The following is a 72,089-nucleotide window of genomic DNA, read 5'->3' as shown; positions in this document are numbered from 1 at the left end:
CACTCTATCTCATGATGCATTCCCCCCCCCCCTTACATTAAGATGAAATCAACCTTTCTGTAACTTTCACCTGCCCCAGGTCTGCATTTTTGAGCTGCAGAGAAAGAACTCTGGGCTTTATTACTTTGGGAGTACCAGAATCATTTTCTATTGGTGATGGAATTTAAAATCAGATCTATTTAATGAAGTTTTCACTTGCTCTGCACATTCATTTTAAAACCAGACACTTCACCACTTTTAACATGTGAAATATATCTGTATGTCTTAAAGTTTTCTTAAGACTACAATATAAATATTGAGTTTTATATAACCTTGTATTTATCAAGGGAGTATTTTGGGGATTTGGTTTCAGCATCTTTTTGTAAAAATGTTAGATCTTAGGAACATTTTCATAATTCAGCAGGGTCTGCAATGTTAATGGACCTGAGCAGCAGGATCCTTGGACCACATACTATAATTACTCCTCAGAGTGCTTGTAATTTCAATTCCAGAGCCTAATGCTAGCTGTAATTCATTTGTTTTTCTTCTCTTATTCAAAGTGATTCACAGCAGCCCATTGATTTTGGAAATCTGTTGCTTTTGCTCAATTCTAAGTTGGTAGTCAAAATTTAAACTGAAGTATGGTATTGGAAAAAACATGGTAGGGATTGAAAAAAAATTAATGGATAGCAAATATTTTCTATGAGCAAAAGATTCTTTTAAAACCATTTAAATCACTCAGGGACAAATTAGAATTTTCTTTCTTCTTTTTCATCTCAGGCTTCAAGTGTTCAGAATACTAAAGTTTAAGGAAAATATGTTCTTCTTTTGGTTGAAATTAAATAGTTGCAAATTACTCAATAACTTCAAATTCCAATTTAAACATGAGACACATGCAATACATCTTGATAATTTGTGTGTGCGTTGGTGTGTGTGCAATTGGTATCTCAAAATTAATATGTATAAAACTTGAAAATTACTTTAGCTTAGCTTTGAACAGAATTAGAATTTTAGATATGAAACAGATTGTATGATTTTATAAAATGAGGAAACTGAGTCTAATAAAAGTTAAATGATTAATATTAGAATTAAAAGTGGAAATTTCTTAAGTATTTTCACCAAGTATGGTTGGTGTGCTTTTATACTTGCTAAAAGACCAATAGTATTACAACAAACGTAAAAGTATTTTGGCTGTTCAAAAAGTTATGGTAGTTTTATTTTTATAAGTATGGTTAAAGGACACCTAGGTGGATCAGTTGGTTAAGCGTCTGCCTTTGGCTCATGTCATGATGGACCGAGGCCCCACATCGGGGGGGGGGGATGTCCTTGCTCAGCAGGGACCCTGCTTCTCCCTCTGCCTGCTCTGCCTGTTGCTCCCCCTTCCTTGTGCGTTCTCTCTCTCTCTCACAAATAAATAAATTAATTAATTAAAAAAAAGTATGGTTAGGTTCAAGAAAAAAGAGAAATCTGAATTTGAAAATGAAACCTAAATAAACCTAAATCACAAAAGATGTGATACTCATTATTTCTAATTTTCATGGTTTCTTTTTTCCCCCACCAGGGAAATCATCTCTTGGGATCTTACCCTATGAAGAACTTCTTACGGTAAGGACATTTAATCAATCAAAATTTTATAAAATGATCATAACATGTTTATTGCTTGACATTATCTGTGTTTTCAAACAGAATGCCCATATACAAAGGACTGAGAAAAAGTAGATTGCTCCTGTTTACAGGCATTCTTTTTTCCCATTAAGTGGTCAATTTATTTATTTGTTTATGAAACATAACCTGGTTTATTTATTTTTTTATGGTACATATCACCACCTGATTTTTATTTGTTTATACCTTGGTTGACTATCTTTCTCATTAGAAGGTACCTTCTATTACTTACTGACAAATGTCTGACCTATGCTAGATTTTTGTTGAATAGATGCATTAATGATTGATAAATAAAACAGGATGATGGGGTAGATTGAGTGGTTAGAGAGAGAGTGATGATGGCTATGTCTGCTAGAGTAGTCAGAAAAACCTTCCTGAGCAGGTAACACTTGAGTGGAGATATGAATGCTGAGTTGGAGTCAGCAATGCAAAAACAAAGACTTAGCATATTCCAAGTAGAGGGAATGACAAATGCAAAGACCTTAAGATGGGAAAGAGGTAGGGGACTTTGTTTTAAAGATCTATAGATTAAGATCTCTCAGTCTTGGAAATTGTCTGGAGTACTGGTTTCTAGAGCCAAAGTCCTAATGGGCAGCATTAGTCAAATGCCACCCCACCACCTTGATATCACTTACTAAATGGACAATAAATACAATTTTCATGATAGAGACAACATGGCATTTACTAGAGAATGACACAGAAATCAGCAGCTGGAAGAACAGGAAACTTGAAGTGCCACATAGACATGTAAACTAAGAAGCAAGGAAAGTTTTATATAGTTGAAGGAACTGTAAGCATTTCATTTGAATAGTTTAAGGAATAGCAGTAGGGCTAGGATGGCTGAAGACGTAAGAAGAGGTGAGAATTGTAGGGGAAGAGGTCCTTCATAGAGCCAGACATGTGGATGCTTTAGGATCTTGTTGGTTTTTAAACTATCTTTTTCAGTAAATAATAATGGCTGAAAATATCATTTCTGAAGCCAGATTGAATCTTCATACAACCACTTACCAGCCTATAACCTTGAGCAAGTAAATATTGTTGTTTGATCTGAACTTCCTAGTCTGTAAAATGGTACTAATATTTGAATATATGTCATATTGGTTTTGGAGTACTAAATAAGTTAGTTTGAGTAAAAACTGGAGAATTTTAAGTATAGGAGTTACAAGATACTGCTTGAATTTTAATGAAATCATTTTGGCTTTTGTGTGGAGAACTCACTGAGGAGTGAGAGCAAAGGTTGAAGTAGGAAAACCAGTTAGGAAACAATTGAAAAAATCCAGTTTGGAGCAGGACAGTGGCAGCAGGGAAGATGAAAAGTGGTCAGAATCTAGATGTAATTTGAAGGTAGACTGAATAAAATTAGCTGTGAATCAGTGGAGAGATTGGAGATAAAATAAGGAGTCAAGAATGACTTCCATGTTTTCTGATATGAATAACCAAAAGGATAGAGTAGCCTTCACTGAAATTTGAAAGACACAAGAAGAAACATGTTCAGTAGGAAAATAAAAGGTCTCCTTTGAACATGTTAATTTTCAGATGCCAGTTAAACATCAGAGTGGAGATGCTAAGTAAGCATTTAAATATTTACCTTAGGATTTAAAGTCATGAGACAGGATGAAGTCACCAAGAGAGTGGATCAGAAAGAGAAATGAAAGGATCTAAGAACCAAATACTGAGATACCTCAGTGTTGGACATTGAGGTAGGAAAATCACCTGAACATTAAAGAAGAAAGTGGTTCAAGGTAGAGGGAACTGTCAAACATGTCACTTGCTGCTCTCGGATTAAGTAATACCAGGTGAGGATGAAAAACCAATGTAAGGAGAAAAATTGAAAACAGTGAGCACAGAAAACTGTCTCAAAGTATCTTTCTGTAAAGGAGAGCAAATGAAAGAAGTGTTAGCTAGAGGGGAGGTGGGAATGGGAACAATCTATTGGAGAGAATAAGGTTGATGATGAAAGAGAATGATATCCCTGAGTGGATAAGAAGCCATGGACTCTGGTTCACATTGCAGAGGGCCACTTACTAATGGGGGTGTGGAGGTTTCATCTGTATCATTTGGATGAAAGAATAAATGGGTATAGAAGTTGATAGGAGGGTGGGAGTTTTGGTGGAAGTTATTTTGATTTTCTCAGTGAAGCAAGAGATAAGATTGACAACTGAAAATCTGATTGAGGGAGGAGAAGTTGAAGATTTAAAGAATGAAAAGGCATGTTACAGTTGTCTATGGGAAACTTAATTATTAAGTTTTAAATGAATTATTAAGTATTAAGGAATCACTTAGATTCATGTTCAAACATTTAAAAAGAGTACTAGTCTTCTCTCTTTTCTCTTCTTTGTTCTGTTCCCTCTCTCTTCTTTTCTTCTTTCTCTCTCTTTCCCTATATATATGTATATGACCAGGAAGAAAATGTTTGAACTCGTGAATATGGAAATCTTATTGTTATTTGTATGACGTTAGAATGTTGGAAGAATCATCTTCTATAAACTGATATCACTAAGATTTGTAAGATCTTTGAGAGAGTGGTGAAATAGAAACTAAAATTTTCAATACATTAGGAATAAAATGAGGGACAGAGCTCACTATAAAGCGTGGTATGTGGTAATATTTGATGACATGATTCAATGCTAGAGCATGTCAGAGAGAAGGAAGAGGGAATAATCTAGAATTGGAGATAAGGCTTAGAAAGGACACTTAGTGGAATACAGGCTTATGTGTGTGAGGAAAGAGGGAGAAAAAATGTAAAATGATCCATTGAGAAAGCACTATTCTCAGAGAAGATCCAAGGCTCCTTTGAGCAAGGTGATGAAAGAAACATTCAGAGTCAAGTTTGAAAATACTGCATTATGAATTTTGAAGATGATGCACTGTGAATCACACAGAGCACAGTGGGCAAGTTTTAGGAACTGTGGAAGGCTGGGAGAGAGGAAATAAACAGGGGCTGTGTAGAGTCTAAAGGGGTGAAAACGTGAGAAATGAGAGGTAAAATCAGGAGCTTCTTAGAGTAATCTGAAATAAACCAGAACGAAGGCTGTAGGGGTGGTGGTTTCATAGAAGGGAGAAGTGGTGAGAACTTTTTGGTATCTGGGGTACTCTCTGCACTATTTCTCAAGGCAGTGGGAAGCAGGAAAAGTCCAGTATTTTACCCACACATCTCTCTCTTGACCATCATTGTGGAAGCTTTTGACATCTGATAAGGAGTTATCTTAATCTGGGTGCGAAAAATTAGAAGTATGTAGTGAATTCATAGTTCATATAATACTCATTTTCAAAGTGCAGTAATAAAAAGAAATACATATATTCTGAGCCAGGCCAATTGTAATCTCTTGAGATTACTTGGGAAGGGATGGTGGTCACTATCCTGGAGTTTCCCACAAAATTTCACATTGAGTACAGGTATCTTGTTTATGTCGATCTCAAATTATTTTCCCTTATTTTTCCAAATAATTTGGATTTAAACAATAGATGGTTATGTTCAGAAGCCACCCCTTTTGTATTTAATTTCTCCATTGACTTGATTAAGTGCAACAATTTTTCTCTCTAAGATTTCTCTCACCAGGAGGTTTTTCACAGCTCTCTTTGTTATCCTTTCTCTTCTTTTGGTTGTCTGGCAATGAAATCATAATCCTATCTTTTACAACATCACAGGCTGATAACAGCATGAATACACTCAGAGGATTCTTGCTCTCATTAAGCTTTTAATTTCTTTATTGACTTTAATTAAATTTGAGAGGCTTTTTCAGTAACAAGAAAGAAACATGTTTGTATGTTGGATTAATAACACTGTATTCACTAGACTATAGATGATATTTTGGGGGGGAAGGATAAGCTTTTCTTTTATCCTAGAATCAGAAATGTGATGTTTTCCATCTCTGAATTTCTTGCTTTTAAAGGAGACATTCCACCATATGAACCACCATAAAAATTGCGCTACTTTCTAGAAAGATGTTAAGAAGCCAGTCACTCTCAGGTGAAGCTTTCTAAACAGTATTTTAGCTGATTTACTTAGTGTAAATTATACTGAAGAGTACCTATGTTTTTAAAATGCAATGAGGATCTTTATCAGTTCAATGAAAAGTCCTTATTGAACACCTCTGATGTGCTATTCACTGTTCTAAGCAATGAACATCATTGTTGCTTGAGGGAAAAAATGTGCCTGCTCTCATAGAACCTGTATTACAATATAGTAACAAAGATAAACAACAAACAGGTAAACTGATTTAAATAACATTTTAAATAGTTAATAGTTATATGAAACTTGAAAAAATTAAGCAGGATTACATGATGGAGTGACTGGTGGGATGGAGGGTGGGGACAACAAGAGAAAGTGGTCAGAGATTTCTTTGCACAGGTGATAATTCAGCCAAAAGAATTATTCATTTATTACATTTAGTCTTTTTCTTGCTAGTTTTGAAAAACTGATTAAATCTGCATGTTGAATTAAAGTAGCATACCAGTATTTGGAATTAAAGCTAGTGGGAAGACATGAAAGTTTATTTTAAATAATAAATAATTTTCTTAATTTCCATAAAAGGATCCAAATCAAATATATTTACTAATGATTTGAGGCTCTTGAAATAATTAGAACCTTGCCATAAAGGGAAAAAATGAAGTAGATAGAAATGCACAAAACCTGAGATTTGCTCCACTCTGGGTAATATTCTATAGCTACACTCTCCAACTAGTCAACCCTAGTCACATGTGGCTATTGAACACTTGAAATACGGCTATATTTCACACTGAGATGTGCTGTTAGCGTAAAATAAACAATCTGTTTCAAAGGCTTAGTACAACAAAAACCAAAATTTTTAATTGACTATAGGTTGAAATGATAATATTTTGGACAGATTAGTTGTAATTATATATATATATTTTTTTTTTTAATTTTTTTTTTATTCTTATGTTAATCCCCATACATTACATCATTAGTTTTAGATGAAGTGTTCCATGATTCATTGTTTGTGCATAACACCCAGTGCTCCATGCAGAACGTGCCCTCCTCAGTACCCACCACCAGGCTAACCCATCCTCCCACCCCCCTCCCCTCTAGAACCCTGTTTGTTTTTCAGAGTCCATCGTCTCTCATGGTTCGTCTACCCCTCCGATTTCCCCCGCTTCATTCTTCCCTTCCCGCTACCTTCTTCTTCTTCTTCTTTTTTTTTTTTTTTTCTTAACATATATTGCGTTATTTGTTTCAGAGGTACGGATCTGAGATTCAACAGTCTTGCAAAATTCACAGCGCTTACCAGAGCACATACCCTCCCCAGTGTCTATCACCCAGTCACCCCATCCTTCCCACCCCACCCCCCACTCCAGCAACCCTCAGTTTGTTTCCTGAGATTAAGAATTCCTCATATCAGTGAGATCATATGATACATGTCTTTCTCTGTTTGACTTATTTCACTCAACATAATACCCTCCAGTTCCATCCACATCGTTGCAAATGGCAAGATCTCGTTCCTTTTGATGGCTGCATAATATTCCATTGTATATATATACCAGATCTTCTTTATCCATTCATCTGTTGATGGACATCTTGGCTCTTTCCACAGTTTGGCTATTGTGGACATTGCTGCTATAAACATCGGGGTGCACGTACCCCTTCGGATCCCTACTTTTGTATCTTTGGGGTAAATACCCAGTAGTGCAATTGCTGGATCATATGGTAGCTCTATTTTCAACTTTTTGAGGAACCTCCATACAGTTTTCCAGAGTGGCTGCACCAGCTTGCATTCCCACCAACAGTGTAGGAGGGTTCCCCTTTCTCCGCATCCCCGCCAACATCTGTCATTTCCTGACTTGTTAATTTTAGCCATTCTGACAGGTGTGAGGTGGTATCTCATTGAGGTTTTGATTTGGATTTCCCTGATGCCGAGCGATACTGAGCACTTTTTCATGTGTCTGTTGGCCATTTGGATGTCTTCTTTGGAAAAATGTCTTTTCATGTCTTCTGCCCATTTCTTGATTGGATTCTTTGTTCTTTGGGTGTTGAGTTTGATGAGTTCTTTATAGATTTTGGATACTAGCCCTTTATCTGATATGTCATTTGCAAATATCTTCTCCCATTCTGTTGGTTGTCTTTTGGTTTTGTTGACTGTTTCTTTTGCTGTGCAAAAGCTTTTTATCTTGATGAAGTCCCAATAGTTCATTTTTGCCCTTGCCTCCCTTGCCTTTGGCGATGTTTCTAGGAAGAAGTTGCTTCGGCTGAGGTCAAAGAGGTTGCTGCCTGTGTTCTCCTTTAGGATTTTGATGGACTCCTGTCTCACATTGAGGTCTTTCAACCATTTGGAGTCTATTTTTGTGTGTGGTGTAAGGAAATGGTCCAGTTTCATTCTTCTGCATGTGGCTATCCAATTTTCCCAACACCATTTGTTGAAGAGACTGTCTTTGTTCCATTGGACATTCTTTCCTGCTTTGTCAAAGATGAGTTGACCATAGAGTTGAGGGTCCATTTCTGGGCTCTCTATTCTGTTCCATTGATCTATGTGTCTGTTTTTGTGCCAGTACCATGCTGTCTTGATGATGACAGCTTTGTAATAGAGCTGGAAGTCCGGAATTGTGATGCCGCCGGCTTTGCTTTTCTTTTTCAACATTCCTCTGGCTATGCGGGGTCTTTTCTGGTTCCATACAAATTTTAGGATTATTTGTTCCATTTCTTTGAAAAAAGTGGATGGTATTTTGATGGGGATTGCATTGAATGTGTAGATTGCTCTAGGTAGCATTGACATCTTCACAATATTTGTTCTTCCAATCCATGAGCATGGAATGTTTTTCCATTTCTTTGTGTCTTCCTCAATTTCTTTCATGAGTATTTTATAGTTTTCTGAGTACAGATCCTTTGTCTCTTTGGTTAGATTTATTCCTAGGTATCTTATGGTTTTGGGTGCAATTGTAAATGGGATCGACTCCTTAATTTCTCTTTCTTCTGTCTTGTTGTTGGTGTATAGGAATGCCACTGACTTCTGTGCATTGATTTTATATCCTGCCACTTGACTGAATTCCTGTATGAGTTCTAGCAGTTTTGGGGTGGAGTCTTTTGGGTTTTCCACATAAAGTATCATATCATCTGCAAAGAGTGAGAGTTTGACTTCTTCCTTGCCAATTTGGATGCCTTTGATTTCTTTTTGTTGTCTGATTGCTGTGGCTAGGACTTCCAATACTATGTTGAATAGCAGTGGTGATAGTGGACATCCCTGCCGCGTTCCTGACCTTAGGGGGAAAGCTCTCAGTTTTTCCCCATTGAGAATGATATTCGCTGTAGGTTTTTCATAGATGGCTTTTATGATATTGAGGTATGTACCCTCTATGCCTATACTCTGAAGAGTTTTGATCAAGAAAGGATGCTGTACTTTGTCAAATGCTTTTTCTGCATCTATTGAGAGGATCATATGATTCTTGTTCTTTCTTTTGTTAATGTATTGTATCACATTGATTGATTTGCGGATGTTGAACCAACCTTGCAGCCCAGGGATAAATCCCACTTGGTCATGGTGAATAATCCTTTTAATGTACTGTTGGATCCTATTGGCTAGTATTTTGGTGAGAATTTTTGCATCCATGTTCATCAGGGATATTGGTCTGTAATTCTCCTTTTTGATGGGGTCTTTGTCTGGTTTTGGGATCAAGGTAATGCTGGCCTCATAAAATGAGTTTGGAAGTTTTCCTTCCATTTCTATTTTTTGGAACAGTTTCAGAAGAATAGGTATTAATTCTTCTTGAAATGTTTGGTAGAATTCCCCTGGGAAGCCATCTGGCCCTGGGCTTTTGTTTTTTGGGAGATTTTTGATGACTGCTTCAATTTCCTTAGTGGTTATAGGTCTGTTCAGGTTTTCTATTTCATCCTGGTTCAGTTTTGGTAGTTGGTACATCTCTAGAAATGCATCCATTTCTTCCAGGTTATTTAATTTGCTGGCATAGAGTTGCTCATAATATGTTCTTATAATTGTTTGTATTTCTTTGGTGTTGGTTGTGATCTCTCCTCTTTCATTCATGATTTTGTTGATGTGGGTCATTTCTCTTCTCTTTTTGATAAGTCTGGCCAGGGGTTTATCAATCTTGTTAATTCTTTCAAAGAACCAGCTCCTAGTTTCGTTGATCTGTTCTACTGTTCTTTTAGTTTCTATTTCATTGATTTCTGCTCTGATCTTGATTATTTCTCTTCTCCTGCTGGGTTTAGGCTTTATTTGCTGTTCTTTCTCCAGCTCCTTTAGGTGTAGGGTTAGGTTGTATACTTGAGACCTTTCTTGCTTCTTGAGAAAGGCTTGTATTGCTATATACTTTCCTCTTAGGACTGCCTTTGCTGCATCCCAAAGATTTTGAATAGTTGTGTTTTCATTTTCATTGGTTTCCATGTATTTTTTTAATTCTTCTTTAATTTCCTGGTTGACCCATTCGTTCTTTAGTAGGATGCTCTTTAGCCTCCATGTATTTGAGTTCTTTCTGACTTTTGTCTTGTGATTGAGCTCTAGTTTCAAAGCATTGTGGTCTGAAAATAGGCAGGGAATGATTCCAATCTTTTGGTACCGGTTGAGACCTGATTTATGACCTAGGATGTGATCTATTCTGGAGAATGTTCCATGGGCACTAGAGAAGAATGTGTATTCCGTTGCTTTGGGGTGGAATGTTCTGAATATGTCTGTAAAGTCCATTTGGTCCAGTGTGTCATTTAAAGTCTTTATTTCCTTGTTGATCTTTTGCTTAGATGATCTGTCCATTTCAGTGAGGGGGGTGTTAAAGTCCCCCACTATTATTGTATTGTTGTCGATGTGTTTCTTTGCTTTTGTTATTAATTGCCTTATATAATTGGCTGCTCCCATGTTAGGGGCATAGATATTTACAATTGTTAGATCTTCTTGTTGGATAGATCCTTTAAGTATGATATAGTGTCCTTTCTCATCTCTTATTACAGTCTTTGGTTTAAAATCTAATTTGTCTGATATAAGGATTGCCACCCCAGCTTTCTTTTGGTGTCCATTAGCATGGTAAATGGTTTTCCACCCCCTCACTTTCAATCTGGGGCTGTCTTTGGGTCGAAAATGAGTCTCTTGCAGACAGCATATCGATGGGTCTTGTTTTTTAATCCAGTCTGATAGCCTGTGTCTTTTGATTGGGGCATTGAGCCCATTTACATTCAGGGTAACTATTGAAAGATAGGAATTTAGTGCCATTGTATTGCCTGTAAGGTGACTGTTACCGTATATTGTCTGTGTTCCTTTCTGGTCTATGTTGCTTTTGGGGTCTCTCTTTGCTTAGAGGACTCCTTTCAAGATTTCCTGTAGGGCTGGTTTTGTGTTTGCAAATTCCTTTAGTTTTTGTTTGTCCTGGAAGCTTTTTATCTCTCCTTCAATTTTCAATGACAGCCTAGCTGGATATAGTATTCTTGGCTGCATATTTTTCTCGTTTAGTGCTCTGAATATATCCTGCCAGTCCTTTCTGGCCTGCCAGGTCTCTGTGGATAGGTCTGTTGCCAATCTAATGTTTCTACCCTTGTAGGTTACATATCTCTTCTCCCGAGCTGCTTTCAGGATTTTCTCTTTGTCTATGAGACTCGTAAGTTTTACTATTAGATGTCGGGGTGTTGACCTATTTTTATTGATTTTGAGAGGGGTTCTCTGTGCTTCCTGGATTTTCATGCCTGTTTCCTTCCCCAAATTAGGGAAGTTCTCTGCTATAATTTGCTCCATTATACCTTCTGCCCCTCTCTCTCTTTCTTCTTCTTCTGGGATCCCAATTATTCTAATGTTGTTTCGTCTTATGGTATCGCTTATCTCTCGAATTCTGCCCTCGTGATCCAGTAGTTGTTTATCTCTCTTTTTCTCAGCTTCTTTATTTTCCATCATTTCATCTTCTATATTACTGATTCTCTCTTCTGCCTCATTTATTCTAGCAGTTAGCGCCCCCATTTTTGATTGCACCTCATTAATAGCCTTTTTGATTTCTACTTGGTTGGATTTTAGTTCTTTTACTTCTCCAGAAAGGGTTTCTCTAATAACTTCCATATTTTTTTCAAGCCCAGCTAGTATCTTTAAAGTGATGATTCTGAACTCTAGATCTGACATTGTACTAATGTCCGTATTGAGTAGGTCCCTGGCAGTCGGTACTACCTCTTGTTCTTTTTGTTGAGGTGATTTTTTCCGTCTTGTCATTTTGTGCAGAGGAGAATAGATTAATGAGAGAACAAAATGCTAGCAGAGTAACAACGTCCCCAGAAAATATACTCTAAACAAATCAGAAAAAACCTGAAGCAGTGGGAAAAGAAAGGGAAAGAGAGAAAAAAGAAAAAGAAAAAAAAGAAAAAGATAAAGATAAAAACAAAAACAAACAAAACAAAACAACAACAAAAAAAACCAGAATGTGATCAAATATGATCAGTGCCACACACTAGATTTGGGGTGTATTTTGGTCTTTTAGAAGAAAGTGCCTCCCAAAATTTTAAAGAAAGAAAAACTTATATATGTACAAAAATAAGGGTTGATATGATGAAGGGATGGAATATGACTGTAAAGATGGAAATTATAAAAAATTTTATAAAAGGAATTGATAAGAAGTTGTTTGAAAAAAGAAAGAAGAGGATTTAAAAAAAGAGAAAAAAAAAAGGGAGAGGATGTGATCAGGCAGGGGAACAGAAAACACCATATACTAGAGATTTAGGGTATATTTTGATCTGTTAGAAGAAACTATCTCAAAATTTTAAAGAGAGAACAACTTATATATATAAGCCAAAAATATGGGTAACTACTATGAAGGGATAGAATATGACTCTAAAAATGAAAAATAAAAATGTTTTTTTTTTTAAAAAAAAAGGAATTGATAAGATGTTGGTTGAAAAAGGGAAAAAGAAAAATTCAAAAAGAATAAAAAAAGAAAAAAAGACAGTTAAAAAAAATTAACTTTGAAAGACTACAGAATCATGGTAAAAAAGCCATGAATTCTATGTGCAGTAGTCCCCTAGAGCTGGAGTTCTGCCGTTCTCATTGATGGGTAAACTTGGTCTTGGCTGGCTGTTCTCGCTGATCTTCTGGGGAGGGGCCTGTTGCCGTGGTTTCCAAATGTCTTTGCCGGAGGCAGAATTGCCCCGCCCTTGCCCCCTCCCAGCTAAGTAATCTGCTGGGGTTTGCTCTCCGGGGCCTTTGTTCCCTGCGAGCCTTCCGTACCGCTTTGGAGGCGGAGAGTGAAAATGGCGGCCTCCCAATCTCCGCCCCGGAGGAGCCGAGAACTCGGGGTCCCGCTTCTCAGTGAGCCCCCAGAGAAAAGCCGTCAGTCACTCCCGTCTCCCCGGTCTCCAGCCGCACTCCGCGCTCACCCGGCCTGTGACCGCGCGCCTCCATCTCCGGCACCCGACCCCGGGTGGAGTCTCCAAACCCAGCAGATCCCTGCGGTGCACTCCCGCGCGGCTCCTCCCGGGGGAGGAAGGCGAGTCTCCCCGGATCCGCCGCCCGCCGGGTCCCCGCTGGAGGAGCAGTGGCCCGACTGTGCCGCGGATCACAGTCTATGGCAACCCCGAGCTGAGAGCCCGCGCCCGGGCTCCGCCCCTGCAGCCGGCCTCCCCGCTCCGATACCTGGGAGCTCCGCCACACTCAGGCACCCCCAGTCCCTCCGTGACCCCGAGGGTCCTGAGACCACACTGTCCCGGAGGGTCCCACCCCCCGCTCAGCCACCAGAGTGACGTCCCTCGGCGGAGCAGACCCTTAAAAGTTCCGATTTTGTGCTCCGCTGCTCCATCACCTGCCAGAAGCGGCCGCCGGAGGCCCCCCCCCCCCCGCCGTCTCTCCTCCCGAATATCGCCTCGGATTCACCTCTCCGCACGTCCTACCCTCCAGAAAGTGGTCGCTTTTCTGATGAGAGAGCTGCCGCTCCTCTTTTCCTCGACCTCCCGTTGAGTTTGTAGGTGTTCAGAATGGCCTGATCCCTATCCAGCTGAACTCCCGAGAGGAGACGAAATCCAGGCCTCCCACTCCTCCGCCATCTTGCTCCGCCCCCCAATTATATATATTTTTAATTAATTTCACCAGTTTCTTTTTACTTTTTAAAATGTGGCTACCAGAAAATTTAAAATTCTATATGCAGGTTTTTTTTTGTGTGTGTGTGTGTGGTCACATTTTATTCCTGCTGGTCAACACTGCTCTGTAGAATTGCCAAGTGTCCCTTAAGTGAATTAAATGATCATGAAAGATGGCATATTTTCCAATTTAGGTGACAAAATCCAAATAGAATTTAAGACAAAATAATACTGAGGTTATATTATGACCAATGTCTATTAATATTTGGGAATGATGTGCTAACACAAAATAATCTTTGAAATCTAGTGATTTTTGAATTATGTTAGGAAAAAGAACATTCTAATTTGTTGGGAGACATAGAATGTCTTCTAGAATACCTAGCTACATTGACTAAGTCAAATGGATTTTCATTCTTCATGATCATGTACAGTCTGCACTAAAATTTAGATGTCTTTTTCAGATACCACCTTTGGGCAAAAATAAATTTTTACTTTCATAAATGAAGTTATTCTAACTAGAAATTGCAGTGATATTTTTCATCTGATCCAAATACTTTTGCACACAGACCTTGGTCTAAGTAATTCAACCAGCCATATGAACTGTCAGAAAAACATTCTCTCTAGGTTGAAACTATTCTGATGAGAAAGAGGTTATCTTCTCTTGTTGTCACTTGTTTGCTTGCTTGCTTGTTTTACACAGCCATTTCCCATGCTTGTGAGGCATATTTTAAAGGCAGAAATAGTCAGAAGTAAAACATTATATGTGTGACAAATATACCAGTTCACAATTACCAGTTTAGGGTAAGTAGAAAAGACAAACCCAGCTTTAGCTAAAGTCCTTAAACACATAAAGTTTCTATAGAGTTCTTGACTTGATAGAGCACAATAATACCCTATCTGGTCAATACTTTTTAGAATTTCCAAATGTCAGGGTTCTTCCAGGCCAAATGGAATTCTTTTTAACAACAAGTAACTGGTTATTTGAGGATAAGCCCTTGTGTTGGAGATTTCTCTTGAAGGATTGTATTTTTCACTCCATGCTTGTATGGATCTCTTATTCATGCTGATGAAACTTAGAATCTTTGTATAGTGATTACCATTACTGCATAACAATTACTCTAATACTTAGTGGCTTAAAACAGCAGTTTTGCTATGCTCACTGATTCTGTGGATTAAGAATTTAGAAAAGTCATAGCAGAAATAGATTTTCACTCTTCAGTGACGTCTGGGGCTCAGGCTTAACACTTAACACTTGGAGGTGAGTGACAAATATCATCTGGAGTTGTCTTCATTCATAAATCTGGTTGTTCATTTTAGCTATTAGCTTGGACCTTAATCTGGATTCTAAAATGGTGCATCTGTATCTGGTGTCTTCATGTGTCTTGGTCTTCCTCATTGCATGGCTTCCTCAGAATGGTTAGACCCTACATGTCGTTTCAGAGTTCCACGAGTGAGTGTTACAGTGAATAAGACAGAAGCTGCATTGGTTTTTATAACTTAGCCCCAGAAATCATAGTGTCACTTCTGCCCTGTTGTATTAGTTGCAAGCAAATCACAAACCCAGATTCAAGGGAAGGAGGGAACATAGACTTTACCTCCTGATGGAAGGAGTGTCAGAGAACTTGCACATATGTTTTCAAACCATCAAACACTGGAGGACCAGTTTCTCTTCAAAAGAAGTCTTGAAAAACAATTATAAAATTGTAAAGGCAGATACTAATGGAACAGCTATTTTTCTGGTAGTCTATAATTATATGATTTTTATTACTGGGTGTTGGGAGTGGTAGGAAAAAAAGTTCCTTGATCCATTAAGAAATTAGTAAGTATCTAATTTTTGAAACTTGAAAAGAGGATTTGGAATTTAAGCTTTCAGCATCAAATCTTTTTTGCTTTCACTATAATAACTCATTTTCCTCAAACTTTTATCTTTTTAATTCCTGAAAATAAATAAAATAAATGCATTGGTATTACTTTTTTGAGTAAATATTATATATTTATATATAATAGAAAATTAAGCCCTACTGAATGAGACTGTGATCTTTGGAGAATCATTATTTCTTTCATTCTTTAAGCTTTTGATATCTATTTAAGATTATATGCTTGCTTATTTTTAAAATAATCACTCTCCTAAATGATCTTTGAAATATTGTGTGCTCATCTGTTGCTCTCATGCACATATAAGATACATCTCTAGGTTAGTCCTTCAGAATATTCCAGTGAGTACAAAGATACGGACCCTGCTTTATGGAATTTATATTTTTAGTAGAAATATACATAAAATAAATAAACATGCAAGTAACAAAAAGATATCAGGAAGTCACAAGTTTTATGGTGAAAGAAAAATAGGGTGAAAATAAAATAGAAAGTAAAATAAGGTGATGTAATAGGACTGGAGAAGAGGTGTGATTTTGCTTTAGATTAGAGCATCAGGGAAGATCTCAATGGAATTACAATATCTAAACTGGAACTTAAATGACAAGACAGCTGTAGATTTGTGAAAAGTCTGGGGCTAATGGTGACTATAATGGTTGGTTTTATGTGTTAACTAAGCTATAGAATGCCTGATAGCTGGTAAAACATTTCTCTGTGTGTCAGTAGGAGTATTTCTGGAAGAGATTAGTGTTTGATTCAGTAGACTAAGTAAAGAAGTCTGTCCTCACCAATGTGAGTGGACCTCATTCAATCTGTTGAGGGCCTGAATGGAACAAAAAGGCAAAGGAAGGGCAAATTCACTCTCTTCTTGAGCTAAGATGTTCATCTTTTCCTATCTTCAGACATTAGAGCCCCTGGTACAAGGGCCTTTGGACTTGGATTGAATTATACCAGTTTGTAGAGGGCAGATTATGGGATTTGCAGACCTATATAACTGTATGAGTCAATTCCTATAGTAAATCACCCCTTCCTTCCTCCTCCCCTCCCCTCTCCCTCCCCTTCCTTCCTTCCTTCCTTCTTCCTTCCATCTTTCCTTCCTTCCTTCCTTCCTTCCTTCCTTCCTTCCTTCCTTCCTTCCTTCTTTTTGTTCCATCATCTATCTATGATCTATCTATCATCTATCTATATCTATCTATCATCTATCTATCTATCTATCATCTATCTATCATCTATCTGTCATCTATCATCTATCTAATCATTCTGCCTATATCCTATTAGCTCTGTTTCTCTGGAGAACCCTGACTGATACAGTGACTATTTCAAGTAGAACAGCATTACCAATCACCACCTTTTTTTTTTTTATACCTTAACACTTGCTCCCTTTTGCCTATCACCTACTTCTCCTTTTCAGCAAGAAAACAAACAAAAATTAAAACAACAAAAAATGAAAACAACTTCTCTTTTAAGATCCAACTCAGTTATCAACTTGCCTTTTTTCACCTTACAAAGTAGTCACGTCCCTGTCTATCTTTTCAGAATGTTTTACCACTTATCATATTGTATCACTAGTATTTGGTTTGTTGCTGTTTATTTTCTTATTTAAATGGACGCTTGACTGGAGTAAATCTGTTTGTTTTGGTTTTAAATGGGGTGGGGTGTATGTTTGTGTCTACCTCAGTGTTTGGCACATAATTAAGTCAAAATTGTTTCTTTAATGTAGTTTTGAATCCAAAACACCTTTTTTTTTTTTTTTTATGTTAAGAGACTGCTGTTTGATAGTAAGTATTTCCGAAAGACTTCAGTTCATTCAGTTATATTTGACCATATGTCTTTGCCAATCCTCCATAGATGACATGATGGGAAAAACACCTGATAACTCACCTGGAACAATTTTAGAACTTGAAAGAAAGTTTAATGAATTCACTATGTTTTTCAGTCAGTGATAACCCCTGAAAAGAGGACTGATACTTGTTGTATGGGATTTGCAGCTTTTCTAACACATTCCACTAACTAATCACCTCCTGTTAAGTGTAAATGTGTTTTCAGTGTCCTGCTATTTGAAGAACTACTCTAGTTATTCTTTGGTAATTATAGGTTAGCTTGTCTATTAAGAACTGTGACATAAAAATAACAGTTGTGATAAAGCCATAAGTGTGCATTCTCATGCAAGAAAAAAACAGGAGAGGAAACATCCTTTTCTCCCCTTTGTTTTCCTAAAACTCCTGCACCCTACTACTTCTCCTAGCTCTTCATCTGCCTTTTTTTTTTTTTTTTGCCTTGGGTTCTTTTCCTGTTTAACTATAGTTCTTACCTAAAGTTCTAAGTTTATTTGATTATTTTCTGTCTAAATTCTTGGTACTTAATACTGCATTGTTATTTTGGTTTCCAAATTAGAGAAGAGGAGTGATGGTAATAACAATTGATAACTGGACCACACTTTAGAGTTTCTAAAGAAATTCCCACTAATTACTGCATTTGATAAAGCTTTTATTCCTGTGAATCTATGGCCTGCAGAATGGTGTTTTTAAACTATCTGTCTGTATTTTAATTTTTTGTGTCATCCACCTCACTGATAACGCTAAGCTTAGTTCCCTGACTACTCTGTAATGATGTGGTGCTGATAAACTTCTTCGTTATGATCACGTTTTAGTCACTTTCATTTCACTCTCTTACAAAAACGCTCTTTATCAATTTTAAAATTTCAAATTCTGCTTTTATGAAACATTCTCTCAGCTTTCATCAACATCTCCATTCCCTAGCATTAGGAGAGCTGACCAAATAAAATTGTTATTTTTTCCCATTGAATGTTATTAGAGGTTTTCAAATATTTATAAGTAATAATGGAAATTCCTCAAAAGAAGTAACCATTATAACGTAAATTTCTCATTACTTAAGGTATTGTATATAACAGGTTATACAGAAAAGCTTTGTGGCAAGTTGATTTTCAGGAGAAATAGTTTTGTTAAATAATTTGGTAAACCAAAATACAAGTGAAGAAGATGACTTTTCACATGTTCTAATAAAATATAAATGTTCTTATGTTAAAATCCAGTACTGTTACACTTTGATACCATAGAGTCCCTGAGTTCCTACAGTCCCACTGAAGCCTGCTTGAAGTTGATAGGTTTTACACAAAGGTAAAGTTTAAATGAATTAATCTTGGATTAGGAATTGTATTCAAAGCATGGATTCAGTGCAGAACCTGAAGGGTGAAGAGCTGCTCTTCGAGAGGTTATTAATAACACAATGAAGATGGTAGCATAATTCCTGTTGAGTTGATGACCTTCTTAATTAGGTGTTGACACATGTATTCAATTGAATTTAGTAATTTATTGAATTACTGATCATCAGCCTGGAAATTCTTACTTCAGCTAATAGATCTACACTTAGTATACTTCCTATAATAGGACTTAATGTTGAATGCCACAATTTAGAAAACTGAGAATGGAAAATGAATGGTGCCCGTTACCTTTATCAGCCAGTTTTTCTTAATCAGTCAACATAATCAGTGAGTGCATCCGAAGTGCAAGACTCTGGGTGAACACATATCTTATGGCATTTAAATAAAAATAAAATATTCGTAACTTTGAAGTGGAGGAAATGCTTAATGTAATTAATAGAAAATAACTTGATATCTAGTTTTTTGGCTCTCAGTTGGATCTGCATTTATCTAGGCAGAAAGGGTTCTTTCAGTTAAATGACATGGCTTATGTATAAAGTCACACTAAAGCAACTGAAGTAAGAGTTAGAAAAAGTGTTGCCATGTAATCAGAGAACTGAGAAGATGCGGGTTTTGGGTGGAGAGATAGTACCTTTTACCACATTCACAGCCATCCAATTAGGAAGAAAAAATCCTAAGTGATAATAGCTGAGATAGAAATTTGCTCGAGGGGCACCTGGGTGCCTAAGTAGGTTGAACTTTCCAACTCTTGATTTTGGCTCAGGTCATGATTTCAGGGTCAGAGGATTGAGCCCTATGTAGGGCTCTGTGCTCAGCGGGGAGGGGAGTCTGCTTGAGATTCTCTCACTCCATGTCCCTCTGCCCCTCCCCTCTGCACCCACTCTCTCTCTCAAATAAATAAATAAATGTAAAAAACAAAAATAAATTTGTTTGAAAGCATTAGAAAAATGTAAAAACCAATGATAAAGACTCTAAGAAGTCAACTTAAAAAAATGGTAGATACAGACAGACATGTATGCAGTCAGTAATTTAGACCAAATACATAGAAGTTACTTCTCAACAGAGACGGGCATAAAATGATGATTGTAATACCCAGAGTTACAAAATAACATTAAGTAGGTGATATAGAGGGAAAATTTGACCTGATAGTTTCACAAATAATCCTGAGACTGGTGTAAGGATTTCCAATGCTTATGGTACTAAGAATTATATCAGAAACCCGCTTTTTATAATGAAAATACATATAATTATGCTTTAAGTAAATAACACAATAAATTAAATAAAATGTCCTGTTAGGGAATGCTGTCATTCTTTTTTTTTTTTTAAAGATTTTATTTATTTATTTGAGAGAGAGAATGAGATAGAGAGAGCATGAAGGGGGGAGGGTCAGAGGGAGAAGCAGACTCCCTGCTGAGCAGGGAGCCCGATGTGGGACTTGATCCCGGGACTCCAGGATCATGACCTGAGCCGAAGGCAGTCGCTTAACCAACTGAGCCACCCAGGCACCCGGGAATGCTGTCATTCTTAATCAATTGTGTTGTTACTATGATAAAATTCATTCCTAAATAATCTGCGATAATTAAACAGGAAAGGTATTTGGATATGGTGAACCTCCCTTCTCTCTCTTATTATTGTAGTTAAGGTGAGAAGGTCAGGTTAGAAGTATCCTTAACAGAACTTGGTTTCAGTAGGGCTTGTTTTTGTCTCTATGCATTATATTCAAACTTAAACATATGGGGAATATATGCTGGCGTTAAAGTATTGAAAGAAGGAGGCCATTAGACTGGGGTGGCTCTAATGCCTCAGTAATCTATTTAAGCAAACCAAACCTACACCAGAGTCAATGCACTTGAATCTAAGAAAATGAAACCTAACAACAATCAATCACAAACAGATGCCAAGGCTTTCCCAAATCAGGCAACTGCTTAAGCTATAACCAGTCAAATAATTGCTTTGCTTCATTGTCTTCTCTATAAAAACCTTGCCCCTAGCTCGTCTGTGGAATGCTTTCAACCATTCTTGGTTTGCCTATGTGATTCCACTAGAAATGTGCTCAAACAAGTTCTTGAAAATTTTAATGTGTCTCTGTTTTCCTTTTTATACGGGAGAACATGGCTAATTATAAGATAAAATTTTCCTTGTAGAAATTAAATCCTATCAGAGAGATTAAAAACAAGCATTCCTCAATATATGCTAAATAATTTAAGCCTGGATATTATTAAATGACAATTTGTACTGTTTCAATTTCTACAGGAAATCTGAATTGACAGTGATCATTGCTGTGTGTCAATTAAGACTTTTGGTTGCAAGGTACAGAAAATTTAACCTAGATTGGTTCAAACAAAAGGCAAAATTATTATCCCTGGAAACTGAGACTTCCAACAATACATACAAACTCATTAGCTGCTTGAGTCAGAGGGTCAAACAATGTCCTTCAATCCATTTGTTCTCTAGATCTTGGTTCTCTTTCATATTAGCTCTATTCTCAGACAGACATACTTTTTGTGTTTGCAATTTGGGTACCACTAGGTCAACTACTGCAAAGAAAGCAGATGAATTCTGTATGAGAAATCTTAGTAAAACCTGCTCAGTTGGTTCTGATGAGGTTATGTACCCATTTTTGAGCTAATCACTGAGGCAGAAAAATGTGAGGCTTTTATTGGCCAGGTTTGTCACATGCCAGGCATGTAACTACAAATGGAATCATTTTCATGGGAACCACATGCATTGAGAATAGGGGATGAATATTTCCCAAAATGAGAATGAATAACCAAAAACATATATTATCTACTACATGACAGATCTAGAATAACCTGGGTAGTTTTATAAAGGAACCTGGAATAGTTTGGCCTTGAATGGATGGACATGACTCTAATAAATAAGAAAACGGAAACTGAAGAAGGATTCAGAATCTTGAATGTTATGGCCACAAATAGAATTACTGTCAGTGAAGATAACGCTTTTAAAAAATAAGGAAGATCATACTAAATGCAGACAAACTAATAAAACTTTTACGAAACCATAATCAATTGTAAAAAATAATTTACAAAATAATTTATTCCAGAATCAACTATTTCTGAATTCCAGAAAACTAGAGAAAGATGTTGATTATTTTTCTTTTTAATTATATATTTTTTAAATTATTTAGGAAAAGTTAAAATTTAAACACCAGATTATTATTGTACTCTAAAATCTCTTGCGGATTTTCTTTGGCTTCCTGAACTTCAAGTTTACAAAAATAATCAAGTGAACTAAAAGTGAATAGAAGGAAAGTCTGCCACTTTGAAAATGTAAGTTATACTATAGATGTTGTATCCTTAGTTTTATTTTCTACGGAGCCTGTTGTAAATCTTGGTTGCTCAATCATTAATCACTTTGATTGGTTTATGTGTATTTGATTGGTTTATGTGTATTTGATTAAGGCAAAGTTAAAACTATTGCTTGTGGTGTGATTTAGTAAGGAAACATGGTCAGGGGTCAAACAGGAGAGAACAGGGAAGGGGAGTGAAGGGAGAGGAAGAGAGAGAGAAAAAGAATAGTCTGGAACATGAAATGAAATATCCTCATATGCCAGATATGAGAGATTCAAATACCTTTGATCTGTGGAATGTGTGAAGTGTATTTCTATTAGAATGGAAATGCCTTGCAGTGTGAGCTTTCTGCATTATAAGAAGGCGATTGGTTTTCCATTCATGCTTCAGCCTTATCTTTTATCATCAAAGGTGCTGCTATTTTGGTATCAGGTCCTGAAATGTGATGACAACATATGACCTTCACAGATTCTGAGTGAAATCCAGTGGGTGGTATGTACACTCACACCTGTGTTCTCAGACACAATTACACTCAGGATAACTTTACATCAGCTGTGTTAATGATTTGTATCATCAAGTGATAACATGATCACAGCTTTTGACACTGATTTTCCTAGGTATGGCATCAGTTTTCTTATAAACTTACTACCTTTTTCTTTTCTTCCATTAAGCTCCATTTTATTTTGACTGTGAGGTTAATTTTCATTAAGGCTGAGTGAAATACTGAAGGGAAAATATAGACTCTGACAACTTCAACAAGAAAGGGAAAAGAAAGTGGCAGGAGATTTCACAACAAACGTAAAGGAAGACAAGGGAACATTGTGTGGTTAAAATTAAAAGGAAAGAAAATAGATGCTTAGCGTATCAGCTGTGGGGAAGTACTGGAGTTTATCTATTGTTCTTAAAGGGAGGTTGAATGGGCCTCAGAGTCTGTTTTATTTAGCATATTAGGCAACTGTGCAATATATAATTAGAATTGTCAGTTAATTTTTAAAAATTATTTTAACTGTTGGAAAAGATTGAAATTTAAATAATGAGATGAATGAAACAAAGGATTAATTTATTTTAGTATATGATCTACCTTAAACTTAGGAATATATTACTTGAACTTTAAGAAAACATCTTTCTCACTGGGTGTGTATATATGGATATGTGTAGTGTTTGTATTTTATCTTCCTTTTAAATTCGCATAATCTTGTGTTGACGTGTTTTAAGATTGGCTTGCCGAGAGTAGTTATTACTCCATAAGAACTACCTCTTGAAGATCTACTCATTTAGTGTTGAGGACAAGATTTTAAAGCTGAGAAAATTAGAAAATGTCACGCACTGTACACACACTCTCAAAAACTGGTAAGCAAATGAATAGTTCCTTTTCCTGGGAACTTAGAAGTTTAAATCAAATTTGCTCAATTTTGGTATATATTGAAAAATATTTTGTTTGTTCTTTGCTTCTGGTATTTTTATATTACTGTATTTGAAACAAAATTTATGTGTGTAATTATTTTGAAACAAAAACATGGGTCAGACATAGGAGTTTCAGAGAATTTAAGGATCTACAGTGACCAAATATTTAATATAATTAGAATTTTCAATTTTCCTTCTTCTCCCTGAAAATAGACTTGATAAAGTTGGGGGATTACTTAAAGTTTATCTTTCAGGAATATCATCAGCATTGTTCAGAGATTTCAAATATAAATCCAGTAATAACCTAGAAAATACTATCTCATCAGTTGATCTCATCAGATTTGTCTTAAATCTGTTTTTTTTTTTAAAGGTGAGTTTCTTTTTGTATTTTTATAATTTAAAAAATTGGAAAAGTTGAAAATGAAATTGTAGAAGATAATAATATTGGAAGCATCCATAATCCTGCTATTCAGAGAAAACATTTTATATATTTTATTATTACCTTTGTGTAAATATCAATTTTTTATTTAAATTGAATTTATATTACATATATTTTTTTGCATTTTTTAAAAGATTTATTTATTTATTTATTTATTTATTAGAGAGAGAGAGAGAGGCAGAAGGAGAAGGAAAGAATCTCTTAGATTTCCTGCTGAGTGCAGAGCCTAACACTGGGCTCGATCTCATGACCCTGAGATCATGACCTGAGCTGAAACGAAGACTTGGTCACTCAATCAATTGCGCCAACTAGGCACCCCTGTTTTTTTGCATTTTATTTTAAAATTTTATTATAGATGATTTCCTATATCATAGAATATTCTCAGGATCATTTTAATGAATACATGATATTTCAGTCTTTGAATATGCTGTAATTTATTTAAAATTTCCACAGAATTTGGGTATGTTGTTCTTTTTTCCATTTTAAAACAGAATTATAAGTATTTATGTACATTAATCTTTATAAATTAGATCATTTTAATATATATCCATATATAAAAGCAACCTTAAAGATGCTAACTGATAATGATACAACACTAAAGGCACAGTCCATGAAAGAAATAAATGACAAAATGGATTAAAATTAAGATTAAAACCTTTTGCTCCATGAAAGATAATGTCAAGAGAATGAGAAGACAAGCCAAACACTGGGAGAAAATGCTTACAAAAGACGTATTTGATAAAGGACTGTTGTCTAAAATATACAAAGAATACTTAAATTTCAACAGTAAGAAGATAAACAACTCATTAAAAAATGGACCAAAGACCTTAAGAGACACCTCTCCAGAGAATATACGCAGATGGCAAATCAGCATATGAAAAGATGCTTCACATCATATGTCATCAGGGAATTACAAATGAAAACAATGATGTACCACTATATGTCTATTAGAATGGCCCAAATCCAAAAATACAGACAACACCAAACTCTAGTAATGATGTGGAGAATTGGGAACTCTCATTCATTGCTGGTTGGAATGCAAAATGATGCAGCCACTGTGGAAGACAATTTGGTGTTTCCTTACAAAACTAATCATAATTTCCAGCAATCTACTACTTGGTGGGGCACCTGGGTGGCTCAGATGGTTAAGCGTCTGCCTTCGGCTCAGGTCATGATCCCAGGGTCCTGGGATTGAGCCCCACATCGGTCTCTCGGGTCAGCGGGGAGCCTGCTTCTCCCTCTCCCTCTGCCTGCTGCTTTGCCTACTTGTGCTCTCTCTATCTCTCTGTCAAATAAATAAAATAAAATTTTTCAGAAAAAATCTACTACTTGGTATTTACCCAAAGGAGTTGAAAGTTTATGTGAAAGTCTTATGTCCACACGAAAACCTTCACGTGGATGTTTGTAGCAATTTTACTCAGAATTCAGCAAAACTTGAAAGCAACCTAGATGTCCTTCAGTGTGAATGAGTAAACAAATGCTGGTACATCTAGACAGTAGAATATTATTCAGCACTTAAAAAAAAAAGAGTTATCAGGCCATAAAAAAGGCATGGAGGAAATATATACACGTGTTACTAAGTGAAAAAAGCCAATCTGAAAAAACTCTGTATACTGTATGATTCCAACTATATGACATTGTGGAAAAATGAAAATTATGTAGGCAATGAAATGATCAGTGGTTGCCAGGCATTTTGGGAAGGGAAGGGATGAATAGGAAGATCATAGAGGATTTTTAGGGCAATGTAATGATGGATATATGTCATTATACGTTTGTTCAAACCCAAAGAATATTTCACTAAGAGTGAGCTGCCGTGGGAACTGTAGACTTTGAGTGATTGTGATGTGTCCATGTAGGTTCACCAGTTGTAACAAATATATCATTATTTTATAGAGGAATGTTGATAAAGGAGAAGGCTTTATGTGTGGGGAGCCATTGGGTAAATGGGATATTCCTGTATCTTCCCCTCTATTTTGCTATGAATCTAAAACTGCTGTAAAAAGTAAAGTTTAAATTTAAAAAAAAATGCTGACTTAGATAGGCAAAAATCTTATCATATTTTAATTTGCATTATACTTCTAGCAAAGGAGAAAATAACTTTTATTTTTTTAAGGTTTTATTTATTTGACAGAGAGAGAGAGCACAAGTAGGGGGAACATGCAGAGGGAGAGATGCTGCTGAGCAGGGAGCCCTGGGCGGGGCTCAGTCCCAGGACCCTATGATCATGACCTGAGCTGAAGGCAAACGCTTAACAGAGTGAGCTACCCAGATGCCCCAGAAAAGAACTTTTAAAACAAGTGTATTATTCATTCTGAATTTTGTTTCTTAATTGCATATTTATATAATTTCCCTTATTTTTTATTGCTTTTTAGTAATTTTTTTAGTATCCATATTCAGTTCTAAGATCTACTAGGACTTTAAAGTTTTATGAAGACTACAGCATTCTTTCAATAAAAAATAAGTAGCATTCATACCCAATTTGTGAGCTAGTAGCCATTTTATTCCTTTTGCTAAAGACATCATTTGCAAAACTTGATCTTGTCCAAGCGACCTAACGTGATTGTAGTGGTATTGCTAGGGACAAGTCATTATTAATCATTGGGGAGGTAATCTAAGGTAAGCTTCTGTTGTCACATATTTTCTAGAATTTCAGATTTGCTATTGTATTTTGATAATGTATCAAACATTAGTTAACATGAAATTGAGATGACACAAAAACTTTTTGGGGGTGAAAATAATTTTGACACATCAAAAAGGTTTATGTAATTATATTCATAGGTATGCTCAAAACTGTGTATTTGTCCAATTATCACAGGCCTGTTCCAAAAACAAACAAGCCAAAGAAACAAACCAAAGAACTTAAGGTCCTCTAAAGATACTGTAGTGTATGAGTCAGCTGGGACTATCATAACAAAATACCACAGGCTGGGTGGTTTAAACAACAGGAATTCATTCTCTCACAGTTCTGGAGGCTAGAAATCCAAGATCAAGCTGTTGGCAAATTTGGTTTCTTGTGAGGCCTCTTCTGGTTTTTCAGAGGGCCACCTTCTCACTGAGTCTTCACATGGCCTCTTTTCTGTGTTCTTGTTGACAGGGAGAGACAGAGTTTTCTCTTCTTAAAAGGAGACTAGACCTATTGGATTAGGGCTCACCCTTATGACCTCACTTAGCCTTAATTACCTCCTTAGACTAGACCTATTGGATTAGGGCTCACCCTTATGACCTCACTTAGCCTTAATTACCTTCTTAAAGACCCCAGCTCCAAATCGTCACATTGGGGGCCAGAACTTCCACATAGGAATTCTGGGGAGACACAATTCAGTCTATAGCAGATATTTACAGCTTTTGTTAAACCAGTTTATAATTTTTAAGGGAAAGAAAAGATTCTGGGGCACTAGATTTGTAATATGTAAAATTTCTGAAATATTAACTTGGAATTGATATCAAAATAAGTGGAGTAGTACAATAAACAAGACTCTGTTTCCCACCATGCACAGTTCATTTCAACAAGTGTGAGCTTTACATAACTCTGAGTGACAGTGTTCTATGGCATCTTCTCTTGCTTAAGAAAAAATGCAATGCAGTGGACAAATTTAGGCAAAATGTGCACTTTATTTTAAAATTTATAATGTGTGTAAGCATATATGAGGACTTTTAAAGAATAACTTAAATCCTCCATTGTGTCACAGTAAATGAAGCAAATGCCAGTTTATCTCTTTCTTTTTTCCTGCTTATAACTTCTTATATGTCCACAGATTAAAACAAAGTTATTTAAAATGTAGTCTCCAGGAGCCATCTGCCACTCCCATTCTCAGATTCTCTTGGGTCAGCTCTGAAGTTTGGCTGTAAGAAAATGTACCCCTTTAAGATCATTCTAACAGATGGTTATTTTGATGGTTTTCCAGATTACTCTGTATTTTAAAGTGAATGTATTGGTGAACCATCTGAGAAAGTGCCCACTGAGAAAGTGACTTTTTTCTTTGCTTTTTTTTTTTAATTTCCATCCACCTGAAACATCTGTTCATGAAAATGACTTTATGGAGAAATTGTGATATCCCCTAAGGCAATCCTATCACATTATCTGTAGTGTAAGCAGAAGCAGATCTGGTTGCCTAATAGAGCTTCTGATCTAGCAAAGACTATATTATATATTATATTTCTGACTATTTTCAGGGTAATGTTCTTTCCTTCACTCACAACTATATTATAATGGTAGTCTTGAAAATAAGTATCCCCTTTCTCTATACAGATTTTAGTATTTTTTAGGCTAGGGGTATTACTTTTCTATGCTGCCTGGAGTTATAGTGGTTTAGTGTGCCTGTGTTTTTTAGATTTGGGTGTGTAATTAATCTTTGAATTCTTGTTGTTTGCTCGAATAATGTTAAATGAATATATACCAGGGCTACAGTGTAGATCTAGACATAAACATTTTCTTTAAGTATTTTAAAGGTTAATTTTAATGTACTGTTTTATTCCTTCTTTCAGAATTAATATGAAATTGTAACATTAAACACCATGAAGTTGAGATACATGGTATGATGAAAAAATTGTATGAGGGAATGGACAGTGCTCAGCGAAGTTAGGGAAGGCTTTCTTGAGCAAAAGTCTTTTTCCTGATATCTGAACTGTGAGGAGTAATTAATTAAGCAAGGGCATGGTAAGCAGAACCCAGAATTTGTAGCCGGTAGTCTGCCACTATTAAGTCTTTTGAGCTTTTTCTAAATAACTGGAAAAGACAATGCAAAAATTTGAGCAGGGAGTTACTTCATCTTATTTATATATTTAAGTAAACACTTTGCTCAGAGATGAACAGAGGGTATCAAGAATGGATGCAGGAAGACCATTTAGAAAGCCATTACCTCCAGCTGGGTGAGAGATAATAGAAATTAATCCAGAGAGCTGGGGAGATTCCTGGGGAGAAATCATTGGTTTTAGGAAATATTTAGGAGGTGAGTTTGATAAGACATGGTGATTGATGGGATATGGGAAATGAAGAAGAAGCTGATCTAAGGATGATTCCATTCTGAGTACAGTCACTCATCAAATTTGGGCATAGAGGTTTAATTTTCAATGCATGGAGTTTTGGATATCAAATAAAAAGTTGAATGGAACTATAGCACAGAGAGAAATATTTTAAGCTGTGCATATATAATATATAAATGATTGTGAGTGAGATTACCTACAAAGATAAAGAGCTAAAAAAATGTTAAGAAAGTACTTCAATTTACATGGAAGAGAGATTATACTTGTTCCTCATAGTTCTAATGTAAATTAGTACCAGTAGGTATAAATTACAGATAAGGCAATTTCACATAAGTATTAAAAAAAAAGGTTTTAGACCCTAATGGCTTTAGGAGTAAGAAATTAGTTTTGGAGGTGATAATTCCTCATTGACATATGTGATATATCAAAGACTAGACAACCAGAGAGTTTTAGACATTGACGATTCTTTTTTAAACCTGATATTATTATTTCTATTATAAAATCAAAAGAGGGGCGCCTGGGTGGCTCAGTCGGTTGAGTGACTAACTCTTGGTTCCAGCTCAGGTCATGATCTTGTGGTTGTGAGATCGAGCCCCACGTGGGGGCTCCATGGTCAGCGTGGATTCTGCTTGAAATTCTCTTTCTCCCTCTCCCTTTGCCCCTCCCCCTGCTCTCTCTCTCACTCTATCAAATAAATAAATCTTTAAAAGAATAAAATAAAAAGAAATAAAATAGTTCACTTTGTTTTTTGTAACTTGTTAGAAGGAATATGGATTCTTTAATTATTTTAAAAGATTAGTAGTGATGATTAAAAGAAAATAAAATGAGAGGAAGAAATCAGAAAAAGAAGAAACTTGACAAAAGTCAATGATTTTTTTTTTTAAAGATTTTATTTATTTGACAGAGAGAGACACAGCGAGAGAGGGAACACAAGCAGGGGGAGTGGGAGAGGGCGAAGCAGGCTTCCCGTGGAGCAGGGAGCTCGATGCGAGGCTTGATCCCAGGACCCCAGGATCATGACCTTAGCCAAAGGCAGACGCTTAATGACTGCGTCACCCAGGTGCCCCAAAAGTCAATGATTTTTTAAACATTGTATACCATCCATAGTTACAAAGTTAAAGTTGCCATACTTTAAAAAGTCCCTATTTAAAACAGAGGTTTGATGTTTCCACGAATCCCAGGGTTAGTCATCATACTTAGAGAAATGGAGAAATTATTCCATGTTGCACTTAAATTTTATGGAGCATTTTGCAGTATCATTTAACTGTTTTAGGTTTTATGTCCATCATAGTAATTGTCCTCCCACAAAGATATGGTAAAAAATAGAGCAATGGGAATAAGTCTGTAGGTAAGTCTTAAAAGCCACTGTAAACATCACATAACCCAACAGTTTTGGTATTTTGTTCTTTCCCTATGAATTATTCATGGCCAGAGGAGTGCCGAATCATTTACTGCATTCAGCAGTGGGGTACTTATAAAATGCTGCATGAGGAATCATTGCACATTTGTGACCAGAAGAGTAAATATGTGAGAGCCATAGGTTTTTTTTTTTTTTTTTGGTCTGCTTTTCCATAACCATTTTAATGCCTAAAGAATGCTAGAGTTAGAAGATACAGAGGTTCTATTCAACTTCATACTTCATCAGCTATTTTGAATGTTATTACTACAGAATAACACATTATGTTGTAAGCAATAGAAAGACTATATAATTATTGGGTTGCACTCGGAAACACTTTAAAACTTGGTTCTTGTCAATCCGTACCTTTAAACAGCTGTTTTAAAATCTTGGTTATTTTCAAAGAGAAAGAATGAGCAAAACTCATGAGAAATGGTGGGGCAGATAATAGGGTTTCCTATAATATTCTCCATATCTGCATTCTTTTGTAGGATACAACATTTACTGAGAGTACTAATTTCGATCTTTGTGCTAGGGCAGTACTGTCCCATAAAATTGTAATGGGAAATGGAAATGTGAATCACATATGTAATTTTTAAGTTTTTATAGCCATACCACTATACTGTACATACTATTGGTAAAATTATTTTAATATGTTTTATTTTAACAAATATATTAAAATATTACCATTTCAACATCTAACCAATATAAAAATTGAGATATTTTACCTTTTTTTTTGTGCTAAGACATCAATATCTGCTTTGTATTTTAAACTTATAGCACATCTCAGTTCAGACTAGTGACATATTCAAGGGCTCAATAGCTGCACATGATTAGTAGCTGTTATATGGCATGCAGAATTCTAGGTACTCAAACATGGCATATTCATAATTTCTGATTATCCCAATAGATATGTGGAAGTTGAGAGACAAGAGTAAGGATTTCGGGATTGAAATCTAATATACACCAAAACAAAAAGGAGAAGTTAATTGCTAAGAACATAAAACTCAGCTTCATTACTTACATATGAAATCAATAAATGAATTGTTTGTGAACAAAACAGAGTATAATGCTATGTAATTGACAAGGTTCTTGGCTTTGCAGGTAAATCATAACTGTGAAATAAGAGTTATTCATATTTGATAGTGAAGGTAGTAAACAGAACTCTTAATCATCCATGGTGGAGTTGGGGTCAGAATGGTATATAGATCCATGGAAAATTAGAAGGAAGAAGTCTCAAAAATTAACCAAAAAATATCCTTAGGAGTTAGGATTGCACCTTCATTTAATTATCTCCAGTTCCCAGGAGAAACTAGAGAAAATTGGTTCACCTTTTGATAGCTTATTAAAAACTAATTCAGATGAGTTAAATGAGTCGGTTATAATATTGCCTGGGGATTCCAGAAGAAAAATTAAATTAAAAAGTGTTGACTTTTCCTATCTTTTAGTTGTAAACACCACTCAGAATCACTTAATTTTTGTAAAAGAATATTCTATATACCACAGTTAAGAATGCCCAGATAACACAAGTTTTTTTTTTTCAATATATCCTACTTAAGTATTTTTTTATGGCATTTCTTTGCCATCTTATCTTAGTGGTTCTGATTATTCTCCCTAGTGTCTATGATCGGCAGCAGGAAAAAGGCAAACCTTAAAATAAGGTCTTACTAAATGTTAGCAAAGTTAAGATGTTAAGAATTAACCCACATGTATTTTTTCAGGGATGTAATCAGGTAACTTTTCCCTGTGGGAATGGGATTTAATATTTCATAATACAGACAGAGATTACAGTCTTATTTGTAGCAAGTAAAATATGGGTATGTTTTATTTTCTGCCCTACTAAATCACCTGTAACAGCCAGACATTCTGGAAAAACAATTAGGTGTAATGAGTCATTCTTTAAAATTTCACCAAGAGTGAGAATACTGAATTTCTTTTCAGGGCTAAGTAAAGCTTCAGTGTAAGTACCAAATATTTACAAGGGTCACCAGATTTATCCAGTTACTTTTCCTATTAAGAATTTCATATATAGAAAAGCAGCATAAGAATTATATACCATTCTTTTAACAATGTAGCTTTTTAAATCTTTTGAATCTGTTTTAAAGTTTTATCAGTAGATACCAGCAATTTATTCATAATGTTTATATGTAGCATATGAGCATTCTGTAAAAATAATTCTCACTGCAGTTTAATGAAACTGTTATCATACAATAGTATAAATTTTCTGAATTATAATATGAAACATTAAGGGGGTTTTCTTTTTCTTCTTTCTTTTTATGGTATACTAGGAATCTTATTTCCCTGAGAAAATAGAATAACTAATATTTGGTAATTTTTTCAAAATTTGTCTCATTAACATTTAATACCTTTTCTGGCAGCTAGGGTCTTGGAACTCTTCTCTAGTTACTTCCCTCCACACCCCTGCCCAGCTTCAAGACAGATTTCTAGATTATTGTATGCATCTCACTATCCTTTACAACTGTTCAGTTTCCAAAATCTTAAACTCTTCATCTGAAACCATCTATCCTTTCAACCTTCCAATTCCCTTACTGGCACTGCTACTGACCCTAGCCATCATCCCTCCTCCCCCCCTGCATATCTACCTGCCTGCTCCATCCTGCACCTCCAGTGACCTAGAACTTTGAGCTCCATTAATAAGTCAGTCTGTAGCTGGCTTTGCTTACCTGTTATTGAGCCTGGACACATTCATCGCTCATTTCAACTAGGCTCTCTTCAGACTTTTTATTACTTTGTTCCTCTTAACTAACCTTCCACCACAGAAAACTTGCCACTGAGAACAGGAATCAGTTCAAGCATTTGATTTGTCTTCTCTTCATCTCAGCTGCTGAGGACTTCTAGAGAAACATTACTAGCCCTGCTGATCAGGTCCATTAAGGTTATGAATATAGAATCTTCTGACTTAACTGCTCTCTCTCTCTCTCTTTTTCTCCTGGTTTTCCCAAAGAGTTTATTTGGGCAGACCTAGGGACAGGGAGGCTCTACATGTAAAAGAAGATGTTGGGCCTCTTGGTGGTAAAGCATGGCTTGTGTTGGCAACTCGGGACCCAGCAGGGCAGTGGGAGCTTGATCTTGGAGTTATGGAACTGCTTGGCTGCCAGTGGGTAGTTGCTAGCTGCAGTCTCCTCCACCATCATGATCTGGATCGAGTGGGACCGGACACGGTGCCAGGCGCCCAGGTGTCAGTTGCACTAGGTGACAGCTCCAGCAGTGGTCAGATTCTGGTCCTCTCAGGACATGTTGGGGGTGCCACTGCCAGAGTCACAGTGCAGTCAGGTGCTGAAGTTCTTCACCCGCAAGGTGGAGTTCTTGAACACCTGTCCACAGTAGACAATTTCCCCTGAAGACTTCCATCTTCAGCTGAGACACAAAGTACCAGAAGTGAATCTTGGCAACACCATGATTAGGTGTAAAGATTCACCTGGGATAGAGGGTAGGCGTGTGGCATTTGGGGGTGGGAAGGCTACTAACCCTTACCCTCAACAGATGTCTTGGATTATTTCCTAACTGAGAAAACAAGTCAACAGTGATAAAATTTCTTACTGCCTCCTCTCTTTACTGTCTATCACAGATCCTTCACATTTAGCAATACTAGGATTTATCTCCCTTTCTCCTCCAATTTCAGAGAATGAAATACCTTTTCCTTTTCAGGGTTAGTTCTCCAACCATGTTCTTGATATCTCTTTCTTCTATGTACTCTAGGAACTAAATTCATCAAATTTCTCCTCACTTTCTTGGATCTTCAAACCCTTCTTTTCCACAGACCCTTTCTTAAAGCAAACTAAAATGTTTACTTTTCCCTGTCATAAGTAATCTCTCCTGCAACCTTACATTTCCCTCGAGTTAAATTTCCATCTCTGTCCTATTCACATTCATACTTTAAAAATGACTGATTTCCACATCTCCTACTCATCAATTTGCTCAATGTAATCTGTCTTCTATTTTACCCATTTCCGCAAATACTCTTTGGAGTATTGACTCTTATACTCCCTATTTGATGAATTTTTTGTTTGTCTCACTTCATCATGGTCACAAAGAGACATTGTTGGCTCCTCATGTTTTCTGTGAGATTGTTTATATTCAACAAGAGAACATCATATTCTTAGCTGTGAGTGCCAGGGCCAGCTCCTAACAACACCCAGGCCTTGCTGTTAGAGTCAGCCAGTTGCTGGATATTAAGGGGCTGATTTTCTCCTTCTCAACAACAATGATGGTGATGATGTCAATAACAAATGATAAGTGCATTTAGTGCTTATGTTGTTACTATTTTAAATGATTGATATATATTAAACCTTTTAATCCCCACAACACTCCTGGATAGGTACTATGATTTTCTCCATTTTGTAGAAATTAAGACACCAGAAGGGGAAATAAGAGAACAACAAAGCTGATAATATTTAGAGACCAGATATATCAGCTATTTCTTACACACCATTGCATAGTTCCCAATCGTACTTGTCTCAAGGACTTGGTCTCTTATTTTGCATTAGCTTCCTTGTGATTGTGTAACGCACAACTCATCAGTGCCTTATCTTCCGTTCATGCTGAATCTTTCTTGCGTCCTGCCCCAAGACATCTCTGTTGCTACTGAGGCCCACTTGGTATCTTTGCATGAGCAACCTAGGAAGGGCAGGAGAGTTAAAGCTTTTGGAGCAAACATTTAATGTTGCTGGGAGTTAGTGAATATTCTCCCTTTCATCCTCCACATGGACTATAGTGAAATGCAACTGTTCGAATGCCCTCTTTGAAGACTGTCTTACAATCAAGAGATCAAGTGTGTTTAACTTAATACTGAATATTTGCTCTCCCTATCTCCTTGACTCACCCAAATTTCTCTTCATTTCTGCTTCTCTGGAATTGTCCTCCCTAATAAACTGGTAGTATACAAGCTTTTATGCCAGGTTTTGCTTTTTGAAGAACCCAGACAAACTGGATCCAAACTGTGAAAACTCCACCTGGATTGTCTATAATCTCTCCTTATCAAATAAAGCATAGAGGTTGACAACATTGGCTTTAGAAGAAAAATCTCAGTTGGACTCTGGATAGTGCCACTAATAAGCAATGTGACCTTGAACAATTTATTTAACCTCTTACCCTGTCTTAAACCTAGGGGTAACAGTACTTACTTTAAATAGCTCTATCTCCCCATCAAGGGTTATGACAAATTTAATAGTTTGCTGTGACTAGCACACTGTCTGACATATAACATATCATTTTTTTTGGTCATAGTTATTAATATATTAAAGTTTCAAAACTTTGTCTTTCTCCTTCATTCCGGTATATGTGAATGTTAACACCATCTAACCTACCACCCAAATGAAACAAATTTTAAGGAAATCATTGACTCTTCCATCTACTTCAACTCTTTCTCCTCTCAAACTTTCATCATATAATTGCTGGATAACTTAATATTTATTTTATCTCTCAAATACCCTCTCATATCCATTCTTTATTAACCTTGCTATCTTTATTTCCAGTATCTCACCATAATTTGCCATAATAGTGTAACCAAGTCAAATGAGTTTTCTTGCCTACTCTCCTTGACAAGTCACAGTCTATCCTTCACTTTCCTCAGTCTTTTAAAGCATAGCCCCATTCATCACTAATACTACTGACTTGTAATTGATTACTTATTTTTCTATGACTCTCAAGGGTTTATCTATCTTGGCATTATTGGCATTTTGAGATGTTTAATTATTCATCATGGGGGCTACTGTTCTTTTTATTGTAGGATGTTTAACAGTACCTCTGGCTTCTATCTAGTAGATGACAGTAGTGTCCTCTCCCCAGTTGTGACAAAGAAAAATGTCTCCAGACTTTGCCATATGTCCCCTGAGGGGAAAACCACCTTGGGTTAGACTCACTAGAAAGTGAGTCCTTTAAGACAAGGGTTATATTTTATTGACATATATCCCTAACACCAAGCACCATGTTGGAAAAATGATAAGTGTTCAATAAATATTTTAAGAATGAATGAATGAGTCCTCTCTCCAAAGTATTATCTTTTTAACCTCAAGGGCCACTCATATCTGTAGCTTTTAGCAGTTTTCTGTGCCTATGTCTGTTTCCCCAATTACATTGTATGACTTCCTTATATCCTTAACCCCCACAGAATGAATGGAATACAGTAGTTTCTCAATAAATACTTACTCAATTATATTTAATTATTAAATTAATATCTATAAATTATTCCATGAATATGTTCAGACCACATGTTTTTCTCATTTTGAAGCTACTGTATGATAACAATTGTATGCTCTCACATTTTGCACAACTTTCCCTTTGTGACACTTATGGCAGCTATAATTAACAACCATGTCTTAATTGTTTAATATCTGTCTCTGTAGGGTATTTGAGACTGAAGACGGTGGATACCTCTTTTTTTTTGCCCCTCCCGCATGGCTAAGATAGAACTTTGTGCAGAGTACATATTCAGTAAATTATAAATCTTTGTCGAATGAATGAAACAAATTCATGCTGCTGCTAAATGACACGCAAAACTTATGTACTTGGAGAATTTGGCTCAATATGTGTATCATGGTTCACTGATTTATATGATGCAGCATCCTTGAACCTATATTATGAAGTTTTAAAAAGTCTCATCTTTGTCAAATTAGTGAAAAAGTAATTTGCCTCTCTAAATCACTTAACAAAAGAGAGAACTTGAGGCTGTCATAAGTCAATACAGATGTTTGATATCCCAGACGTGCAATATCCTGTTGCTCAGCATGTTCATTTTTTTCCAGTACTAATGAATTAGCCCACAGAGCTTAATTGACATACTGACCTTGAAAACTCTAGAAAATGATCTCTTCTGCCAGCTTCATTATCTATGGCTTTATTAGCAAAGGAAATTTGACAATAAAACATGAAACAATCACAATTAATCTACATACAGATGCCATAAATTATACTTCTATCAAGTAAAAATAACCAGTGTAATCCCTAACATTGGATCTCACAAAAACATTTAGTCTCATATTCCAAATATGAAATAAGTAGCTTTGTTCTATTTTTGTCTGAAACTACTTATTAACCCATATTTTTTAAATCTCAGCAGTGGATGTTTTATAAGAATTTCATAGAACAGAATATTGTTTAAAGACTCTAAATTTAGTGTCTTTTGAGGAGTGTTCTCACATCAGAGGATACCAGCATGCTGTCTTAAAGAACATTAAAACTAAGAGAGAAAAAATTCCCTTTTCATACATATTTCTGTGTATTTTCTTTCCTTACCATGGTTTCCTGTTGTTCCCAGTAGGGATCCCAATTTTAGAATATGCGGTAGACGTCTATACTATAGAAGCTAAAGCTCAAAATTGTTCGGGAGAAGCTAAGATACGGCTTTTCATTTGACAAGAAATTGGAAGCAAAGAAATCATAGTAAACAACCTGCAATAAATGACCTCTAATAGAAGTTTGACTTTTTTTTTTATTAACGACTTATAATATTCTGATGGAAATATTATGTCAAAATAAATTTGAAAATGATCCTAACCAGAAGCAGTCATATGAGGCACCTGTTGACTCTTCTATATCACACATAACTTAACGAAGAAGACCATTGTTTCTCACAAAAGTGTGTGACTGTGTTCCTGACAGGGAGTAAAAATTACAAAAGTAATAAACTGGCTTTTTAACTTAAAAACTACTGATATTTATGTGGATGTTTTATTTTAGCTGAGAGCATCTCTATTATACAAGATTTATTCCTTTTTAACTTCTACTGAATACACAGTTATTTTCCAGGACATAAAATGTGTTATTATTTTGTTGATCAACTGCCTGTAAAATCATATCCAAATCCCCAAGATAATAATGGTCATTCTTCTATCTACCTTTCTAACTTCACTCCCATTTGTCCCTTTTTTCCTGTCCTTGTAACTTCATGCAGTATGAAAGCATCCTTAGTGCCTAAACAGGCAGTGTTTCTGGTTGTGTTACTTCCTGTGCCTAGAATGAAAGCCCCACTTTTTGCCTCCCTGGCTATATATATATAGCAAGGTATAATACTATACCTTGCCTTTCAAATCTCTGTTTGAGCCAACCCTATTTCCTCTCTGAAGCTATCATTGACTCAATTATCTTTACTTATTATTATATTTACTTACTCAATTATATTTAATTATTATTATATTTACTTAATTATATTTAATTATTAAATTAATATCTATAAATTATTCCATGAATATGTTCAGACCACATGTTTTTCTCATTTTGAAGCTACTGTATGATAACAATTGTATGCTCTCACATTTTGCACAACTTTCCCTTTGTGACACTTATGGCAGCTATAATTAACAACCATGTAACCCATTAACAACCATGTAACCCATCAAAGGAGATGGGTATATGGAGGAATAAGCAGCTAAGCCTGCTTATTCCTGCAGGCTTAGCTGCTTATTCCTCCATATACCCATCTCCTTTGATCTTTTTTCCCCCCTCCCATTCTCTTCACTCTAAAACAAATTATCAGAGGTGTTAGTCTTAAAATCAATGGACCTGGTAGAGTCACTTGCCTCTGCACTGATCAGACCACATTTAGAAAATATCTTTAATTCTTGGCTATTGTAGAGCAACATTGATGAATCAGAGCATGTTCAGAGACGAAAAGGATCTTAAAGCCATTATATCATGAGCTTCCATTTATGCATTTATAAATTGGGAATAATAATATCTGGTACTGTTCTAAAAGTGAATTAAAATAACACATAAAAATGCTGTTAACTTGAAAAGTAAATTTTTATAAAAGTATTCCGTTCCTATTTACCAACATGACTCTCCCTGTATCTTGAAAGAATAGACTTGCCCACCATCTTGAAAGAATAGACTCCCCTGTATGTGTTTGTTTCCTTTGTTTATAAATAAACTTGCAATGAAATTACTATTTTTTAATTTTTAATTTTTGTTCTTATATTTATCTCCTTGACTGAATATGAGCTTCTTCATGGCAGAAACTGGTGAAATTATGTTCATATCCTTTAATACCAGCACATTAATATTAAGCACACAGTACACAATCTTTAAAAGAATATGAAGAATTGAAATGAGTTTACACCAAGGGAAAACATTATTGTTTTCTTTCAAATAGCCAACAGGCCATCATGTAGAACTTCATTAGCTCTAAATGGTAGCACAAGAAAAAGTGTGAGTAGCTAATTTCATATCAGTATTGGGAAAATACTGAAAACTTTAAAAAAGGAGACACAAATGGTTTGTTATCCCAATATCCAAATAACCTCTGCTAGTTGAAATACTTGAAAGCAGTTCATACAAATGATTATATACAGAATAATTTAAAAGGTGTAAACAAAAATAAGAGCCTAACCTTATATTTCTAGAAACCAATCTTTACCATATTCTTTAAAAAGGTATTATGTATATAAGTGTACATACATGGGGACACCTGGCTCAGTCGGTTAAGCGTCTGCCTTCGGCTCAGGTCATAATCCCAGGGTCCTGGGATCCAGTCCCACATTGGGCTCCTTTCTCCCTCTGCCTACCTCTGTCTCTCTCTCTCTCTGATAAATAAATAAAATCTTAAAAAAAAAATAAGTGTACATATATGAACATAGCTACATCCTTAAAATATTTTACACTGAAGTTATTCTCCCTATTCTCATTTATATTGGGTGGGTCCATCTCTCTCTCTCTCTCTGTATCTCCAATTCTTTATTATTTGATATTATTGAGCTTATTAATATGAACAATGTTGTCATGAGCAGTCTTGTACATGGATACTTTGAAGTATCTTGGGGACTTTTTCTAAAGATTTAATGTTAAAAGGAAACCAAAGAGATAGACTGCCATGAGGTAACAATATATTCATTAGTGTAACTTTTCAGAGGCTTTTCTTTAAAATATTCCTGCATTGTAAGTGAAGCTAGACTAAATGGTTCCTAACAGCTCTTCAAAATTCTAATATAAAAATTAACAAATTTGTTTGTTGCTATTTACATCAAGTAATGCTTCTCAACTTTAGCTTTATATTACAATCATCTGGAGAAATTTTTTTTTCCTTTTTTTTTTCCCATCTGGAGAACTTTAAAAAAAAAATAATGCTCAGGTTCCAATCCTGATGAATTAAATCAGAATCTGTAGGGATGTGTGTCAGGCTCTTTTAAAAGTTCTTAGATAATTCTAATGTGCATTTAGTGTTGAGAATTACTGACATAAAAGTCAAGTCATTAACATTGTTTATCAATAAGTTTGAAAACAAGAATGGCAGTAGCAAAGGTATAAGAACCTTACGGAATTGATTTTCTTCTCTTATAGCAAAATGTGGGAAGTATGACAGTCATTTAAAGAGCAGAAACAAACTGGAGAGAATCTCAGACAATGTCAGTACAGGACTTTGGTAAATGCTGGTCATTTTCTCCGAGTAGATACTTCCTTTTTTCAACTCTTTCTCTACTGGTGCCTTATACAGTGGAGGAAAGGGTCCATGTCTGCCTGAAGTCTTTCTCATTGTTATTCATCGGTCCAAGGAAGCTGAGATGGGCATCTCAGTTTATTTAATCAGTGGTTCTCTACAAGAATGTTAGAAATCATCTCTGTGTATCAGGACTGATATGTAGCAACGTCCATCAGAAGAAATTAGTAGGCTTCTGTCAAAGTAGATGCCGCAGGGTAGAATGAAACCTGAAGCTAGCTTAAGTAATTGGGTTCTTGTTCAATAAAAGTGCTTGTTTGTGCTGTGTAATGAAAGATCTTTGGTGCAATGGATGTCTGAATCCAAATACCCTTCGGATTTTCTGATGGATAAAGAGATAAGGGTGAAAGGGATTTAATTTAGAACTATTGAAAAACTTTAAAGAGATTAGAAAAAAAATTGGCAAATGCACTTTCTTTTTAAAAATCGGGATTCTTTGTTACTTATATGGGCTGGTTATTTTTTTTTTTTTAATTGACAGTAAAACTTTTTTGTTGGTTTTGTTTTTGTTGCTTTTTTTCCACTATCCATTTGCCATCATTAACTGACCTTTAAGATTCAGGTTATGAAGAAGATACTGGAGAAATTGTTATCTCCCAGCCCATGTGGAGATAACCTGAATTTAGGAAGTGTTAACTTTTTTGGTCTCATTGGAATGTTTTATCAAAGTTGTAGGCACAGCATTGGTGAATAGAACAAACCTTATGTCTTGATTCAAGTGATGTTTTTTTTCCATGAAGTCAATACTCATGTATCTAAGCTTCTCTTAAAAAAATCGACATTTAAACCAGATTCTTTTAAGAACACACTTTAAAAAGTTATCTAATTAAAAGAATAATGTGAGCAATCAGAGCAGTGTGGAATAGTGGGTGGAATTTGGTGAAATATATTAATCTCAACAATAAAATCATTCACGCATTGGGTTTTTTAAAGCATTGTTTCAGATAATTTCAGTAAGTAATTATTTGAATCTATTTACTTTCTTTGGGATAACAAATCTGTTTGGGAAATGAGAAATAAAAAAAAAAAGGCCTTTTTCTTTTCATTCCACTCATTTAACACTTGAAGAAATAAAAGGCTTTATTTGAGGAAAAAAGTTTAGGGATACACAACTTGAAGCGGGGGTGGAGATTCACACTCAGAAGGAAAAAAATTTGTTGACTGAATAGGATCTATATTTAAACTCCCTATACTACGTGGCACATTCAGAATATTTTGATCTTTGGTGCAAATCATATGCATCTTGTCCTCTCAGCCTCTTATTTCACATCTATATATCATACTCTCTAACCTTCCCATCATTGAGTAATCTAGTCATTCATACTTCATTTTTGTTCTTCTCTCAGGTTTCCCTCTCTTCCTTTCTCTCCTCTGGAGATTATTATATTATATTATAATATAACATTATAATATAATTAATATATAATATAATATTATATTATATAACATATTAATTATATATTATATAACATATATAATATTATATTATTATATTATATTATTATATATATTATATATTATATTATATATAATATAATATTATATATATAATCTCAAAGATGATTTTGTGAGTCAGAATTATAACAAATAAATGCTTATTGAAATCAGCTTCTCTTCAGAGTTGCCTAGCAGGCCACATGAAACAGCAGAGCTAGGAAGTAAGAACACTGAGTTGAAGCAAAAGTTCAACTTAAAAATTTGTAAGTCTTGGCAGCTCCTAATCACTTTAGAGATACATTTTCTTTTAGCAGAGGGTCAAAGGCACAACAGATGATGCATAGCTATGCTGAAGATGGGAGTATCTCCTGATATAAAACGTCATTCTCTGCCTCTGGGAGGCTGTCATGTGAAGGGCTGAATTAGTAATACTTTTGAAAAGAGACAATTGTCTTTTGGAGAGTGACCCTCCTCTTAAAAAAAATTCAGGAGTTGGACTTCCCATTTATCTCTCAATGAGGAAGGAGACCTTCTCCATTTTCCCTGACTAACTCTTGACTTCATTTTAGAACTGACAAGTTTAAACAAGATGAGAATCAGATTACCTCTGCCTATCTCATTCTTTGGCTCTAGCTGACAACGTAATTAATGTTGCTGTAGGAAAAAGAAAAAGGATTCTTGACGAGAACATTTTCCTCTCTGTCTTTTGCAGGCACATTCTTAAGAGGCTAGGTGGTCTTTTTGACACATTAGTGGGGGAGGTATCACACACAGATGTCCTTGATGATTTTTTGTATGTTAATTTGTAAGTTAAGCCCACAATACGTTTGTCTTTTTATCTTTTTATGGTGCACAGAAGTTGATAATTTCCGTAGTGTAAAAAAAAAAAGTAGCATCCAAAACAAAAGAAAAAATTATACATACAAATGCACATAATTTCTTTTGCTGGCCTTCCCTATAACATATGATTTTCTTTAGCATGTTTGTTTTGGGATATGTTTTTTGGGGAAATTCACTATAGCCAAGTGCTAGAGTTATACCAATAGCTATCAGGTTTCTGTTACAGCTAGTTCCCCTCAGTTCAGGGCTTTGCATGTTCTTACTTAGACTATCAAAATTGTTTTGCAACATCATTCCTACAAATTCTAGTAGACTTCCCATCTTCTCTTGCAAGTCGGGTTTCCTCCTCAGAATCCTTTAATTTCTCTTTTTTACTTACAAAGTCAATTGTGAATGCTTTATTTTGGCACTCAGTTGTTGATAGCTACACCCATATTTGAGTTCCTGTCCTGATGCTTTTATATGCTTCAATTTCTGTTCTCTAATTAAGTTATATACATGGGAATATTCAGACCTCACCCATCATATTCAGTCGACATGGATTGCTTTTATAATCCATCTATTTACTATAATTCTTCTCATTTATCAAGACCAAGTTTAAATTCCATTTCATCCATAACTTTTTCCCCTCATTTATACTTTGTTCTCAGCGTCCTTGCCCACCATCCACTACCAACATGGGGACTCCATCATAATTAACTGCTAATATTTTCTATATTTGTTCCTGTACTATTGCAAATGCACAGTACTTTGTGTTATATTTATTCACATTTATATCTGTCTGCCTTATAAGAACCACAAAATAGGAATAAAGTCTCTGTACCTAGTATACTCTCTACTTAACTCTTTGTAGATATATGAAATGGTTTAAATACTTGTTATAGAGAATACATATAAAGGTTTTTCTTACATTTATTTTTTAAAGGACTGATTAGATTATTATGAAAAAAATGTACTAAGAATGTCTTGGATGCTTTCTATAGACAAACTTATATTCTGTCAAGAAGAGAAACCAACATCTGTTTTCAAAGGGAGAAAATTTTCTTTTTTTTCTTAGTAGCAATAATGAGAAACACTTTAACCTCCTGTTTTTTAGTCAAAAGTAGAATGGTGTAATTTATCATGCATTGATTTGTTGTCTCTGAACCTACAAAGTAGGTGGTTTGGCTATTTCCAGTCAGCATAAGATGTTATATATGTTCAAGGTTGCAGATGAGGACCATTAGAATAAGTCCTTTGGGACTCTTAGGAATGTGGCAAAGAGTTATCATACAAGTAATTAAGGATGCAAAAGAAGGAAAGTATAGAAAGGTATGATGGCTTTAAATGTAAGCTGTCTTCTAATGAAGTTGATGTCATACCATTGTTTATAGAAATCTATGTAGAATAAAATTCCAAAATTCTCATTTTGTGATCATAATTATATTTTGAAATGATTTCTCTTTATAATTGGAATCAATATTTGATCTAGTGGATCCTAAGTATGCTTAGAATTAAGCATTTGTAAGTTGGAAAAACTGAGGAATATAATAGGCATGAATCACTCTTTCAGTTTTAGTTTTTATGATATATATTTAATATTTACTGTGAGCTTATTGTAAGTAATAATTTTCTCCTTCTATAAGGGAATATGTAATTGATAATGTATGTAGAGTTTTCAGTAAAAATAATTAACAAAATGGTCTTAGTACATATATTCTGCATATAATTAAAAACTTCCATTTGCATGGAATGAGGACATCCCAGGATTCATATCAAATGGCTGTAAAATACCTACTTAATGTTATTTAACCTTCCATCAAAAGCTTATTTGGTATTACTTTTTTTCTCTACAGAAGTATCTTTATTTTAAAAGATTTTATTATATTATAAATTTATACAATAAAATACTATTAATATTCCTAATAAATTATTTATAGAGTTAATGCAAATAAAGCACTTAGCAAACTGTTTTCCACAAAGTAAACACTTAGTAAATGTTTCTCATTGCTATTAACATTATTTATTTTAATGGCTAAATATTACAGCATGTAATTTATTTAAGAGATCCCCTATTAATGGACACTGCTCCTAAAGTTTAAATTGAATTTTAATTGAATGTTCTCAATTAAATTTCTGAATTTAATTGAGATTTCTTTTTTTTTAATTTTTAAAGATTATTTGACAGAGAGAGAGAGAGGAAGCACAAGCAGGGGGAATGGGAGAGGGAGAAGCAGGCTCCCTGCTGAGCAGGGAGCCCGATATGAGGCTCAATCCCAGGACACTGGGATCATGACCTGAACCAAAGGCAGAAGACGCTTAATCGACTGAGCTGCCTAGGTGCCCCTAATTGAGCTTTCTGATTCAAATTGTCTGGTGAATGAATATACTGTTCCTAGTTTTTCAAATAGTGTATGATAAAACATGATCCACTATACTTAAAAACTATAAAAAAAACAAATCCATTTTTCTTTGATGAGTCAGTAATCCTTTTAGGGATTATCCCCTATAGGTTCATAATTTTGACCCCGAGTTTCCATTTTGATATTGATTTATGCAATTATTAATACTTATTTTTATTAAGAAATACTTTTATTTATTAAATACTTTTTAATTATATTTATTAAATATCTTTATTTATTAAATATTAAGAAATATTTGCAGAGGGGTGCCTGGGTGGCTTGGTCATTAAGCATCTGCCTTTGACTCAGGTCATGATCCGCGTGTCCTGGAATCCCTGGGATCGAGCCCCGGCGTCGGGCTCCCTGCTCAGCAGGGAGCCTGTTTCTCCCTCTCCAGCTCCCCCTGCTTGTGTTCCCTCTCTCGCTATCTCTCTCTGTCAAATAAATAAATAAAATCTTTAAAAAAATATTTGCAGAGAAAGAAAAGGTCTTTCATAAAGATAAATAACATGAATAAAACCTTAAAAGCCATCTTTTTATTATTCTCCATTTAGCTCATGTGAACTTGCGATCAAAAGTGAGAAGCTCCCTACTCACAAAGAACATATAGTCTAGTGGGAAGTAACATAATGAACGAATAACCACTAAAAATTCCTGTTCTTATTACATCTTCCTTCATAATCAATTCACTAAATACCTTGTTATAAAATTAAACTTTTAGAGATTCCTGTGTTGGCTTTCACAAACCTGATCACTACTAGGGTAAAGAGGTAAAATTGAGTTCTTCAGCTTGCACTTTGGTGAATCAACCATATTGAACCACATCTTCTTTGAAACATAGCCTTCAATAGCCAACAAACTAATGCTTCTGTACCAGATTTCCTATTGGTATTTAGTTCTATTCCTGCTCTCTGTGCTCTAACACAGAGCTAAAAGTCTAAATGATCCAACTCCTTTGTCAGCATTGATTGCACCAATGAGAATGGAAGACTATTTACTCTGATAGTAAAAGGTATATGTGCGGGTTTCAACAGATAGAAATTTTGCATCAACCTGTGGCTTTCCCCAGTGAACCTCCTGCCTTATTATTACAACAGCTGTGACTTTTAGTGTCCAGATACTGCAGAGCTAATAACCTTCACTCCTACAATGCATTGAATGGTCTTATAAATACTTAATACCCTATATTAAATCATTTTTTGTGAAATACCTAGAATAGTTTTGTTTTCCTGACTGACCACAGAATGATAATTTATTCTTAAATATTTAACAACAATATAGTTAACTTCTGCAGCATGTATGATCTGGTTGGGTAAAGGCACACCTACATCTAGGACCCCTAGGTATATCACCCTAAGTTAGAGAAGTACAAAAATTTGAATACTGTCCCACTTAATCACTTATTTGGATGAAATGATTTGTCCTTATTAATCTCTGTTTTCTATAGTTTGTCTTGATATGTCACTTTAGTACTTTAGTTATCAGATGTTCCTTGTTTCAAAACCATTTTTTAGAGCTGCTTTCTAAATGTTTCCTTCTGGTTGCCCAAATCAGACCCCAAAGCCATCATTACCACCTATATGCAAATTATTTACTCACTTCACTCTTTGTATTAATGATAACAATATTTTTCATGCTTCAAAATCAGAATAATTTTTGCTACTCCTCTTTCATCCTGCTGCCACCAAATCATGTCAACTATTTATTAAAAATCTATTATAGCTAAGTCTTTCATTTTTATTCTTATTGTCCTATGGTCCAACCATTTGACAAGACAAATTCTACATTTTGGTGGGAATTGCAATGCTAATAAGCTTAAATTGTGCTGGAGTACCTGCGTCTCACAGATTCTGTGAGTTAGTGGTGCATAAAACTATAGAGATGTTAGAGAATTATTTTATGGCCAGAAGAGATAGAGGAAAGGGGAAGAAAAGAACAAGGGATTAAAATATTTGTAAAAACTCTATTGACATTCCTTAGGCTGTTTTATTCATTCAGTAATCTCTTAATCAATGAGCCCCATAAAGGCATGAACAGTATGTATTTATTCTAAATACTACCAGTGCCTGTCACTTGGAAGATGCTCACTGAGTATTTATTTATTGTGTGACTGAGTGAATGCTGTAAATATCATGTCCTAAAGGAAATGATACCTTGATCGTACTCTACAAAGTTCAGAGTATATCTGGACAATTATATTGTTTATGATACTAAAAACTGAACTGTATGTTTACTATAGCCCATGTTATATAAGTATCATATCTGTTTATATTGCCTTTTATAGTAGACTTCGATTTACAAGTTTTTTTTTATCTTTATATCCCTGGTGCTCATAGATTATTGCACATAGCATATAGTTGATGCCCAACTAATCCTTGTTTTATAAATGGATATTCCAGGTAGAATTTCAGGCTAATCATAATAGTATACAAGGGAAGGTTAAGAAATTTTCCTCCTCTCCCTCTTTCTCTCTCTTGCTCTCTCTCAAAGAAATAAATTAATAATTTTAAAAAGGGGGGCTCCTAGGTGGCTCAGTCGGTTAAGCATCTGCCTTCAGCTCAGGTTATGATCTCAGGGTCCTGGGATGGAGCCCTCTGTCATGTCAGCCTCCCTGCTCAGTGGGGAGCCTGCTTCTCCCTCTCCCTCTGCTACTCCCTTTTTCTTTTTCTCTCTCTCTCAAATAAATTAAATAAAAAAAAGAAATTAAAAGTATTCATTGTGGGGGTGCCTGGGTGGCTCAGTCATTAAGCGTCTGCCTTCGGCTCAGGTCATGATTCCAGGTCCTGGGATCGAGCCCCGCATCGGGCTCCCTGCTCCGCGGGAAGTCTGCTTCTCCCTCTCCCACTCCCCCTGCTTGTGTTCCCTCTCTCGCTGTGTCTCTCTCTCTCTGTCAAATAAATAAATAAAATCATTAAAAAATAATAATAATAATAAAAGTATTCATTGTGAAACAGAGAAGAAAATAACAATGATGATTTTTAAAAGATATAAAATGTCTTAATATGGGAGGATTTGTAAACTTGGTTTATTATATACCATAGTCTTGAACCTGGCCTTGTTGAAGAAATTTCTGGGAACAAACAGTAAAAAGTTATAAAGCATAAAGTTGAGCATTATTATGCTTACTCTTAGCAATACATGGACTATTTAATGTTATAATAACCATATTTAGGTGGTATATTCACATTACAACTGCATTAATGAAAATGACACTAGTTTCCATAGCAAACACAACACTTACTGTAATTTATTTACAATTAAGTGCATAATTATAAATATATTTATAATGAAGTAAAATTAAAAAATGATGTTCTTAATTGTCAGGCAGTTTCTAGATCATCTAGAGACCCAGGCTTATCGTAGTGTAGCTTTTCTCTCCTATATAGCCTGAAAGTCCTTTGCGTTCAGCCAATGAATGAATGGGGAGAAACATGGAAGATTATATTTGGGTGGTTTTAAGACCTGAAAGCGGTGCAAATCATTCTCACTCAGGTTGATTTGAAATTAGTCTCTTGGTTACCTGTAATTTACAAAGAAGCTGAGAAATTCAATCTGTATGCACAGAAAGAATTAAAAGAAGAGTTTAGCATGCATGCATGTATCCAGTCTCTCTCAGTGTGTAATTGCTTAAAACCTGGGATTTAAGTAGAGTTTTATTTAATTCCAGAATCACCAAGTGCTTTCTGCTATAGTGTAGTGGCATCATTCAAGTACCAAGAGCTGATTTTATGTAAACAGAGCCTTTGACAGCCCCCAGCCACCCTGAGATTAGAGCCATGATCACCACCCAGATGCAAACTAACTCCCCTGACTTCACTCTTTGTGTTGATGAAATGCAGAGGTGATATATACATTAAGTAGGCTCTCAGACAAGATGACCTCTAAGGTCGATAAAACTTTAAGATTAAATGCCCATCACCTCTGGGTTCTACTTAATGGGCAATGAAGCGACCATTGAATGTTCCTTATCAAGAGAATGACTAGATGAAAAAAATTTATGTTTTAGGAATATTACTCTCTTTTGTTGCAATGTATATTCAACTGCATAAAAGAGGATGCCTGAGATCCAGTATTATTTTTTTGAAAAGAATAGTAAAAAGTTAAATAAATTTAATTGAAAGAGAATTAGTTCAAAATTATTTAATTTCATGTAGTTTGTTTTGATAAATAATCCTTAATAATTTAAAGACTAGTCCATATTGCTACTATGTGTGATCTATAAAATAATTTAATTCCTTCTATGTATCTAATTATATATCAAAATCAGTGTTATTCTGAAAAAATATCATAATAAAGTGAATATATTTGATGGGTTTATGATTCTTTAAGGAATAGAAAAAATGAAATTAATTTTAATGAATTTAATTTTAAATAAACATTAAATTTAATGAATTTAATTTTAAATAAACATAACCATTCTTTCTGTCCTTTCTTTGAGATTTTCTGTACTGAACATATATTCATCTATTTTCCAATTAAGGAAGTTTCTCTTATGGTAATAAGTGTTATTATTTCTCCTTCCACAAGAATTTTTAGCTTTATAAACTTCTTATGAATAATGTTATTAATAGGTTATTATTTTTTATTTATACTCTTTTGTGTATAAGCAATTTTATATAGTCATGCTGCCAATCTTCTCAGGTCAATTTATGTAATATTAATTATTCATATATAGTTTTGAATTTGAATGCTATTTTTTATACAGTGTTGCCTTTGGGGGCTAGAAATCACATCTCGGGTGCCTGGGTGGCTCAGTTGGTTGGGCGACTGCCTTCGGCTCAGGTCATGATCCTGGAGTCCCGGGATCGAGTCCCGCATCGGGCTCCCTGCTCAGCAGGGAGTCTGCTTCTCCCTTTGACCCTCCCCCCTTTCATGTGCTCTCTCTCTCTCTCTCATTCTCTCTCTCAAATAAATAAATAAAATCTTTAAAAAAAAAAAGAAATCACATCTCTATTTTATAATTCAATATATAATAACAGAATTATGCATTCAAACAGTATAAAACAAGTACTTATTAAAGGAATAAAATATAAGGAAAATGTAATCATTTGTAGACATATTATTAAAATTTATATATTGATACAACATGAAAAAAACCCTTATGTTCATGTTGAATAGCAAACTCAATATCACTTATGTGATAGAGAACATTTTCTTAATATAACTTACGGGTAATTTCAATATGTATAATATAAATGCTAAAAGCAAACAGTAGAGCTTTGGACAATGAAGAACTGTGTTTTTTAAAGAATACAAATCATATATGAGAAGCAATATAGCATTTGGAAAATAAGAGATGAGTTATTGGATAAACCCAGAAAAGTTCAATTTCTTTTTAACATACTATTCCCTATAACCAGTGAGTTGTTTGTGATTCTTATCACTTGGATTCCAGTATCACAGAAGTTAATATTATAGCAAAATATCAGTGTCTGTCTCTGTATCATTCCTCCTCCAAGCTAAGTTATCTTTTCTCCCTAAACTGTCAGTGTCATCATGACCCTACTTATAAAGAATTAAGGTACTTTAGATCAGAATTCTATAATAAGTCATTCTTAGTTCTGTTCTGGAAAATTGACTTGTTGTGGCCTGTATCCTGTAATTGTGGTAGCTAGATCCCAATTTCAAGCCACTTTTGCTTAGATCTTACCAGTCTCCAGGGTCTTGAATCCTGACCCTATACATTTGTTTCTGGCAAACGCCCTGCTACTTGCTTATAGACTTTCCTTTTTTTTTTTTTTTTTTTCCTCATTGCTCCAGTGGATTTTATTTTCTATTTATCTTATTTAAATTCAATTAGCCAGGGGTGCCTGGATAGCTCAGTAGTTAAGCGTCTGCCTTCAGCTTAGGTCATAATCCCAGGGTCCTGGGATTGAGCCCCACATCGGGCTCCCTGCTCAGCGGGAAGCCTGCTTCTCCCTCTCCCACTTGCCCTGCTTGTGTTCCCTCTCTTGCTGTTTCTCTCTCTGTCAAATAAATAAATAAATAAATAAATCTTAAAATAAATAAATAAATTCAATTAGCCAACATATTAGTCATCATTAGTTTCAGATGTAGTGTTCAATAGTTCATCAGTTGCATTTAACAACCAGTGCTCACCACATCACACGCCCTCCCCAATGCTTACCACCCAGTCTTCACAACCCCCACCCACCTTCTCTCCAGCAACCCCCAGCCCACTTCCCATAGTTAAGAGTCTCTCATGGTTTGTCTCTCTCCCTGATCACCTCCCATTCAGTTTTCCCTCCCTTCCCCTATGATCCTCTGTGGCGCTTCCTATATTGCACATATGAGTAAAACCGCTTGATAATTGTCTTTCTCTGATTGACTTATTTCGCTCAGCATAATACCCTCCAATTCCATTCACATCAATGTAAATGGTAAGTATTCATCCTTTCTGATGGCTGAGTAATATTTCATTGTATATATATATATATATACCACATTTTCTTTTTTCTTTTCTTTTTTTGAATATATATATATATATTTAATTTTTTTGTTATGTTAATCACCATACATTACATCATTAGTTTTTGATGTAGTGTTTATACCACATTTTCTTTATCCATTCATCTGTTGATGGACATCTCGGTTCTTTCCACAGTTTGGCTATTGTGGACATTGCTGCTATAAACTTTGGGGTGCATGTGTCCCTTTGGATCATTACATTTGTATCTTTGGGGTCAGTACCTGTAGAGTAGTTGCTGGGTCATAGGGTTGCTCTACTTTTAAGCTCTTGAGGAACCTCCATACTGTTTTCCTGAGTGGCTGTACCAGCTTGCATTCCTACCAACAGTGTAAGAGGGTTCCCCTTTTTCCACATCTTGCTGACATTTGTTGTTTCCTGACTTGTTAATTTTAGCCATTCTGACTGGTGTGAGGTGTTATCTCATTGTGTTTTTGATTTGTATTTCCCTGATTATGAGTGATGTTGAGCATTTTTTCATGTGTCTCTTGGCCATTTTTTTTTAATATTTTATTTATTTATTTAATTGACAGAGAGAGAGAGAGAGACAGCGTGAGGGGGAAGTGGGAGAGGGAGAAGCAGGCTTCCGGCCGAGCAGGGAGCCCGATGCGGGGCTCGATCCCAGGACCCCAGGATCATGACCTGAGCCGAAGGCAGCCGCCTAACCAACTGAGCCACCCAGGCGCCCCGTCTCTTGGCCATTTATATGACTTCTTTGGAGAAATGTCTGTTCATGGCTTATAGACTTTCCTGATGGTAATTATTTGTTTTACTACCTGCTAGAATCTCTAAATGTCACTTCCTTCTAAATAGCCCTTTTCTGTGCTCTTTATGTTTACTGGATTATCCTTTCCCTCTGTATTAGACTTCCTTTATGAAGTTTGTGCCAACTTCAATATACCCAGATTATGAGATATTTTATTATGCCCTTCAATCCACATATGGGATTTATGAGTAAAATAGAAACCTAATGTCATCCTACTAAATTCTGACTAAAACATTCAAAGGGACATAAAGAAGAAAATCTATGTTAACTGTGGAATTTTGTGAGGGATGCATACCATAGACTAAATAAGTTTGTCATGCATCATACCTATAGGAAGAGACTGAAGCAAAATATTGGCAAAAAAGATTGTGAATGGCTTTCATTAGGGGCTTAACAGAACCCTATAAATAATCACTAACTTGATGGTATAAAATCTAGTGGCTAGAGAAAACTGGGATAGATGTGTGTCCACCCCTTAGAAGTTCTTTAGGCACTTCAGATCAGCGTTGGTGTGAGTGCCCCAAGAGCACACATGGCCACTGGAAACATGAACTGGTTGGAAACATCTCCTTGATGTAGTGAAGTTTGTCTGTGATCCACTGAGCAGTGTCACCAGAATGAGAGTCCCAAACAGTCAAATCATTTATCTAGAGTTGATGTCAGGTTAAACAGAAAACTAGAAAGAATAATGTAGCAGTTTTGTCAAATCCAGAGACAACACTTTGCTCTGTAGGTCTGCCCATATGTGAGAACCCTACAGAGTCTCCCCTGGCTCTTGGGTCCTAAGACTGATGTAGATGATCAAACAGCTCTGTAGCTGAACACATGGTTGGAAGAGTCCCTAGGCAACAGTGAAACATTTCTTCTCTTTCAGCAGAAAACCTAGCCCTCATGTTCATGATTAATAAACATTTTTAAAAAGGAAAATAGTGACAACGTCATTAAGCCTTTGAATTTTTTTCAACAACAAAAATATGAAGACTATAACATTCAAGAGAAACATTTTTAAAAATGTTAACTACAAAAGCAAAAGAAAGTTGGCAAAAAAACAGATGACTTAGAAGTTGGATATTTCAAAAATGAATGTTAGGAAATGAATATTTTGCTCAAATACTAAAAAAATGAGGGCAAGGGGGACACACTGTACTACAGAAAGTCTGATCAGAAAGACTATGGAAGATGAACTTGAGAATCTTCTCTCAAACTGCAGAGAGAAAAAAGGGATAAAAATAGTGAGAAATAGGTCAGTAGATTAAAAGAGTAAAATTCCAGTTTTTAAATAATTGATATTCCTGGAGAATAAACTAGAATAAAAGGAGGAAACACAATATGAAAAATATAATGAAAGAAGACATTTCTCAGCAGATTGATGTCTGAATTTTAGGTATCATCCAGGCAACCAAAAGCTAATAAAATTCAAAACTCCAAAATAGGAAAACTGTTATGTAGAAGTCCTGTTTATATACATTCAAACACTTTAATCACTGAAATAAATATAAATAATCATTGGACTATGATTACTGTACAAAACATATAAATAAACATAAATCCTTATAAGTATGATTAATATATTAAAATTAAAAGCCATAATTATTCTTAATAGAGAAAATAGGTGATATTTTAAAACCACTATTAAGTTTTCACATTGCTGTCTATGTATGCATGTTGTCCTTTAGAAGCAGAAAAATCTGTATGAGAAGATAAGATACAGGTGTGAGAGAGATTAAAATTCAGATTAGTAACTGAGTGATAGAACACATGCAGGAATCCCTATCTATTGTTGCTATTGTGGTCTGTGTTATTGTTACTATTATTATCATTGTTTCTTTAGGCAATTTTAAGGACTATCCTGGAAGGGTCTGCAGTATAAGCTAAGTGTTTTTCATTGAAAGAAGCATGATATATTAGGGACCAGTGAGAATCATTTATTAGTTACAGGGTATAGCCAAGCTCTATATTTGAACTTCAGATGTGATTTGTATTACTTGGTGTCTTAAAAGTGGCACTAAATTTTTAATTTTCCCCACTCCTCACCATTATGCATAGTCGTATACCAGATTTATAGAAGACTCATTTAATTTAAAAAGCTCAGGACCTTTTGTTTCTATAGCATAAACTTTGTTATTAAAAATGCAAATATCCCGGGGTGCCTGGGTGGCTCAGTCGTTAAGCGTCTGCCTTCGGCTCAGGTCATGATCCCAGGGTCCTGGGATCGAGCCCGGCATCGGGCTCCCTGCTCTGCGGGAAGCCTGCTTCTCCCTCTCCCACTCCCCCTGCTTGTGTTCCCTCTCTCGCTGTGTCTCTCTCTGTCAAAAAATAAATAAAATCTTAAAAAAAAAAATGCAAATATCCCTGGTAAGTGAAGTCCTTTAACATATATGTAGTTACTTTATAATACTTTTATTGTAAATAATAATTTAAATATATGAGAATGCTGATTTTGATGCCAGGTATGATGGTTGGCAAGTAAGAAGGAAAAGAACCATAAAGACTTGTTACACCAAAGTACCCATCATAGAAAGGGAGAGAAGTATAGAAGCCCAAACTGATAGGATTGAAGATAACCTTTGCTTGACGTTCCATTTTTCCTTAAGTTGGCTTAGGGATGCATCTGAGTCAAACTTCACATAAGTTGTGCATTTTGATTTTGTCATTAAATGATTAGAATCTTTTCAAAGGCTTTCTAGTCTTACAAAGAGATCATTTTGTACCCTTCATCTAAGGTCATTTACCAATGTTCACTGATTCTTTTTTTTTTTTTTTTAAGATTTTATTTATTTATTTGACAGAGACAGAGATAGTGAGAGCAGGAACACAAGCAGCGGGAGTGGGAGAGGGAGAAGCAGGCTTCCTCTCGAGGAGGGAGCCCGATGTGGGACTCGATCCCAGGACCCTGGGATCATGACCTGAGCCAAAGGCAGACGCTTAACGACTGAGCCACCCAGGTGCCCTCAATGTTCACTGATTCTTAATAATAAGGATCAGAACCAGGTATCCATCAGGGATTTTATGTCAAAAATGAAGTGCTTTCCTCAAATACTTCCTGATATTTGATTACATTTTAAAAATTTATTGATAAATTCATTGGAGTTATGAGACTAGAATAACATAAATCCCAGAGAGTAGAATTTAAACTAAATCTTAGAAACTTCTCGCCCAATTTTCAACATTATTCAGGAACCACTTCTACAAGTTCCCAGGCATTGAAATAATTATCAAGTTTTTCTTTTTAAATAAATGGAATTTGTTTTCCTTCAATTGAACATGTAACACAAATAAAAGTACAACAATTCAGCAATTTTGAAGATAGGGTAGGTAGCTTGGAGTTCCTTCTCATTTTTTCCCCTCTGGCCTCAAACCTTACCCTACTTGGCAGCTCCAGAAGGCTACCTGCAACACAGTTTAACCATCAATATAAATTCATCTTGAAATCTTGTAGAGTTTGGGACTTCTGGCCCACATGAGAGAGACTTTTAATATTAGGCTATCTTATAGATTAGCAATTTGTAAACCAGAAAGGAAAAGATAAAGTGAATCAGAAAATCTTCATAGGCCATTATAATAATATGGAATTAAATGATAAATGCCCGTATTAAGATGATATTAGAGCTGGAAATGGTGGATGACATTTCAAAGCAAAGTTAATAATGTTAAATACTAATTGTGATGAGAAAGAGAGTAAGAGGGCGCCTGGGTGGCTCAGTCGGTTAAGCGACTGCCTTCGGCTCAGGTCATGATCCTGGAGTCCCGGGATCGAGTCCCACATCGGGCTCCCCGGTCAGCGGGGAGTCTGCTTCTCCCTCTGACCCTCCCCCCTCTCGTGCTCTCTGTCTCCCATTCTCTGAGATAAATAAATAAAAAAAAAAATCTTTAAAAAAAAAAAAAAGAGAGTAAGAAATTATTGTCCAACTCCTAAGTTGGGTAGATTAAGAAAATGTAGGGAGAGAAGTTGGGAATAGGTACCAGTTTTAATTAATTGCTCTGATATGGATTATGAACTCTGTTAACATTTGAAGAAATAAATTGAAGAGAGATGATCTGTTAGTTACTGTAGATGACAAGACTTTTTCTACATCAAAACTTCAAAAGTGAGAAGTTAAAGACTCTGACTCAGTAGGCAATATCTGCAACAAGATTTGATGTAAAAAATTAGATGTATGCTTAGAAAAAAAGGTGGCCTGGGAAGTGTACAGTCCCTGAAGCAAAGAAAGGAGGACTTCAAGAAGATTGAAAGAAAGTAGACTGAGAGAAAAATTTCTGATTTGGCAAGAACAATTGCCATTACTTTGCTTAACACTGATACTTCAGTCAAATATTTGGTCATCTACCACTTAATTCCTCATTCTATGTTTTCATTTCCTTCATGTAAAATGCCTCCCTCTTCCAATTACATTATCATAAGCTTATCCTTTTAAAATACGTAAAAGAACTATTATTTTTCATAATTTATACCATTCATTAAAGTTATTAATAAATTGTTCTGTAATGCATTTTTAGTATTTTAACTTTTATTTGTGTATATATATATGTGTGTGTGTGTTAGTTTCATCATATAAACATCACATAAATTATTATATTACTTTTGTTATATATCCCAGAAAAGTTCTGATAGGTTGGAGATACAGACTTAAAATCAGCTTCAATATATGTATGTATATAAAATTACTTCTCAAAACTCTCTCTCTCTCCCCCTTGGTACCTGATACCTGGCTGAATTGTATGAAATGTATCATGAATCATAATATCAAATGTGTTGTTTTATCATATAATGGAATCTCACTTTATCATGAGTACATTCAAGGTAAAAATGTCACAGAGAGGAACACTGAGTGGACATATTTAAGCAATGAATTATTTGCATGGAATAAACTTTTAGGGCTTGTTACCTTTCATTTGTGCAACACCAATTGAAGACACAACCTTTAGTGATTCTGAAAGTGTTGAGTAACAATAGGCCAAATGTAATCTTACAAGTAAGTTGGGAAGTGTGTTGGGGGAAAGGAGAGGTAGGTATATGCAAAAAGGAAGATTGATTTTTCTTTGAAGCGGTTTCAGAATGCTTTAACTATTGAGGTATTTGCTTTGCTTCACTGTTGCAGATGGTTATCTCACATAATCAGGGCAATACTTAGCCCAAACTGTTATCTGTAGAGCACTCGAGTCTACTATGAACTTCATCAGTTGACTCTAAAACCTTTTTTATTTTTTTTAAGCTTAAAATTTTAGAATAAAATTCCATCCTTGGCTTTTCCATATTTCCATCCAGGGTTGGGATATGCTCTATTATCTGATGAGAGAGAGGGAGAGAAAATGAACTGGAAACGGAGAAAATGTGTCTTCCAACTCTTAATCCAGATGTTCTTAGTAAAAAATATAGCATAAGAAATTTAACCAAAAATTTTAAATAACAAACATAAAAGGAACTCTGCATAATGAGAGATACCATTTGGGCAGTTTCTTAGGACAAAATTTGTGATAAAGTTAATGTAATCTCACTACTTATTGACTACAGTGGAGTAAAGGATTAACTTAGTAAAATAAACACACCAGTACTAAACATGTCTTTTGAATCACTACACATTTGGACAGAATTCCAATATGTGTACATTATTACCTTACTTTCTTAAAATTGTGTTTGTAAGTCAAAGATTGAATAGCTATGGGAAGATTTAGAAGCGTTGCTATTATATTCACAAAATATTATTAAGAATTTTCCTGAGATAATTAACTATATACTGCTGTAATAATTGTAGTATGTCACCTTAGAATTTACTTGAGAATTCAACAGGAATAGTAACTTCATACTAGAAACAGGAATTGGGTGAGACAAGGCCACCTATATTTTTTCCCTCTCTTCCCATCTCTCACTGTGTTCTATGAACACTGCCCTCTTTCTCTCCTTCAACCATGCCAATCTCTTTCCAGCATCAAGGCACTAATAACTATGTATATTATTCCCTCCATGGACATTGCTCCCAAAACCCCATCTTTACATGGTTGCCTACTTCTTGTTATTAAACGAGAGCTCAAGGGGCGCGTGGGTGGCTCAGTCGTTAAGCGTCTGCCTTCGGCTCAGGTCATGATCCCAGGGTCCTGGGATCGAGGCCCGCATTGGGCTCCCTGCTTGGCGGAAGCCTGCTTCTCCCTCTCTCACTCCCCCTGCTTGTGTTCCTGCTCTCGCTATCTCTCTCTCTGTCAAATAAATAAATAAAATCTTTAAAAAAAAAAAAAAAAACGAGAGCTCAAATCTTCCCTTCAGTCCCACATGTTACATGTGCAGGCATGCACTCTTGAGTGCACAGACACATAATCCTAAGGCATTTACACATTATTCTCTCCATGGGCATTGTTCCCTCCATCATGTCTCATCATTAGATGAAAGCTCAAATCATCCCCTCTGTCCCATATACTGTGTGTGCATGTACACACAAGCACACACACACACACAAAATCAGTCTTTTTCTTCATAGTACTTAGATGAAAGTGTCTTGTCTGTTCTTATTGATTGTATGTCTCCAGCTGTTAGAACAAACTTTGTGCAGAGCAGTAGCCTTTCTTTTCCTCTCCTGATATTCCAATGCATAGATCCGTATCTACTTAGAGTGGGAACTCAATCAGCATTTGTTGAATGATTGTAGTCTTTTAACAAGGCAAAGGACAGCACTGTATGCCTAGATCCTCAGAAATTTTTTACAATTATATCTTAATATTCTCCTAATATTTTGCTCACTTTGGCTTACAGATGTTGACCATTTCTTCATTAGCTAGTATTAAGATGAACGGGACTTACACAGGTACATGCCATTACTATGGAGACCGGCATGGGAATGAAGATTATTGTAGATTGCTAAGAGGATAGCAAATTTGTGTTAAAATTACATATATATGTTCCTTTTAACCCTTGGGTATTCTGTGATCTGCATATTTATTATTAAGTTTAGCTTAATGCATTGTTGCCATTTGCTAAATGTATTTAAATCAATTCCTATATTTTTATGACTGAAGATAGATGTTGATATACACATGTATGGCAGAGTTTTGGAGGCCGAATACTTATTTGTGAACATTGCATATTTAACTGTCAGTGATTTGTATTTAGAAAGCATTTATATTTAAATATGTTCTATATTAGACAACTACCAAATGCCTAAACTCAACTGCATATTTAAAATTTTCCAAGGATGGTTGAAAGTGTAAGATGGTAATTATCTTTTTCTGATGTGTTGGTGCTATTAAAATCATATCATGATAACTTATCATTTACATTTAAATCTTGTTAAAATTTCAAAGCCCTGTGCATAAAATATAAAAATAAGTGTATTTAATATAATTGACATAAGATTGCTATTTTCCACAATTTTTATGAAGGTAATAAGAGAGATCCACTTTTGCATGCCTCTTCAAACAGCATTTTGAATTCTATCAACATCACACTCCTTTTATCCCCAGTAGTTGAAGTCCCAAAAGACTATCTTACCACAAAAATATCTGAAATACCAACTCTATGCATATAAATACAGTTGGAAGGAGAAAACTCTTCATGACTTTAGAGATGTCAATTTTATTACAAATTGTTCCTTCTACACACAGCAATGTGAGCATATGAGAATATGTGTGTAAATTAATGTGTATTTCTTTCATTTTCCATTATAATTCAATGTGCAAAAGAAACATAAATGGAAGTATACTGTAAAATCAAGAGTTGCCACAGACTGGTTTACATGTGAACTCTTTATACTTTATTTTCTAAATTTACCACAGAGAACTCAGGTTAACAAATGATACATGGGCTCTCATCATCCCGAAATTCAATTCTTCCTTCTCTTGAAATTTTACAGGCCAGTCAAAAATGACCTGCCTCTTTTTCTCCTTCCTCCCATATATTGCACACACATGCACAGTCTAAAAAAACAAGATTTCTATTTTTTCTTTCTCTTTTGTTTTTAAATTATCATTAGCAAGATCTTCCCGATCGTTCACACTGAAAAACATGGTTGTATTGAATATATTTTCCCTTGATCTCACACATTTATTTAGTAACAATGATGAATTAAAATCCATCTGTGGCACATATGCATCCAGTTCATTCCAGTCTCACTGTTAGTCCCTGGAGCAGGATAATTAATTTGGATTGCTTTCTTCAGTTTTTGTTTGTTTGTTTTCCCCTGCCAATCTATCCTATATAGCTCATCAGGAAAACAAAATAGAGCACAACTATAATTATGATGCTTGTCACCCTACAAACTCTCCATGATTCTTCATTGCCAAAAAAAGCGACTCATATACTTCTGTTTAATCATACTTTTAAATCAATCAATCAATTACGCTTAATTGCAAAAATTCAAATTGAAAAACATATAGAAAGGGAGAAAAAAATCCCTTTTACTATCTTTTTCTAGAATATCACTCCTTTTTCAGTTAACATATAATAATTAACAATAGGGATGGTATGTTTCCACACCTGGTTTTAAAGATTGCATGTATGTGTGTGTGTGTGTGTATGTGTGTGTATGCAAAAGAAACTTGTGACCATATTAAAAAAAGAGAGAGAGAAATACTGGTATGATGAATTGGCTGCTTTTTAACAACTAGATGAATTGCAATTTATGTAGCCATTTTTCATTAGAAAAGTAAACATAGGGGCACCTGGGTGGCTCAGTCGGTTAAACGGCTGCCTTCGGCTCAGGTCTTGATCCCGGGGTCCTGGGATCGGATCAGACTCCCTGCTCAGCGGAGAGCCTGCTGCTCCCCCTGCTCGTGCTCTCTCTCTCTCTCTCTCTGTCAAATAAATAAATAAATTCTTTAAAAAAAAAAAAGAAAAGTAAACATAGTGTTTAGAACCTAGAAATCTTCTATAAACTTGTTTAATTGAATTTTTTATATTTTACCAATGTAAGACCAAATATTAATAAAAAAATATTTTAATTTGTGAACTCTTAGATAATTAAAATAATAAAAACTTAGGTTTCTCTAAGTGTTTTGTTTACTGATAGAATGAAAAAGAGTCTTAGATTTAATAGATACTCAAAAAATATTTGAATCATGGGGCACTTGGGTGGCTCAGTCATTAAGCGTCTGCCTTTGGCTCAGGTCATGATCCCAGGGTCCTGGGATCGAGCCCCGCATCGGGCTCCCTGCTCAGCGGGAAGCCTGCTTCTCCTTCTCCCACTCCCACTTGTGTTCACTCTCTTGCTGTGTCTGTCAAATAAATAAATAAAATCTTTAAAAAAATATTTGAATCATTTAATAAATGTATGATACTTATAGGCATCAGTTTAATTGATTTAAAAAACTTGGGGACATATGTTAATATTTTAAGGCATTCTGATATATTTTTATTAACAGTATTGGACAAAGTGATCTTTATTGCAATATATACAAATTAGGAAAAACGACTTATTAGAAATAAAAATGTTGTTCCTTTTTTGTTCTTTTGTTACCCTTCCTTTCTTATACTCTGATGTTTGATACTTAAATTTATATATATTTTTCACAAGCCACCTACATAGTTTATATGCACAATTAACTTTAAAAACTGATGTCCTTATTTGTTATGCAGTTAATAGTACTCGATATTTCTGATTTCATTTTTTTAAAGATTTTATTTATTTATCTGACAGAGTATAAGCAGGGGGAGCAGCAGGGAGAGGGAGAAGCAAACTCCCTTGCTGAATGGGGAGGCTGCTGTTGGGCTCGATCCCAGGACCCTGAGATCATGACCTGAGCCAAAGGCAGACGCTTAACCAACTGAGCCACCCAGGTGCCCTGATATTTGTGATTTTAACTATGTTCTTCAGATTTAATTGAAATCTGTCCAGGATTTATAAAACAGTCTTACAACTCCACAAAATTTCCCTGCGGGATGAAAATGTTGAGTATCTGATTTTCAGGTATTTATTGGACATTTGCATATCTTTTTTAAAATCCTATATAGTTAACATACAGTGTTATATTAGTTTCAGGTGTAAATATAGTGATTTACCACTTCTGTACATTACTCAGTGCTCATCAAGAAAAGTGTACTATTAATACCCTTCACCTATTTCACCCATCCCCCCACCTCTAGTAACAACCTGTTTGTTCTCTATGGTTAAGAGTCTGGTGTTTTGGTTTCTCTCTTTTTTCTTTCTTTTTTTTTTTAAACTATATGGTATTTGTCTTTTTCTGACTGACTTATTTTGCTTAGCATTATACTCTCTAGACCCATGCCTATTGTTGCAAATGATGAGATTTCATTCTTTTTTTATGGCTGAGTAATATTCCATTACGTGTGTCTGTGTATATTTATGTGTGTGTGTGTGTGTGTGTGTGTGTATATATATATATACACCACTTCTTCTTTACCCATTCATCTACTGATAAACACTTGGTTTGCTTCCATATCATGGTTGTTGTAAATAATGTTACAATAAATGTAGGGGTGTTTATAACTTTTTAAATTAGTGTTTTCATATTCTTTCAGTAAATACCCATTAGCAGAATTATTGGATCATAGGATTGTTCTATTTTTAATTTTTTGAGGAACCTCCATACTTTCTGCCACAGTGGCTACACCACTTTGTATTCCTGGCAACAGTGCATGAGGGTTCCTTTTTCTCCACATCCTCACCCAACACTTGTTGTTTCTTGTATATTTGATTTTGGCCATTCTGAGGTCCCCGGTAGCTCGCTGTGATCGTATAGTGGTTAGTACTCTGCGTTGTGATTTTGGCCATTCTGACAGGTATGAGATAATATCTCATTGTGGTTTTGATTTGCATTTCCCTCATGATGAGTGATGTTGAGCATCTTTTCATATGTCTATAGGTCATCTGTATGTCTTCTTTGGAGAAATGTCTGTTCATATCATCTGCCCATTTTTTAGTTGGTTATTTGGGGTTTTTTGGTGTTGAGTTGTATAAGTTCTTCATATATTTTGGATACTAACCCTTTATTGGTCATGTCATTTGCAAATATCTTCTCCCATTCAGTAAGTTGTCTTTTAGCTTTGTTGATTGTTTCCTTCACTGTGGAGAAACTTTTTATTTTGATTTAGTCCCAATAGTTTATTTTTGCTTTTGCTTCCCTTGCCTTGGGAGACACATATAGAAAGATGTTACTATTGCTGATATTAGAGAAATTATTGCATGTGCTCTCTTCTAGGATTTTTACAATTTCAGGTCTCATGTGTAGGTTTTTAATCCATTCTGAGTTTACTTTTGTCTATGGTGTAAGAAAGTGGTCCAGTTTCATTCTTTTGCATGTAGCTGTTTGGTTTTCAGCATCATTTGTTGCACAGACTGTTTTTTTTTTCCCCATCATGTATTCTTGCCTCCTTTGTCATCCCAATTAATTGATGATAGAAGTGTGGATTTATTTCTGGACTCTCTATTCTGTTCCGTTGATCTATGTGTCTGTTTGTGTGCCAATAATCATAGTTTTTTGATTATTACAACTTTGTAGTATATCTTGAAATCTAGGATTTTAATACCTCTAGTTCTGTTCCTCTTTTTTCAAGATTGCTTTGGTTATTTAGGGTCTTTTGTCTGATGTAAATATTGTTACTCCAGCTTTCTTTTCACTCCATTTGCATGATAAGTACTTTTCCATCCCTTCACTTTCAGTCTGCATGTGTCTTTAAGTATGAAGTGAGTCTCTTATAGGCAGCATATAGATGGGTATTGCTTTTTTATCCATTTTGTGACCCTATGTCTTTTGATTGGAATGTTTGGTCCATTTACATTTAAGTTAATTATTGACAGGTATTCATTTATTGCCATTTTGTTACATATTTTCTGATTTTTTTTTTAGTTCTTATCTGTTTCTTCTCTTACTCTCTTCTTTCATGATTTGTTGTCTTTCTTGAGTGATATACTTGGATTCCTTTCTCTTTATTGCATATATATTATTGGTTTTTTATTTGTGTTTACCATTAGGCTTGTATATAACATCTTATGGATATAGCAGTTTATATTAAGTTGATGATCTCTTAAGTTTGAACCCATTCTTTACTCCTCTTCCCCAGCATGTTTTAAGTATATGGTGTCATACTTTATATTCTTATATTTTGTGAATCCTTTGACTGACTTTTATAAATATACTCATTTTTATTGCTTTTATGCTTCCTACTTTTCTTAATCCTATATATGGTCTTCCCTTTGCACTCAAAGAGTCCCCTTTAACATTTCTTACAAGGCTGATTTAGTGATCATGACTTCCTTTAACTTATGTTTGTCTGGGAAACTCTTTCTCTCCCTCTTTTCTGAATGATAGCCTTGCTGGATAGAGTATTCTTGACTTCAAGTTTTTTCTTTCAGCACTTTGAATATATCATGCAACTCTCTTCTGGCCTGCAATGTTTCTGCTGAAAAAATCAGCCTTACTGGGTTTTCTTTGCATGTAACTGTTTCTCTTGCTACTTTTAAAATTCTCCCTTTATCACTACTTTTTGCCATTTTAATCACTGTGTGTCTTAGTGTAGACCTCCTTGGGTTGATTTTGTTGGGGGTTCTCTGTAGTTCCTGGACCTGGATTTCTGTTTCCTACCGCAGATTTGGTTAGTTTTCAGCTATTTTTTCTTTAAATAAATTTTGTGCCCCCTCTTTTCTTCTCCGTCTGGTATCTCTGTGATGCAAATAGTATTGTACTTGATGGTGTTGCTGAGTCTCCTAAGTCTATCTTCATTTTTTATTATTATTTTTTCTCTCCCCTGTTCAGCTTGATTGCTTTTCATTACTCTGTCTTCCAGGTCACTGATCTGTTCTTCTTTCTCTAGTCTACTATTTATTCCATCTAGTGTATTTTTAATTTCAGTTATTGAATTCTTCATCTCTGAATGGTTCTTTTTTATGTTTTTCTGTCTCTTTGTTAAGTATATCACTGAGGTTCTCCACTCGTTTCTCAAGTTCTTTGAATATATTTATGACCATTACTTTAAATTCTCTATCAGGAATACTACTTATCTCCGTTTCATTTAGCTCTTCTTTTGTGTGATTTTGTCATGATCTTTTATTTGGGATATACTCCTCTCTCTCCTTATTTTGCTTAACTCTTTGTCTGTTTCTATGTGTTAGGAAAGACAGCTATGTCTCCTGCTCTTAGAAGTAGTGGACTTATGAAGAAGAGGTCCCGTGGTGTCCTGAATTACAATGTCACCTGTTCACCAGAACCTGGTGCTTCAGGTGTGTCTCCTATGTATGTTGTGTGCACCCTACTGTCGTGGCTGAGCTGCATTGGCCTTCAGTCCAGTCATCTATAGTGGCTCTCTATTGTAGGCAGAGCATGGTTCCTGTGTTGTTAGTGGGCCAGTCTGGCCACCTTGGGCATGAGTTGAATCAGGCCAGGAGTTTACTAAAGATGCAGTAACGATGAATGGCAGGGTATTTTCCCTGTGTTGTTTTCTGAGAAGCTTTTTCTGATTGGCAGTGTCTGCAGTTAGACCAGATGTCTGCCCCCAACCCACTGCTGGAGCAGCAGTTAAACTGGTGTATGTGATTATGTTCCTCTCTCCCTGGGATAGGAGTCACTTCGGAGTGTTGCTGGCCCCTGTGTCAGGGCTGCTTGCACACTGCCAGACCTGTGATATCAGTTTAGATTGGCTCCAGCCAAGAGCTTATCAGAAGGGGCAGGACTGTAGGAGAACACAGTAGGTAGGGCAAGCAGGTGTTAGCAAGGTTTGCCAAGGTCCACAGTGGGAGGGGACCTGCAGCCACAGGGATTGAGGCAGGCCCAGTTGGAGGGAGTGGATCTGCAGAAGCATACAGGGGTAGGATATGGTGTTAGTGAGGTTTGTGTGGGTCTGCTGTGAGAGGAGACCTGAAGCCAAGGCCTGGTTGGAGGTTGCCTGTTCTCAGGAGAATGCGGTGGCACCATGGGCTTTTAGTAAGTTAGATGAAGAGAGTTCAAGCTTTGCTAGTTCTTGAATGTGTCACTGTTTCTAGGCTGGGACGCTGGATAGGGAAATGGCTCATGCCACCTCCTTTGTTCCTGGGGAAGTCTCCCCTGATCCTTCCCCCTTCAGTTCTGAGGTATTATGATTAGTAAACAAACTCCCTTCTGTATATCTCAGGCACTTTTCAAACTGTTGCTTCTATGTTATAACTCTTGGGAGCTGTTTGTTGTGCTGCCCCTTTAAGGGCAGGGACTCCGTTTCCTCTTATCTCTCACCTGTCCCAGAGCCCAGCCACTGATTTTTAAAGTTCCAGGTGTTAAGCTCTGTTGATTATAAGAACTCATGAAATTCAGCCCCTCTGGTTTTCAAAGCCAAAAGTTATGGGGATTTATTTTCCCTGTGTGGGCTCCCCAGTATGCAAGTCTATTTTCTTTCTCCATTCCTGCAGCATCCCTCCCTCCAGGGGACACTCCCATGGGTCCATTAACTCCCTACCATATCTCCACCCTTCCTACCCACTTGAAGTGGCCTCTTTACATTTAGCTGTGGAGTTTATTTTGTAAGCCTTTGTGTTGTTTTCTGGGTTATTTGCACTGATGTGGGTGTTTTCTAGTTGGATCTATGGGAGAAGGTGAGTTTAGGGTCCTCCTACACTACCGTCTTCCTTGGAAGTCCTTTTTATAGAGAAATACCTAAATTTTTTATATTTTAGAGAAATATCTAAAATTCTTTCCTCATCCTTACTTAAGTTGTCTTTTTATTGTTGAGTTATAAGAATTATTTACATATTCTGTAAATTATTGATTTTAATCCTCATATAAATATTAAAACTCATGTCATGAGTTTTAAATTATTTTAAATATTTGATTTAACCATCATATAAATATTAAAATTCATGTCATGCCCCCACTGAATACAAGTTTTTATCAGATATATGGTTTGCAAGCATTTTCTCCCATTCTATGAGTTGTCTTTTCGCTTTCTTAATCATGTCCTTTCATGGGGACATGGTCTCCTATCTAAAAAAACATTGTCCAGGGGCGCCTGGGTGGCTCAGTTGGTTAAAGCGACTGCCTTCCACTCAGGTCGTGATCCTGGAGTCCTGGGATCGAGTCCCGCATCGGGCTCCCTGCTCGGCAGGGAGTCTGCTTCTCCCTCTGACCCTCCCCCCTCTCATGTGCTCTCTCTCAAATAAATAAATAAATCTTAAAAAAAAAAAAAAAACATTGTCCAATCCAAGGTCACAGGGTTTAAATCTGTTTTCTTCTAAGAATTTTAGTTTCCATTGTTATGTTTATAGTGTTATTTTTCATATCTTATGTTAATTAGTGGTTCAACTTCTTTATTTTGTATTTGGATGTCCAGTCATCCCAGTACCATTTGTTGTAGATTGTCCTTCCCACACTGAATTGTTTTGGCACTCTTGAAAATGAATTGACCATAAATGTAAAGGTATATTCCTAGACTCTTGATTCTACTCATTTGATTGTGAGGTCTATCTTTATGCCAGTACTACCATACAGTCTTGATTATGTTGCTTTGTATTAAATTTTGAAACCAGGATTTGTGAGTCCTCCAGTTTTGCACTTCATTTTCAAGATTGTTTTAAATATTCTGAGTCCCTTGCATTTCCATATTAATTTTGGGATCAGTTTGCCAATTTCTGAAAGAAAAAAAAAAGCTAGAATTTTGATAGGGATTGCATTGCACCTATACAATGGGGAATACTGTCATCTTAAAAAAAATAAATCTAATTAATGAACCCAGGATCCTCCACAGATTTAGGCATTTTAAATTTCTTTTAGCTTATGGTCTTACTCCTCTTCTGTTAAATTAATTTCTATAAATTTATTAATAGTAAAACTAATATATTTTACTCATTTTGGTGCTGTTGTAAATGGAATTGTTTATTTTCAATTCATTTCTAGATTGGTCATTACTAGCATTTAGAAATGCAACTAATTTTTAAATATTGATGTTATATCTTTCAACCTTGCTGATATATAGAACAAATCTTACATTCTTAGGATAAATCCCACTTGGTCATAATATATAATCCTTTTATATATTTTTGGATTTGGTTTGCTAGTCTTTAGTCAAGAATATGTAAGTAATATCAATCTGTAGTCTCTCTCTCTCATCTCCCGCCCCCCGCCCCCCGCCATTTTTTAATGATGTCTGTCAGGTTTTGGTATCAAGGTACTATTTGCCTTGTAAAATAAACTGAGAATTATTGGTGGCAATTCTATAAACATTTGATATAATTCACAGGTGCAGCCATGTGGTCCTGGGCTAGTCTTTGGGAAATTTTAAAAAAGTACCAATTCAGTTTCTTTGTTATTGGCCCTTGAAGATTTCCTGTTTATTTTTGAGTCAGTTTTAGCACTTAGCATCTTTTTTAGGAATTTATTCACTTTATGTAGGTTATTTAATTTGCTGGCATAGAGTTGTTTATATAACAAATACCCTTATAATCTTTTAAATTGTTTCAATGTAGCAGTAATATGACCTCTTTTATTTCTGATTTTAATAAGATGTTTTCTTTCTCTTTCTCTCTCTTCCCCCCCCTCTTTTGTTCAATATAGCTAATGGTTTGTCCGTGTTCTTGATCTGTTCAAAGAAACAACATTTGATTTCATTGATTTTCTCTGTTTTCTATACTCATTTTCACTTATATCTGGCCTAATTGTCATTATTTTTTTCCTTCTACTTGCTTTTTGTTTAGTTTGCTCTTATTTTTCTAGCTTTTAATGGTGGAATGTTAGGTTATTGATTTGAAATTTTCATTTTAAAATAGGAGTTTGCAATTATAAATTTACCTTTAGGCACTGCTTTCACTGCATCCATAAATTTTGATACATTGTGTTTTTTTTATTAATCTCAAAATATTTTAATATTTCACAGTGATTTCTTATTAACCACATCAGTTATTTAGTGATGTGTTCTTTAATTTCCACATATTTGGGAATGTTCAAATCAACTTTCTGTTACTGATTTCTAATTTCATTCTATTGGGCTCAGAGAAAATGCTTTTAAATATTTCAATCCTTTAAATTTATTGAAGTTTGTTTTATGGCCTAGCATAGGCCATTCTTCTGATAAATGCTTCCTGTGCATAGAATAATGCATATTCTGCTGTTGTTAAGTGTAGTGTTACTTGTCTGTTAAGTCTATTCGTTTTATGGTGTTTTTAAGTCTTCTATTTCTTTTAATATTCTGTGTAGTTGTTTTATTTATTACTTAAAGTGGATTGTTAAAGTATCCAGCTATTATTGTTGAATTGTCTATATCTCTCTTCAGTTTTATCAGTTTTTGCTTCATATATTTAAGGTCTTTGTTACTAGTTACAAATATGTTTATAATTGTTATTTATTTTTGGTGGATTAACCATTTCACTAATGTAAGATGTCCTTATTTGTCTCTATAAAAATTTTTGTATTAAAGGTTATTATTTTTTAAAGTTTTTATTTATTTATTAATTTGACAGAGAGAGACACAGCGAGAGAGGGAACACAAGCAGGGGGAGTGGGAGAGGGAGAAGCAGGCTTCCTATAGAGCAGGGAGCCCAATGGGGAGGTCGATCCCAGGATCCTGGGATTATGACCTGAGCCGAAGGCAGACGCTCAATGACTGAGCCACCCAGGCACCCCTTAAAGGCTATTTTTTTGATGTTAGTTTAGCCACTTCAGCTCTTTTTGGTTACTATTTACATGGTATATTTTTTTTTATCATTTATTTGCTACCTATTTGTGTTTTTTTTAATAAAAATATGATTCTTCTAGATATAACATAATTAGAACAAGTTTTTTTTTCTTCTTTTATTCCTTTTTAAAGACTTTATCCATTTATTTATTTGAGAGAGAGAGCACAAGTCAGGGGAGGAGCAGAGGGAGAGGGACAAGCCGACTCCACGCCAAGCTCAGAACCTGACATGGGTCTTGATTCCATGACCCTTTATATATATATATGTGTATATATATATATATAAAATATATACAAAATATATATATTTTATATTTTTCATATTTTCAATAGAATAGATACCTTGGTCTAGCTTCAATTGTACAGAGTAATTTCAATTAATAAGAGTGAGAAAATATATTTGCATTTTACAATGCATAATTGATGACAATTACACCAACACAATGTAATGTTTTTATTGATGGCATAATAGAACATTACTGTATAACCATCATTAATAAAGCATCTTCAATAAAATTAAATGTAACTTTGTTTATACCATTACATATAATGTAAAAATTATTTTTTAGGAAAAAGTTTAAAATAGCCTCTGGGATAATTTGAAATATACCATTGCTTCTTTCCATGCTTGTAAAAGAAGCATACTGTATGCATCAAAATTAATTTTCATTTTAACCCAGTATATAATCATGTTAAATAATTTGTTTGAATACTAGATTGATAAAAATATCATTTAGTACAGTAGAAAATATTTAGAACTAAAAAGTTCCCTTTCAAAGCAAATAAATCTTCTAAAGTTTCCACTGCAGCTACTTTGTTTTCATGACATTTATATTTTAATTCTTTTTGATCCAAGATTAAAACTTCTTGGTTTTAAAGCAGTTTATTTTTGTACCTGTTACAATCAGCGTCAAATGAATATGCTATGACACATTTTTAACTTCAAATTATATTTAGAATGGTTCTTGTTTTGTCTTTTTTTATGGACAGAATTACATATATATTTTACCAAATATTTATTGTTATTAGTTATATATTATAACTGCTTAATTATACATATATAATTCTATCACTAAAGACATATGAAAAGATAAAATAAGAATCATTTTAAGTATAATGATTATATTCTAAGTATATTTATGTAAACATATATAGCCTTAATATGTCCGTTTCTTGTAACACTGGTTGGTGTGTCATTTAGAGCTCTTGCCTTGGTTGCAGAAATAGAAATCAACTTTATGTTAACTAAAATTGCCAAAAATGTATCTGGAGGATCAAAGACTTTGCAAGAGTGAGGAGTCTGGAGGAAACAAATGAAAAGAAACGAAGGCATACCTGGGGAGCCAAAGAGATAAGAGCTGGAAAAAGAATGTTTTCATGGAGTTATGGGGTGGGGGGGGGGAGAGTGGAGGGAAGGAAGCAGGAAGGAAGACTAGTGAAATATTGGATAAAAATATCAAAGAGATACACAATAAAATTTTCCACAACTGAAGGACATGATTTTTTTTAAATTGAAAGTATCCACACTAGGCACATCATTATGAAATTTTAGAATACCAGGGTTGTAGACAAGGTCACAAGAACTTCCAGAAGGAAATAATCAGTTCACATTCACAGTTTCAAGGATGGGACTAGCACTGGACTTATTAACAGCAATACCCTAAGCTAGAAGACTGTGGAAAATTGCTATCAAAATTCTAAGGTGGCAAATAGCAGTATAGATTATTAGGATTAGCCAGGTGACAATAGGAGATGAAAACTGAATTACAGCTTCTTTTTTTTTGCATGTAAAATGTAGAAAAAACAAACAACAACAACAACAAAAACTCCTAAAGCCCCTTCAGAGGAAGCTAATAGAGGAAACCAAGTAACAAGATAATGGAGTAAATTAAGAAGAAGGAGGAACATGTCTAGCCTAAGGGCAATACTTACAAATTATTTTCTGTACTACT

General features: G+C 35.2%; 1 pseudogene; it reads right to left on the bottom strand.

Moving 5' to 3' along the window:
• Positions 1-33,224: 33,224 nt before the first annotated feature.
• LOC110585418 lies at positions 33,225-34,194 on the bottom strand (annotated as a pseudogene).
• Positions 34,195-72,089: the final 37,895 nt, after the last annotated feature.

Source organism: Neomonachus schauinslandi, chromosome 7, assembly GCF_002201575.2.
Source record: "Neomonachus schauinslandi chromosome 7, ASM220157v2, whole genome shotgun sequence".
Classification (NCBI taxonomy): domain Eukaryota; kingdom Metazoa; phylum Chordata; class Mammalia; order Carnivora; family Phocidae; genus Neomonachus; species Neomonachus schauinslandi.
This window is presented reverse-complemented; position numbering and strand designations above follow the sequence as displayed.